The 72,089-nt window shown below is 42.0% G+C and overlaps 1 protein-coding gene across 1 annotated transcript; it reads right to left on the bottom strand.

The window, feature by feature from the left end:
* Positions 1 to 18,481: 18,481 nt before the first annotated feature.
* On the bottom strand, positions 18,482 to 58,442 carry LOC147678063 (extracellular calcium-sensing receptor-like). Its single transcript, XM_086945614.1, has 5 exons — positions 58,381 to 58,442; positions 49,978 to 50,269; positions 43,430 to 43,534; positions 23,719 to 24,522; positions 18,482 to 18,757 (listed from the first exon to the last, which is right to left on the bottom strand). The coding sequence occupies exons 1-5, from the start codon at positions 58,440 to 58,442 to the stop codon at positions 18,482 to 18,484; spliced, it is 1,539 nt and encodes a 512-aa protein (XP_086801740.1).
* Positions 58,443 to 72,089: the final 13,647 nt, after the last annotated feature.

Below are 72,089 nucleotides of genomic sequence, written 5' to 3'. Positions count from 1 at the left end.
AAATATGGTGGATTCTTGTTTTTGTTAATGGTGACAATGGCAGATCTTTCTAAACACATCCTTCCTGGTGGAGGCATCTTAAACTAATCAATATGAGCTAACCAAAATAAACCTAAATTCCATATTGGTAAAGCGCGAATGTAACACCCCTATGTGTATCAGGGTGCTGGGGGGCGTCAGGGAGATGAAGTGAGCTATTGCCAGAGTCACATGATGCTGAGCTGAGCTGTGGCTGATGCAGGAGATCAAACCAAGAGCCCTCTGCTTCGGAGTCAGCTGCTCTGGATGCTGCGCCACACCTGAGCTGAAACATTCATTGATCCAACCAATGGAGTCGTCTGTGTTTTGAAAATTGATGCATATTGTTTGGGAAGAATTTGATGTTTTCATCGTGTCATTGTTTGATTATGTTTGAGAAGACTGTAAGCAAGTGGATTTTCAATACATCAGTATCAATTGCTCTAAAGGTTAATTCAGAATCCTGCTTCTACAATCTGGACCTTTCGCTATACTTTTCAGTATTTTCCCAGTATATCACAATTTCATTAGTGTATATTTTTTACATTCTCTATCGGATTATATAGCCTCTGACTGTCTAGCAATGATATATTCTATTTACCCAAACTCTATTTCTAATTGTATTTATTAGCTAGGATGTACAACATTGAGTTAGCTTCAAGCAATTTTTTTTCCCTAGAACCACTAAATGGGAAGGTAATGGAAAGTTATTCATTTTAACATTGCATCAGACATGGTTCTAGGTAGGACAGGTTTTATCTACAAATTATAAACTACTTAACATGTTGTGTATCTCAAACCTCCAAGAGGGATACTTCACTTTGTTCACCTGATCATACCTGCCCAGCTGGATTAGGCTCTTGTTCAAGGTCAGTACTGACTCTGATGTATATCCTGGCTGATAAGTTCCCACCACTATATGCTCTTCCACGCCTTCTGCAGTAATCTTCCAATTCAATATTTCGTATGCTGGTGGCGGGTTCCCGCTGGCATCAAAAAACACATCATCACCTGCCATGCTTTGGAAGTGAACTTTTCTGACATAATGAAGCAACTGTGAAGAAAAAAGGTCACCCTAAAGCTTGGTATTCACATTTTCAGGTGAATTTACAAAAGATCCACAAACATTAGCACAGAAACATAACCTCCCCTGTGTAAGTCACTCTGCTGTTGAGTTCAGAAATCTCTATGCTCACATGAAATGAAATGATAGGGATTTATAAAGCGTGCACATACTTAAAGGGGGACACTTTTTAATCCCAGACGGTTGCATCCAGCAAATAAAAGCTTTTCAGTTTTTTGACAGCTCCTTATTTATCTTGGATTTATAATGTGTGGGTGGGAAAGTAACAGCCAATGTTGTAAGTGGAGAGTGCAAGTGATCTTGGACTGGTCAACGATCACTAAACTCTTAGATCAAATGCATGTTATTTCCCGATTAACAGAGCATATGATTGTAGTACATGCTGTTTACAGGCACCACATTAAGCAGTGAAGTCACTTTTTTCTGTTTTGTATGTGATCTGAGTGGTTGTGTGACAGACCCATGCATGTGTTTACCACGCATGCCGGTTCCTCGCCGTCTTAACCATGCAAGTCTTAATGATGCATATGCCTTTATCATGCATGCCTTTACAATGAAATATGCGTGATTAAGACTTATCAGCTAAGTGTTACCCAACCCCTGCCCCCCACATTGAGACCTAAAACTACCCTCTACCTCCTGAAACTCAACCCCCTCCTAGACCTAAAAACTTACCTGCCCCCTAAGCCCTAAAAACGACCATGCCCTCCCCACAGCCCTAAAAACGATGCCGGCCTCCGAGCCCTAAAAACAACGCAGACCTCCCGAGCCCATAAAACTACCCTGCCCCATAACGCCAAAAAAGTATCCCGATCCTTGCGCCCCGACGTGAGCCCCAAGACTCCCCTAAACTCCTGCCCTGAAATCGAAAACTACCCCCTGCTGAAAATCAACCTCCTCCCCCCAAAACCCTCAAAACCTCCCTGCCTCAAAAGCCCTAAAATGACTCCACCTTCCCCTAAGCCCTAAAAACTACCCAACCATTAAAAACTGTCCTCCACCCCCCCAAAACCCAACCCCAGCCCCACCTACCTTACCACGTCCTCTCCCGTTCCTTCCTGCTTCCTGTATCCACCCATTTCAGCCAGCAGATGGACTGCGCACTACCTTAACCATGCATACGAGTGGTTAAGGCATATGTGTGGTTAAGGCAAGTGTGGTAGCCCTTGCGTTGTTGGAACACGCGTGGCTCTGACAGCGTTGTTCCGACCGTTTCCCGAGCTGAGATGTTTTATGTTACTGCCTTTCTCCCCTTGGATTTATGCCAGAAGAGTCTTCTGCCAAGTTTTCCTTTATATACTTTGCCCCAGATGAGCCTGGCTAGTTTAGCTGCCCTCAAAATAAACATTGATACCTAGTCCGATATTTACTAAGATGGGCTCAAAATTCCACAGACCTGATAATTCTCGCCTCGGTGCCTATTCCAATCATGGAGTCCCACTCTGTAACTCTGGGCAATAGCTTGCTTAATCTCCCCAACGGCCCCCACAACGCTAAGGATGCCTGGCCTCCACTTTGGGGGTGCCCAGGAGTGGACGCCTCACAGGGAAAGCCAGGATGGGTTCCACAGCGGTATTCGTACAAGCGCCTTGAGACCCTTGCGGGTGAGTAGTGCGCTATACAAGTATCAATTTACATCTGGTTGTACCATTTTTGAGTCACAGCACCAACAAAAACTCCTTTTTGGCATTTGATTAAGCTGTGCAAAGTAAATTTGTGTCGCTTTGGGCCATATGTATCAAAAATGAATTTTGCAAATCGCTAATTGGGATTTTTTGCAAATCACAATTAGAGAATTGCAAAATGCAATGTATGTAGGATTTGCTAACAATTTTGCGAATCCTACATATTTTTTATTGGCGAATCGCAATTTGGGATTTGCAAATAAGGAATACCTTCCCATTCATTCCTATGGGCTAGGAGGCAATCGCAAATTGAGAATGCAATTTCAAGGTTACAAGGGTGCCAAAAGGACACCCTGTTGCACCCCAGAAATATGCATGTGTGCACAGTTTGTGCACATACATGCCCTAAGGGCATGTACGTGCGACATATGGCACTTTAAAAAACATCAAAAAAGTGATTTTTCAAAGAAAACCGCAAATTACCACCAACTTCAAGTTGTTGGTAATTTGCGATTCCTCAAGGCCTAATCGCACTTTTTTTGTGCTTCTTTTTAAGGAATCGTAATTTGCGATTCCTTAAATGCATTTGCTAAATAAGGAATTGCACATTTTGCTATTCCTTATTTTGCAAGTAGGTTTTTGTGTGATACATTGCACACTGCTAAATTGTGATCGCAAACACTGAAATTCTGAGAACGTAAGCATTTGCGATCTCAATTTAGTTTGATACATATGGCCCCTAGTGTTTTAGTAAATACAAAGTAACGCAATGCACACATAACACTGACTTGCATTACCCTGCATTGAGTAGATGTTAAATAGTTGGTTCTTGGACGTCCTCATGCATTCACCCATGTACCTGATGTAAACCAGATTCACAAAGATTTGTACACCTTGGTTTGCCCCAAAATGGTGTGCCTACGTGGCAGAGGCATAACAATAGGAAATGCTCTATTACTTACCGGTAATCTTCATTACTCCGGGTCCCGTTGTCCTCGTTCCATTCATTGACAAAGTGGAGATAACCATCTCCTGACAAAAAAAAGACAATAGGAATGCTGGGACCCTAATACTGCGCCTCCCACCGGGAGTACATAAGCAGTACTTACCCAGCATCCCGCCTGTACAACCAAGCCCACACAGAAAATCTGGCCGTCCTGGAGGGAGGGAGGGGTTTATGAATGGGACGAGGATAACGGGACCCGGAGTAATGAAGATTACCAGTAAGTAATAGAGCATTACCCCCAAGTCCCTTATGTCCTCGTCCCATTTATTGACAAAGTGGACAATACCAAAGCAGAAAACCGCCCTTCCGAACCCAGCAGCACACCCAGGAAACCACATCAAACACAGCAACCCAAGGGATCACAGAAAGCAGGAACCGCAGGAAGCAACCAGCCAGCACCACAGAACAGGGACACAAACAAGGACCTGAAACAACCCAGAAAACAAAAACAGAAGGCCAGAACCACACAAGGAGGCCGCCAACCAGAAAAACGGGAGACAGAGCAACCAGGCCAAAAAATCAAAAGGACAAGGCCAAGGAAACCCACAGGACACGGACGACCAGCCAAGAACCACCAGGAAGACACCCAGGACCTGGCAGCCGGACAGACAAAAAGCAAACCACGGAGAAGGCCAAAGAAAGAAGCCAAGGCCAGGCAACAGGGCGTAGACACAAGCACCCAGACCAACAAGGTTGGAGGGAAGCACACACCAGACAATGGCCCACCACACCAAACCAAAGGAATCGACCCCCAGAGAGACCAGAGGACGTAACCAACCAAACACCGCAGAGGAGGCCCAGTCCCCAGAAAAGAAAGGACAGCACAACCAGGGCCGCCAAACACCACACACAGTCCAGAGGGACGAGTAACAGCGAGAGCCCAGGAGGCAGCCAGGAACCAGACATCAACCAAACAAAAAAGGACATGGAAGGAGACAAAGACCGGAAACCCCAGGAGGAGGCCAAGAGCCCCCAGAGAGAGGAAGGCCACAAAAACAAACCAGGAACGGCCACAAAACGCCACAACACAAGGGCAGAGGAGGCCAACCTAAAGACCCCAGGCCAGAGACGCCCCCAGAATGACCCAGCAGTCAGCTGACCAAACAACCGACGACGGCTGAAATGCCAGAAACCGGTCCCCGGAAGCTTGTCTCCTTTCTGGTGAAGAATTGGCTTGGTAGTTTGGTCTGCCCTGTTCCCATGATGCACTTGGCCAGGGACAGACTAATTTGCATATAGCCAGGTTCTGAGCTGGGATGGTGCAGTGAGCTAAATAACGGTGATGGAGCAAGCCCTGATCTTTGGACTGGGTAAGAATGGTCTGCTTAATTCAGACACTCTGTTCATCACCACCCCCTTTTCTGAATCGACCAAACAACTTAGGGCAGCAAAGACTGGGAAAACAACAACCCAGAACTGAACCGGCAGTTGTAGAGACGGTTCTAAATTGAAGGACTGTGCTTACCGGTTGTGAAGAGTAAACAGACGCGAGCGTCCTCTGGCTGTCACTTGATCTCTCGCAGTGTATCAAAGGGCATGATGCTCTGCGTTAGAAAGTGGGCGGTTCTTAAGACGTTCGTGAGATGTTTTAGTAAACATAAAAGAAGGGTGAAGGAAAGAAGGTGTCAGCGGTAAGATAAAAAGATTAGAATTTGAAAATAGAACTGCAGAGTGGAATGTGGTGTTGAGAAGGTCATATAAGTTGAACAGTTTCAATAACAGAAAATATCAGCATGTGAGAAAAATATAAACACATAAGCCGTATTGGCCCTGTAAAAGAAAAACTGCTATTAATCTTCGAGGTGATGTCAAACAAAAGTCAAAAACGATCCAAATACAGTCTAGGAATGAGGAAGCAAAGAAACTGAAATTGGTCATCATGGCAGTGTCGGTGAAAGAATAGTCAGAATACTCCAAATACAGTCAGTGTGTGTTATTTTAAAGGTAACACAAAAACTCCATACGATCATTCATGCCTAAAGGCTTCATAGAATTCAAAAGATGGAATCAAGTAGTATACCTGTTGTAATACAAAATTATGATTGTCTCTTACCTCTCGTCTGTGAATGATTTCCAGAAGCAATATTTTAATTGACTGATGTTGTGTCCGGCTTCCAAAAATGTTGAACAACCATGGATTACATTTGTTTGTGTCTAATGTTGGATTTGTGTTCATTTAACCGTATTTTTCTTTTTCTTTCAGTTTGCCTGATGTAGTTTTTTCTGCAAGGGCACTTTAACATGTAAATTACTGTCACTTTCACTTTGATCTTGTGTCCCTTCATGGGTTGTGTGATGTATGCTCCTTTAATTATACTGTTACAGTTATTGCAATTCCAGCATGGAATTGTGCCTTTAAATGTGATTTCCGTTGATAATTGACCAGTGTGTTGTAGTTTTTCGCCAATGTTTTTACTTCTGGTGTAAGAGAAGATAGGTTCTTGTTCGAAGATGTGGTTGAAATCCGGTTCCAGCATGAGTATTTGCCAATGCTTTTTGGTTATTCATTTGTATGATGCACTCATTAGGGAGAATTTGGAAACATCAGTAAATTGGTCCTTGATAGCTCTTTTATCGTAGCCGGGTGAAGTTTTATAACTACTTGTCATACTTTCCTCTTGCATATATGCTTAGAATCATACGTTATTGTTTACAGAACATCCCCAGATGAAGACAATTAAGCCGAAATGCATTGGGATTGCCTAAATCTGTCAATCAATTGAAATGCATTCTGGGAATTGAAGTGTATGAAGATCTAGATATGTATACATACGAATTGTGATGCAACAATTCAATTAAAAACTCTAATTTTAAGGACAAATAATGTTTTTCTTTATAACGCTCCTGTTTAACTGAGAAACCTTTGGAACAAGGACCACATAACCAGTCCCCCGGGGACATACCCCACGTACATGGGGATGCACCAAGTTTGATGTTGCCAGGTATCCCATATCTAGTGACTGTTTCATCCAGGGTCACTTGCTGTATGCAAGTATTGTTTCCAGAAACCAAGAAAGCCAGGGAGTCGCCTCTATGGCCTTCACTGAACATCTCTTCTATACGAATTGGTACTCTAAGCAGAATGAAAGCCATTCTTTTACAAAAAATGGTGCCACTGACCTTGGCCAAAGAAACCTATGATCTGCAAGTCGCAAAGACTTCTGCCGAGATACATGCCCTTTTGAATACAAATTGCCCTATACATTTTGCAGAAATGTTGGAACGTATCTTAAACATGTCTGATACGAGCGGTATTGTACATGTATTTAAGACTGTGTGTTCAGGACTGTTAGCACCTTTTCAAGCAGTCCTCGGCATATTTCCCAACTTCGTGCACTCTGAGTTTGGCGAACTGTCACTATTTTTTAGACTCGCTGCATGGATCCTATTTTTGCTCCTACTGCTACGATATGGCAAGCCAAATCACCAGTGTCACTCCAAGCACGATAGAGTGAGCTCTATTGGAGAGAAGTGTCGTGAGCGCACCGTCCAAATTCTAGATATACCTCAGCTACGAGAATTAAATACCACATGGTTTCTGTCATTCAGACTAATCTGGCAAGATTGCATCTTACCTGTTCTACGCTGCCTGCTTTGTGGTTAAGAATGCAGGCTAGACATCTGTCTAACACTCACATCAGTCATGCCTACGGATATCGATACTCTGCTGGACCCGGTAACAACCCATGCTCTGTGTTGTCCCCAGCGGCTAACAATTCTGCTGACGGCATTCATTGAGATCTCACAGACGCAAATTGCTACAGCTGTGGTACAAGAGGAAACAATAGGCACGCAGGTAACATCCGACACGAACATTGCTGATGCGGCCAATGCTGAGGGCGATGCTTCTCATCTATGTGCGGTTAGTTTTCTAAACGAGGTAATTGAACTTTCACCTACAATGGTAGATGACTTTTTGTCTACAGACATAGAAGATTTCATGTTTTCTCCAAGCCCTAACACTGACTTTTGATTTTGGCACACAGTGTCTGAGAGACTTTGAATTTGACCTTCATTTTTTTTAAAACAAGGGAATAACTTTGGAACTTTTACCTATGATTAATATTTTTTCTCCAAATTTGTATTTTTCATTTTTGGCACAAGTAATCTGCTTATAGTAGAACTCTTCATAGAGAACAAGAACTCTTTGAATACTTCCAGAGACAATATATGACCTTGTTCACAACTAAATGGTTATGTAATCTGAAATGAAATGGTTTCGGCCCTTTTTCTTCTGTATTTACTAGCCATTTCATAAATGCATATATATGTATATTCATTCACTTAGCATTCATTGCCAACTTATGCTTAGAATGAAACATTGCTTTAATATGTACAGTAGCATTGCATTTTATGCATCGCAACAGTTTTAAATGCATTTTTAACATGTACTTTTAGACATGTTCATAGCCATCCATATGTAGCTATGTTTTAGATGTGTTTAACATGTTTAGAATTTAGTAACGTTGTACATACGAAAGTGGAGTGGGTGTTGTGTGTCGATTTAGACTCCGTATGAATTTCCCGATTTATGCCCTTATATAGGTACAATTCACATTGCCCTTCTTTAGGCAAAGAAATCTAGCCCTTATTTATGCATTGCTCATGCTAAACCAAATACAGGCATGGGCACCTACATCCGTTCATCTACGTCAAAACAAGTTCTTGGAAAACCAGACTTTTAAGCCTTTAGGACTTCACCTTGCTTGGATATTGATTTCTCCAAGAACTCATTTATTATGCAGGGACATCTATTTCTTAGGGGTTATACACAACTTTTACGTCAATACTGGCATTACTAACCACATTCAAGGTATAAATATGCCTTCACTTTGCCCGGCAAATCACGGTTCGGTCCACGATTCAACTGCCTACTTGCACCGCGTGGTTCGCCAAGGCACGTTCGGAAGGAAGTCTGGTCCCCAGCTGACGCACTGACCAGACGCTGCCATCCTCCTTGCAGAGAATCCAGCTCCAGTGTTTCTGACTCCCCTTGCGGGATGTTAGAGAGCAAGACCCGGGAAAGAGATTCCAACCTCTCTCATTCTAAGGTATGGAGTAGGCTGGAACCTAGAGGGACTCTTGGCACATATAGTTAAAGTAAACTATAGCTAAACTAAACTACAGCTGAACAGCACCTACTTCTTCCCTCGTACTACACTTAGGTTAGGTACACTGGCGTAGGATTATTTTAGAAGCACTAGATGAGTATTTTAGCCTGTGTTATTTATGTATGGATTTTTTATGAATATATGTCATAGCTACAGACCATGCTATTGCAGTATTATTTAATACTACTGCTAATTCTGTACGTATGATACTTCGCATTCTGTCTTACGATTGTAGCAGTATATATCTCTTGCATGAGAAATAAGACTATTCAATAAACCCTTTTTATTGAAACGCCCGTCTATCTATTTCAGTGCAACTCTGTGGAAACGAAGCATGCACGATTGACTGAGTGAAAAGGTTATCTATTGTTTCCACGATTCTGAGATTGTTCCGACTCTAAGGGAAACAACGTTGTCATGTTTATGCTGTTGTCAGAAATTAATCCCTTCTTGTTCATTCGAGAAGTTTCTAGTGACCTCTGAGTTAAATGGCTCACACAAGTAATTAAGTTCAATGTACTCGATAGAGGCATACTGACCTTAGTCCTATGTCAAAACTATAGTGTGTATTATTCCAATGTACAAAGCCTATCAAGGATATAGGAACTATACTACACATAGCCTGCACACAAGCTTTGTAGCTCCAGCCTAATATCATGATAGAACGTAATTGAGACTGACCATGTTGCAACATGACCAAGTCTTGTTCCATGATGTCTATGACAGAAGACACAATGCTGTCCAATGAATATATCCTGGACGACAGAGTCGTTAACCCAGTGTCTACTACAGAGAGAGATTTCTCTAAATTAATATGATCAATTTCTTGTATTCATTCTGTAGTTCCTGCTTGGGTAATCTTCCATATTTCATTATAAGCAGCATAGAAACCGGCATATATGAAACGTTTTTGACGCGGTTTTCTTGGTCCTAGCAAGAATTCCCTAAGGTCTGCACCGGATGTATGACGTTACATCGCAAACTTTTACAACGCACACCATTACAACGCAATTTTTACAACGCAGATTCCTTTACAACGAATGCCTTTACAACGCATGACATTACATAGCAGATGCTATTACAACGTATGCCATTACAACGTAACTATAGGTAAGTATATTATTTTATACAAAAATGTAATTAATTAAAATTTAATTAATGTAATAAATAAAATAATTTTAAAAATAATTAATTTGTATATATATATATATATATATATTTTAAAAAAGTAGTTTAGGTATTTAAAAATAAAAATCTAACTCCAGGGGAGTGTAATAGTAGGGTAAGTGCTGGATAGTGTAGGGAAAAAAATTACTTTAATTTTATTTTTAAAAGAACTATTATTAATAAAGAACTATTATTAATAAATAATAAAATTATTAAAATATTTTTTTTACTTTATTTAAATTATTTATTTAAAAACTGAACCCTAAAAATTCCCCCAAACCCTAAAAATACCCCTGTACCCCAAAAACCCAAACCCAGCCCTGAACCCTAAAAATACCCCTGTACCCCAAAACCCAAACCCAGCTCTGAACCCTAAATATACCCCTGTACCACAAAACCCAAACCCAGCCCTGAACTCTAAAAATACTGCTGTACCCCAAAACCCAAACCCAACCCTGAACCCTAAAAATACCCCTGTACCACAAAACCCAAACCCAGCCCTGAACCCAAAAAATACCCCTGTACCCCAAAACCCAAACCCAGCCCTGAACCCTAAAAATACCCCTGTACCCCAAAACCCAAACCTAGCCCTGAACCCTAAAAATACGCCAGTACCCCATGACCCAAACTATATATATAAATTTACTTTAATTCATTAATTTATTTATTTTTTAATATTTTTGTAATTAAAAAAAAGGTTAAATAAAATGATATACTTACCTATACTTAAGTTTTAATGGCATGCGCTGTAATAGCATCTGCTATGTAATGTCATGCGTTGTAAAGGCATTCGTTGTAAAGGATCCTGCGTTGAAACAGTATGCGTTGTAAAAGTTGCGTTGAAACGGTTGCATACCGTCTGCACCATCTTTAAGTAAAGATAAGTGTTGTTTTACATCCTCAATTGTAGATTTGTAGCCAATCAAGGCATAGTTTCCCTACACTGTATGTTGTTTCTACCCCAGGATGCTGTCTTTGAACATATCTTGGGTCAGGCCTATTGATAGTGAAACCTTGTCTTTTTTTCAGGAATCGATCTTGGCAGTTGTTTGTGTCTGTGGGCCAGAGCAACCGTTTTTCCCTTTCTGGATCTGATCTGTTATGATGCAAAATATTATGTACATCGACCTCCCCCGTGTAGAGCTATTACTTGCAGGTATAGGTATTGTCGGTTTGTTCATGTCTTTGATCTTGGCTAACCCAAGGCAAGACGTTTGTTGGACAGTGTCATTCAAAAACATAATTTGCTCAGGGATGATACAGGCTCTAAGCAAAGCTTCTACCCCTGCACTTGCCAATCTTTTGTACCCGGAGACAGTTTTTGTCTCAATGTTGTCTTTCCAAAAGTCGAAACCCTGTTTTGACAGTTGGACAATAAAGGCTGCAGAATAAACCTGTTTTGTATTGGTTCATATATTTTTCGTTCCTGTCTTGTTCACATTTTTAAAATAAAATGATTCAGCACTGGTTAAATAGAACCCTGCAAAATATGGAAATTTCATTGCAAAAGTTTTTGAGTTACCTTTTGGAGGTGTAGGACAATGTTCCCATTGGTTATACATATATACATTTCTAGGCATTGCAGATTTGTGCAAAAAATTATGACCATAATGGTTATAACAAAACATTTGTTCATAGTCTGATGAACCCTCTAAATATTCATGCTTTGTGAATACTGCAGACATTTCTAGATCAAACATCATGTTATTAGCATTCTCGAAGTCCCTATCATCGGAAAAGGTACTAGAGGTAATAAAGTTGCTAATGAAATCTTGTATAAGTGTGGAATAAAAGCTCAGATGGGCCAAAAATGTCATATTCAGTTCTGTCCCAAACTGTACCATCCGGTATAGGAACTGCTGTGATGTTCACTGCTGACAAGTCTCTTTGTTTACAATGGGATGATTTGTGTGGCTGGAGAAGTAAGTTCACTCTTTTACTTGCTGTGTCCATTTTAATATATCTTCCATTTATCAGCATACCCAGAGTTATTACCAGAGCTAACCGAAGTAGAAAGAAGAATATTCCCAAAACAATCCATAGTTCAATCCATGGTGAAACCAGATAAGTCTTTTTGAGGTGATAAAAAAAGTCAGTTGCTTGTTCTTTGAAAGTTCTTTGTGCTGGCATTGTTTCAGGTTCGCAGGGATCCTCAGAAAACGTATCAAAGTTAATAAAATAGCCAGAGGCATTTCTGTCAATGGTTGGAATTGCATCTGGATTTGTTGAAATCGCTGGAACCACTTGATCACTTGTTACTTCGTTTTAGATAGGTGTATCAGGATAAACTGTTGTCTGGGTTTCGAGTTCCCTAGCTTTATTGCATAGTCCTTCTTTTCTCACTGTAGAATCTTCAAAGGTGATGAGTCTCTCAGCTCGAACCTCTTGGATAGTAGCTAGCGGAGTGAGTATGCTACATTGTCAGAGTTCACTTGGTTTCCTGCTTAGTATCAGGCACATAGTGTTGTTTGATCAGGTCGATGGACACAAATCTTCTCTCCTTTTTAACAGCAAGGGGCGGCAGTAAAACTGTTCTTGATCAGTGGATTGCTACGACAGGTACTGGTTGTCTGTAAGAAGGCCCAAATTCCTTCTTGTCCGCGATGTTTTCTCTGACTAGATCACCAAGGTTTGTGATCCATACAGGCCTTGCTGGGATGGTCAGTTTTTCCCCAGTGGTGGTTGGCTTCAGGAATACGTTGCTTTTGATTCAATCTTAGTTCATTTAAGTCCTGTAAAACAGCCAAACGATCTTTGATATCAAATTTCCTATTTTCCATCACTGTTCCATGAAAATCAAGATCCGGAACCAACATTCTTGTCCCAAATAGGACCTCATATGGAGTGACACCCTCTAGAGAACTTCTTGGTAAATTGTTTAGACTATATTGGACCCCATAAAGATGTTTGACCCACCCATCACCCAAACCTAATACCCTAGCTGTTATAGACTGCTTTATGTCCTGGTTTTTAATTTCCACAACAGAATTTCCCTCAGGATAGAATGGAGAAGAGTACCACAATTCAACATCCCAACTGGCCATGGCTTCTTTGTAAGCTTGAGAGCTAAAAGCAGACCCCTGGTCAGAGTGTAGTGTGCCTATTGCGTATGTGCCGATAAAGACTCGCAAATCTTCTATAACAGTTCGAGCGTCAGCCGAGCGCTGAGGCCACATCCAAATGAACATTGAACACCAATTCACTGCGACCATGATATATTTATAGTTACACAGTAGAGACTTTCATCTTTGGCATATTTCACAGTCCAATACATAGTTTCTGGTCTGTTTCCTAATGCCGGGCGACCAGTATCGTTGCTTTAATAACAACACTGTGGCGTAAACACCTGCATGAGCAGAGGCGAGCCCTTCATGTGCTGCTAGGATTAGTCCTAATCTATTTTTCATGTTTGGTATTACCCTATCCCCCACTCCTGGGATTCAAGCAAACGGAAAATTGTTCGCATCAATTGTATATGAGTATTTGAGTGGAAACTTTTTAGGTAACGCTGCACCGCTGCCTTTGCTTGAAACATTGACAGGCAGTACTATTTCACTGTCTATTTTCGTTTTTGAATGAGTGATTGCAGCTATGGAAGCCATTTGCACAACTCCCTTCGCGGCTTCATCAGAAAATTAATTCCCTACAATGTGAACAGCATTACTTTGATGACTGAGGGTGTGTATCACGTGAGTGTTTTGTAGTCCGTTTCGCAACTGAACTATGTGTTCCCGAAGCGTTTTGTGCTTGATTGTGCCAACTTTTGCATCTTTGAAACCATTTTGAAGCCAATTCGGTAAATATTAATTGTAAGATTGAACACAGTAAAAAGAATCGCACACCGGATTTTCAAGTGCCATTTTGAATGCTTGTAGTTCAGCTCGCTGAGCTGTACAATCCCCTAGAGATTGTGTTTTTGTGACCATAGGTCTAAATTTGCCATCGTGCATATGACCTTCAACGATCACGCTTGCAGCACTATAAGCTTGTTTACCCCCCCCCGTAGTGGGTTGTGCTGATCCGTCAGTATAAATTATACATTCATACTGGACTAGAGGTAGAATTTCAGTAGGCAGAGGGCATTAGTGTGCATATTGCAGGAATACTTGTGTTTTCAAATAAGGATCAAAAACATATTCAACATCAGTTGCAGCAAGAGAATTAACCCATTGTATCCATCTTGGATGTAAAGCTTTTGCATTCGGAATGCTAGCTTTTGTAACTGCCTCTAAGGCTGGTAAAGGAGTTACGACCATAATGTGTTTCCCTTGTGCTAGGGCTCTTTTTTTGTTTTGCTACAGCTGTTTGAGCTGCTGTCAGAATTTTTTCTGTTGATGTAAATTTCATTTCTGCTTGTTATACAAATATGATTTGTATGCAATTGGTACTTTCTCACCTTCATTAAAAGTTAAGTAGGTGAATCCGCATTGACCTGGAATGATTTGGATCACTAAGTTGCGTACGTTTACGCGTGTTTGTAAATATTTTATAGCTAACATGTCTGTTTGTAGAGAAAGCAAAATTTCTGTGTGTTCTTTTGTCCAATGTGTGATTTTAAAATCCGGTTTGATTAATTTGTAGAGAAGTTTAATCCTTTCTGCGTAGTTTAGAATGTAGGTTCTTCCACAATTCAGGAAACCTAGAATCAACTGTAAGTTTTTCAGCATTTTTGGAGGTTGGAGGAGAACACACTTTCTAAAAAAATTGGCTGCCAGGCTTTTGCCTTCACTTGAAAGTTCATATCCGAGAAAAAGGACGTTGAGATGGGCAATTCTTGATTTTTTCAAATTTAATATATAACCCACAGAGGCGAAGTCCAGTATAATGGTGTTCACCCTGTTCAAGTGCCTGTTCAGGTCATCGTCTGTCAGATAGATATCATCGACATCGCCTCGTCATCATAAGTTTGTAGTTACTCAGTTACTCTTGCTGAGAATAACCCCGGACGATTCTTGAATCCTTGAGGGAGACGACAGAATTGACGCTAGGTCCCCATTATTGAGAAAGCGGTCAAATACCTACTTTCAGGTGCAATATTTTGACAAAAGAAATCATTTGAAATGTCTAATGTGGTTTTATATTTTTTACGCACAATATTATTCATTAATGCTGTACTGTCTGGATTTTGCATTGCAAATGTTTTACAACAAGAGTTTAGGTGTCTGTAATCCAAGACTACACAATATGTATTGTCTGGTTTGGAAACAGGAAGCAAAGGATTGTTCATTGATGAGGTGGAAGTTTCAATCACCCCTTGGTATTCAAGTTGATCTAAGATCTCCCTGACCTGTTTTTAGCTTCTTGTTTAATTGGATACTGCCTTTGTGCAGTTGGTTGATTTTTTAACTTGATTGTGTGGTGAGGTGAGTCCTCATTCCATCCTACATGATTCTTGTATAATGCTGGGGCTTTGGCGACTGCCCATTTCCTGGCATAAGTATATTTTAAATGCACTGGAACATTGTTGGAGAAGGCTGGCATAATGATGTCTTCGCCATGTGGGCACTCCCCGTCAAATTCAGGTGGCTAATCCCGTTCTGCTAGAAGTATATCATAACCCTTTGAAAGTCGCTCCCAAAAGAGTGCTTTCACTTTTCTTGGTATGTCTCCCTCTATCCGGAGTGTTATTTCATATATCTTATCTGGAGAACTAACCCTGGTGTCTGCAGGCTCAACTTGAATGTCTTCATTCAGGTCTACTGTCTCCAGAAGTCCCTTCAGGTTCTGGCGAGCTATTGATATTTCTGCTATGCTGTCCAACATTGTCAGAGCCCATTCTCCATTCTTGAGCTGTGTTCCCAGAATCCTTCGCATGTCTGATCTTTAGACCTGCTACTTTCTTCTTGGAGAATTGAGGTTTTCTTTTGTTTTTCTGAACGTGGTGACCGTCTTTGGACTTCACGCATTCTCCTGTTTGATCTGACCGTCCTCTTCTTTCGGATGTCGGTGACGATATCTGAAAGGTACCAGAGGAACGTGTATCAATATCTTAATACCTGTCATGTTTTCTCAAATTATCCCTATTCCTAAGGTTATACCTCCTTTCTGAGGGCTCCTTTTGAGGAGACCTACCTCGGCGTTCAGCATCTTTCTCTTTTGAATGTTTGTTATTTTCCCACTTCCTTTTAGAAGAGGTAGAAGTGTTTTTAGTAAAGCCCTTTTCAGGGCTTTCAGACAGTTCTGCTTTAACTGTATAATTCTATCAATATTTGGATATTACTAAGTAATTCATCGTTCAACATTGCTTCAATGTCAGGGTCAGTTGAATAGCAGACTAGAACCGGCCATGTTGCTCCTGATCTACCTAGTGGACCGAGCCTGGTAATGTGATTAAAATGTTTTAGGGAGCTTATACACCAGAGCTGATGCTCCTGGTATGTGAGTGGAACTTCAACATCCTCAAAAGGAATATATTCCTCTGGTGGTTCATCTTCTTTGTAGAAGTGAAACATTTTAGTTACTGGATTTGATTCAGGGAATACTATTCATGAGTAGAATACCTCTGTCTGGTGAGATTCATGTGCCTCTATCAAAAAACTGCTCTACCACCTCTTGGTGTTAGGCCATGTTTTATAAGTTTTAGAGTGATGGCTCTCCTTAAATTTGGATGAATGATTATAGCATTCTCATTGGTTTCATTAAAACCTGTATAATCAAAAGCTTCTGCAACATCGTCGGGTACAGCTTCGTTGTTAAAGGCTTTGTCAGCCATTGTTTAATGAAATTTGCAGAGCAAGTTTCAAGGGAACAAAGATAAGGTGCACAAAATTTTGGAACACTGTATCCTTCAACGTTAAACAAACCAAAAAACTAATACATAGGATTTTCGTCCTACTCAGCTATGGTAGATATTATCCCTATCCACCCCAGATGTCTTATGGAGTTTTATGACTAGGGGTCTCTGAGAAAAGCACAACTGAGTTACTTCAGTATCTAGTGTTAAATTAGTGCCTTACCAAACCGTTGGGCACCATGTAGTATAGTTCCTATATCCCTGATAAGCTCTGCGCATTGGAATAATATACTCTATAGTTTTGACATAGGACTGAGTTCATTATGTCTCTATCAAGTACATTAAACTTAATTACTTGTGTGTGCCATCTAACTCAGAATTCACTAGAAGCTTCTCGAATAAACAAGAAGAGATTAGTTTCTGACAACCACATAAACATGACAACTTTGTTTCCCTTAGAGTCGGAACAATCTCAGAATCGTGGAAACAATAGATAACCGTTTCACTGAGTCATGATTTGTTTCTACAGAGTTGCACCGGAATAGATAGACGGGCGTTTCAATAAAAAGTGTTTATTGAACAGTCTTATTTCTCATGCAAGAGATATGAACTGCTACAATCGTAAGACAGAATGTGAAGTATAATACGTACAGTGTTAGCTGTAGGATTAAATAATACTGCAATAGCATGGTCTGTAGCTATGACATATAGTCATAAAAATACAGACATAAATAGCGCAGGCTAAAATACTCATCTGGTGCTTCTAAAATAATCCTACCCCAGTGTACCTAACCTAAGTGTAGTACGAGGGAATAATTAGGTGCTGTTCAGCTGTAGTTTAGTTTAGCTATAGTTTAGTTTAACTATAGTTGCCAAGGGTCCCTCTAGGTTCTAGTCTGCTCCATACCTTAGAATGAGAGGGGTTGGAATCTCTTTCCCGGGTCTCGATCTCTAACACCCCGCAATGGGAGTCAAAAACACTGAAGATGGAGTCTCGGCGAGGAGGATGGCAGCGTATGGTCAGTGCGTCAGTTGGTGACTGGACTACCTTCCGTACTTGCCGTGGCGAACCGCGTTGTGCAAGTAGGCAGTAGAACTGTGGACCGAACCGTGATTGCCATGGCAATTGAAGGCATATTTATACCTTCAAAGGTGTTTAGTAATGCCAGTACTGACTTAAAAGTTGGGCATAAGGACATCATGAATGAACCCCTAAGGAATAGATGTTCATGCATAATAAATGAGTTCATGGAGAAATCAATATCCAAGCAAGGGGAAGTCCTAAAGGCTTAAAAGTCTAGTTTTCCAAGAACACGTTGTGACGTAGATGAACGGATGAATGTGGCCATGCCTGTATTTGGTTTCGCATGAGCAATGCCTAAATAAGGGCTGGATTTCTATGCCTAAATAAGGGCAATGTGAATTGTACCTATATAAGGGCATAAATCAGGAAATTCATACGGAATCTAAATCGTCACACAACACTCTTAGCGCGTACTGGGAATGGGCTTCAGCTTTTATTGGATATTTTTAACGGTTTTATGAAGGACTTACAATCAATCAGACAAAATCTTACACCATGATTTTTGCTGGGACTTCCATCAGCAGAGTGCAACATTTTAATTATCTTGGTATCTTGTTTTCCTCTGATTTAAAATGGGCAAAATTACTGACAGCAAGAGTAGGCAAGATGGAGGGTGCAATTGAGGGTCTCTTTCATTTCTCAAAGAAATTAGGTCATAAACCGATCCAGGAGCTGTATCCTTGTACAAGGCGAAGTTCATCCCTATAGGAACCCACAGGGTAGGACTCTGGGGTTATACCTTCCAGGCCCTCTACAAACAATTGTGAAAACATTTCTTTGTAGGCTGTTAGCCACTCCAGGTTAGTAATACATCTGGAATCTGGCTTCTCCTTTCTTGAAGATGCAGTCCTAGCCGTACTCAGCTCTTGTGGATTAAAGTCTGGACTTCCCCGTTTTGCTCCTTCACCAAAGATATTTTGAAGGACTTCCTAAAATTAAAACAAATTAAATCCATTCCTTTGTTGTCTTATGTAAGGAAAACCTTTTTGGAATTAGAACTTCCCCATTTCTTTTTCCATCCAAAGGTACTTCCTATAAGCACTAAAGTTAACAAGAAAACAGCATAGATCATCCCAGCTGAGATTTCGCAACCAACTCTCTTCAGATTCTCTTTTGCGCTATTTAGGTTTCAAACAGGATGCTGGGTTTAACGCTATCTCCTTTAGGTCACTAACATAGAACATAGGTTTCACCTTACTCGTTTCAGGTTAGGCATGGATTTGTTTTTGGTAGCCTACCCCCAAAAGGGTTATTGGTTTCATAGCTTACCCCTTAGTCCCTGTGATGGCATCGCAAAACAATCTTTTGTTCATTGTATGTTTTTCTGCAGTTTCTATGCCCAACCTAGAAGGTCTTTTTTAGGACCTATCCTGCTGTCATTCGTGGTCAGAAGTTATAATGCAAGCTTAAGCGGTCTTTTATGACCAGAATCAAAATGTTGTTGTTTTGCCATTACCGGCTTTATCCTTGGGGCTTTGAAAATTAGAAAGTCTCAGAGGCAAAACTAGCTTAATTCAACTGCACCTTTCTTAACAATATTGACCCTTTTTTTTATTTCATTAGGCATTTTTATTACCAATTCAATTTACAGGTTTTATTTGTGCTGCCTATTATATAATACATCTTGCTCTAGTCTCAATCCTTTTTGCCATTTCAGTTTTATGTAGCCACAATTAAAACCGATTGATAACTCTGTTTTCGGACTGCAATCCTGAGTAACTTGGTAGACCCTTCATGAGACCTTGCATGGATTATTTAGAGGTTTTAGTTTTCTTAGGTTTGTCTTAATCAAATGGTAATTAATTGCAACAAAATGCTGTAAAATGTATTTAATTTTTTCTCATGCCTTTGCACTGTGACCTGTATCTTATCATGTTTTTTTTTTGTTTTTGTTTATTTTTAAAACCTTTATTGATCGTATGCACATTACACAGCGTCTGCCTACAACCACCTCGGGCCGGCCGCTATGACAATGATAACATTTCAGGCCATCTTGCGCTGCGGAAAAGCCAGAAATAACAACACTACGGTGTATTGGCATCAAACATCAGGAAAAGGATAACGTAGGTTTCATTTTGTAATTTTGATGAAGTGTCATACATTCAGACCAGAGAGCCGAAAGGGCGAGCTATAGGACAGGATATCCACTAGTGAGTCGGCAATAGCCGGGATTCTGGCGTGAGATATTGCAAGCAGGATACGCAAGCGCGGAATTACACTTCGCACCAGTCAGTGCCCACCCAATCGGTATATCACCTCAGGATTTATATTCAAACTTGTCCACGATATTGCAGGATTTGAGAGGGTTCATCCTTATAGTATAAATAGAAGGATCCAGTGACATACAATAAATCAAGTCTTACATGGAACAAGTTATGCAACAGGATATTCGCCCTCAATAGAAGTATAATTGGGAAGTAAAAAGCAGGATATGTAAGCATTCAGTGACTATGTACTAATTTCGATGCCCTATCTATAGAATCAATAAACAGTGCGAAAAAACATGAGCACAAAGTGCAAAATTCTTCCCAAAAAGAACAATATCTGACCCCCGTCTGATCTAAGATATATAAGAAATAAAGAGATACAAGAGAAAGAAAAAGAAAAGGCCATAGAAACAAGAAGAAACGAAAACTAAGCCCTATCCCCCAACCCCCCACCCTGCATACCAGCGGAAGGCTACGGCCTACCCCCCCCCCATAGGCATGCCTGTCGCCCCAACAAAAAAAAAACCCGAATATGGGAAAAGGAGGAAGGCCCTCGCGCCGGCCCCCAAACCCACCCCCCTCCCCCTCCCACTGCGTCCCAGAAAAATATGTAAGCCCACCAAGATGGGAAGTGGGTATCGTTTTACGTCCATTTCAACTCCCCCAAAATCACAGTAGCGAGCCGAGCCCTGCGGCTCCACCGGGACCATCCACATAGTACAATAATCAGTCAGCGCTCATCCCTGGCCAGTTTGAACAGAAGTAAACAAACTCGCCGAACCGATAGTTCCGTAAGCAGATAGGCATGTGAGAGCCACCCAGGCGCTCAGCAAAGGCAGCAACACAGTGTCATCACCTCTACTCCAGGTTGCGCTTTCCATCATTGAAAGTATACGGCGTTGTTGTGTGACAAATGGCACAATATTCGTGAGAATAGAAAAGTCAGCAATCGCGCAAATCCGGCCGATGAGTTCATTAGTCCCATCTTCCATCACTGTGTGCCCCTGGGAGTCCCCGGTGTCTAGGGAGTGGGCATAGCCATGTGCCAGGTCTAGAATATCCTCATCTGCCCCTCCAGTTCTCATCTCAGGAGCAATGGCCGCCAGTGAGTCAAGGATAGTCAGCCCTCGGTGGTTCAGGAAGGAGTGAAAGTCGAGGATAGCTAAAAGGACATCTCTCAGTGTGAGCTCCATTTCTGCGCTGCCGGTAGAAGCCGAGCTCATTGTCCCTGGGGACCCCTCGGACGAGATAGAGCACATCATATCAGGTAGACAGGATACTATTGTTTGCTAATGGCATACAGGTGGGTTGCGGCGGAGCACACCAAAAGCTTTCAATCATGCTTTAACGCCCACCCCTTACGGGCCGTGTCCAGGAGAAGGAACACATCTTGACGCCTGCCACAGCTGATGAGCGATCCCTCCAAGGCCCAGGCCGCCCCCGGGCAGCCCGCAAAGAAAGTCCGTCACGGGCGGAGGGCCTATCTTCAATCCCCTGGACAGCCACTTCAGAGGGAGTCAGCAAAATGAATGCAGCAAGGATCTGGGTTATTGCGCCGTGCACAGCCTGTATCCGCCCTTCAAATCGGCGAACTGAGATCTTCGTCCAGATTCACCGGTCCTCATTGCCCGGCCAGGGCCGCTGTTGATCACCTTCTCGCCGGCCGCGCCACCACTCGAGGTCCCGGCTTATCACCTGCTCAGGCCGCCATCTTAGTCGCCGCCTTGTCTCCTCCCCCTCTTATCATGTTTTTATTATTAATTTTGCTCACTTTTGTGATCCTATGATCTGAATAAAGATTTTAGACTCACTGACTGAGTCAGTAAATTGATGAACTGAAGCATGAATACGAAGATGGCTGCAGCTACAATGGCTACAATGACTTATTGAGTGCCTACACCCCTCAATCACACAAAGGCACTTTCTTACAAAAGCCAGACCTATTGGCATTGCAATGCTTGTTTTTAGTAAGGTTTACTGTCCTGTGTAGTTTAGGTTTTGCTATCTTGTGCAGATTTTCAGATTTGGGGATTGGTCGCCATTCACTGAGATTGACTCTGGAAGTAAATGAGTGTTTCTTTATTTCATACAATCTTGGCACATAGCTTCAACATCTTTATAGATAAAAAGTTTACATGATTCCTAGTGCAGTGAAAATGACTGGACTCTGTGACGATTGTTCCACGCTGTAGTACTCTGCCACCATGCTTGTTTGATTTGATTTGAGGGAGATTTATAAAGGCGCTTTAGTCTCAGTTGTCTGATACAGCCAGAGCAGATTATTACAAAAACGTGCAGGAGATTTCCCAATAGCTTGAGAAGCCAGGTCTTTAAAGGCTTTTCTGATGGGAGAGTTTATTTGATACCAGGCAGATGGACTCTGGACACTGTCACCAAGTTAAAGTGGGTGAGTGATGATTTCTCCCAGGGGTATACCAGTGAAACATTGCCTTGATTCCTGAAGGGCCTGCCTGATGAAGGGCCTTATGCACAATGCAGATGAGCTTTTTATTGAGAGCCAGTGCAGTACACGTAGTCCCTTAGACACCCACTGCCATTTTGGAATGTCCAAAGTAAGCCTGGCCAACGTGTTCTGAACCACCTGCAGTTTGGCTTGGGTGCTATTGTTGATCTCTAAATACAGAATATCACCAAGGCCACTTGTTTCCATTTCGAGAGGGGGATGAAGGGAAACATTTGCCTCAACATTATAATATGGCAGAAGCATGTTGATGCAATGAGGTTGGAATGCCAGTCTAAAGAGAACTTGTGCAATGCCTTACATTCTTCAGCCCTCATGTCCATTTTCTTTCTTTAATGAGCATTTGAGCAGAGCTGATCAGTGGAAACCACAGAATATTGCTGCGCTACAAAACATTTTTGATTTTTGTGTAAAAAGTGAGCATGTTCCAGTATTAAAGTCTCGGCTTAGGAAGGATTTGAGGTTAAGGATACCTTTGCTATTTACAAACATAAGCATGCTGACCACTTTGCCCATAAGGGAATATTGTGTTTATTATAGTGGGTCTAAAAGGAATTGTTATCCTAAGATACTTTATTTTATGTTGCGTGATCAAGACTCTCGGAATAGTCCTTGTCAACTGCAAGCCACTTATAAGACTGGTACCAAAAGATGAGACTCTTACAGTGCTAGATGACTTTTAAAGCCTTCTGAGTGATATTACTGAGCAAGTTAAACTTCCAGGATTTCACTTTTTGTAAGGTGCAAATTCTTCCTTTTAGGAGACATGAAAAAATACTGATGGATCCCAGCTTGGAAGCCTTTTTATAATCTAGTTTTCCCCACCAAACATGCTATGACATCTTGGATGGATTACTATGTTTGCTTCACCTTAGTACACATAATATCAAAAGATCAAATTCGCAAAGGTATTGTCCCTTGATAGATGTAACTTCCTCTTGCAAATTCAGAGGTTCAACTGGAGGGAGTCACACCTTCCCATAGACAATTAATTGTTAAAATAGCCCACTGTAAGACCTAGGTCATCTGGGAGAGTCTGACTTTCTGTAATACTGGCAACATTTTGAGCTTATTCACGGACAATATGTTTGCAATGCTAAAACCTGGTAGTAACCTTGTTTAACCAATTCGTTTTAAAGTGTGTATCTTGTCAGTCCTTCTTAAAAGTAGTAAGTTTAATTAAAATCATGTAAATTCTCACCTGCCAGGGCTTAAAGTGAGACCTGTCTGCACAGCTTCTGTTCCGGAACGGTCCCTCTCCATTGATGCAGGTGCGCAAATTATGCAGTCCATGAGCAACTGCAAAGGCAGCTTTATAAGATGTTGCTGGATTACTGATTGCTGTCTCATCAAGAAGTGGCATATTAATCCTCGTTTCATTCTCTGTATTGTGACAGTCATTGCTATCTGTAAAGGTTTGGTTTGACTCATCTTTTGGCCACCTGCAACCAAAGGCATTCTCCCAGAAAGCCCTTAGGAAGATGTTGGTAGGGGCGATTGAGGGCCGGAGACGAAGCATGAAATCTGGAAACCCTGGCAGAGAACTCTTCTTGATTGCTATTAGTAGGCAGCCATTAATAAAATTTATATCCATAGGGACCCATGCATCACTTCCAATCCAAACTCTTCCTGTGAGATTACGTTGTCTCACCTCCTTCATGAGAGGAACCGTGGAATCCCAATTGGAAAAAACCACAATGGCCTTGGCACTAGATTCCTTGATCATCTGGATAATTTGATTAATTTTCCTCTGGGAGAACAATGCAGGGAGCCTTTCGTAGAAAGCAGCACATACTGAAAACTTAGCCAACTCATCAATAAGGAGCTGGCTACCAAGTTGGCCATAGTCAGTATCTTCAGCCAAAACACCAACCCACGTCCACCCCAGCAGACCGATGAGATTGGCCAGCACACGGGACTGATATTCATCACTAGGGACGGTGCGCAGGAAGGAGGGGAAGTGCTGTTTGTCACTAAGTAGAGAGACAGTGGATCCATAGCTGATCTGAAAAGAAAGGAAACACATATAAAAACTGTTAAAATTTACATTTACTTCAGTTTTAGAATATTCCCTCAAAATGGTTGAATGCAAGAAAAAAAGCTGATTCCACTGTATTACCCCTGATACATATCAGAGGTGATTCAACCTTTGAAGCTCATGACTTTAAAGTGCTAATTCATTAGCCTGCTTGGGAGGATGGAGGTGTGACCTCCTTCCTGCCCAAGCTTTTGTTTCTAAGTCCTGGGAGTGATCACACTGCTTGGGAGAAGGTCAGAATACTGCCTTGGCAGCTGTTGGGAAATGGACAAATCTGAAAGGTCATCCTAAACTTTTTGTTGTCCTCCTCCTCTTTTTCTGATTTTGTTTTTGTTGGATTTAGGACTCTGAGGACTTTACCACTGCTAACCACTTCTAAAGTGAATGTGCTCTCTTCTCTAAACATGGTAAAAGTGACTCATACCCAATGGACCTATTTAATTTACTGCCTAGTGCCCAGTAAAGTGCACTACATTTGGCCAGGGCCTGTAAATTAAATGCTACTAGTGGGCTTGCAGCACTGATTGTGCTACTCACTCAAGCAGCACTTTAAACATGTCTTAGGCCTGCCACTGCAGAGCTTGTGTGTACAGTGTACACTGCCATGTCAATCTAGCAAGTTAAATCTATCAGAATAAAGGGTAGACTACACAACTTCTCTTACACACAATCAACAATTTTCAATTGTTGTGCTCAATGGCAAAATGTTGGCGTGCAGGTTTGACACATGCTCTGTCTCAGTAGCACAAATGTGAATTAATTCCAAATATGTCTAGTGCATCGTCACGCACTTGTTCAAACCTCACTATCATGTGGACAATACTAGCAAGAAACAATCCAATGCTCATACAAGTAATTCTTTTCATCCATTTTATTCTAGTAATCCTTCATAAATTAAAGTTCACGCAGAGGCAACGTGATTCGAAACATTTAATGCTCATGGAATGCCTATCCAGGCTTTTTCCAAAAGCAGGTTAGATCACATCTCATCTCGGGTAATCATGCAAAAAATTCAACCAATGCATTTCGGTCATCGAACCCTTCCTCAGCGATAACTGTACTTTAATAAAAACTCATCTGGTTTTTATACATTTCCAGTTATAATAGTAAACATCACCTACAAGTCATGTTAAAACTAATTATTACCACCAAGTTCGTGCCCATTTCAAACCAAAGTTATTGGCTGAAAAGACTAAAAGACTAAACCAAAACTTGTGCAATGCTGATGATGTCTACAGTTGCACTAAAACCGAATTGAACTCTTTGCTTAACTGAACCACTATACAAAAACACATGTGAACCTGACACCGACTTCAAAGTGCAACAAATATATAAATTGATTCTACAACAACTCTGTACCATGGCCGACAGCAAGAACGCTTTTTATGAAGTCAGTGAAATAAGCAAAGTTGTGCACGCTTTATCTGATGTCAGTGAAACCAGCAAAGTTGGGCAAGTGTTTAAAATGATCATGAAAAGTGCCCATTGTGAAAGTTGCAAGTGTAACTACTTAAAATCGTCCGCAAAATTAAAAAAATGCCGTAAAGTTTAAGCACACCATGTGACCTTTGAATGTCACTCATGGAATAAATACATGAAACAAAAATAAAACTACTGCTAAAAGAAAGCTCTAAATGATTATAAAAATTGGAGGGCATTTTTACAACAATAGTGACTCAGTGCGTGACGCAAGACATTGACTCACTTTCAAAGCACACAGCACACAGATGTGACATATTTTCAAGAATATGTTGCATCTATGTGCTTACCCCTGCGCTGGAGCACAAACTGCTGCCATGCGCCGGTGCAGGCACCCTTACACCATGCTGCTGGCCTTGTTGTGGTGAAAAACAACGTTGGGGTTTTTCAATGCAAGGACATGTAAAGTGCACATGCCCTGCTTTTTAAAACTGTGCATCCTGCGCTACTAGCCTTTAAGGCCTACATTAGGGGTGATGTATATTGTAGAAGGGAAAGATTAGTCTTGACAAAAGGTTTATTTTGCTAGGTCAAAATGGTTGTTTAAACTATTTTTCAGGCTACAGTGGCAGGCCTAGACATGTTTTACAAGGTCACTTCAGTAAGTGGTGCATTGAGGGCTGGAGTCCACTTGTTTAATTTAATTTACATGCCCTGGGTCCTTTTAGTGGCATTAATGTTTTTTAGGCACTTATAGGTAACTTAAATATGCCAATTAGGTGTGCACCAATTTTACCATGTCTGGAAGGGAGAGCACACTTTTTTTTACCACTGGTTATCAGGAGTAAAGTGTGCAGAGCCCTAATGAAAACAAAATATAGGGTAGTAAATCAAAAATCTAGTTTAATTCAAGCAAGGGCTCAGAAGTGGTTAACCCAGGATATAAAATGTCTGTAAAGATGTTAGCCTTAGTCTCAACTGAAACCAGAATCAATTCCAGGACCCAATTCGCCTGTCGGACTAAAACTGCAAATGATACATTCTCTTCCATAGGTGGTCAAACTGGTGAGTCCAACCCTTTATCGAGTAGGTTTGAAACCCACTGACCTCTTGTAAGTCCATACAAAAAGCTTGTTGTAATGTTTAATCTGCCCTCCCACCATTATCATCTCCCTCTGGGGGTGTACCTTGTTCAGAGCCCAAAAGATGTTGGTACCTCTGCTGTTTCGTCAGCCTCAGTAGAGGCATTGGTACAAAGTCAGTCTGTATGATGAAGGCTTGTGCTTTTGAAATTTCATAGCGCAACATTGATTAAGATTGGGCTGAAGTCAGTTTGGGGTAAGACGCAGAAGCAGTAACAGATGCTCATCTGATCCGGTTTTCAGTACCAACATCACCGAGGAATGGCCTGGCGCAGGTCCACCAGCTTGTGAAGATGTATGTACTGGAGTTGGCATTTTTTATTTTATTTTTTTATTTTATTTAATGCGATTTTCTATAGCGCGAACATTACCCGAAGGTGATAGAGCGCTTTACAAAAGAACCAGTTGCGATACATAAGGACTTAGGATTACATGAGTTAAATAAAAGATACAAACAGGAAGAAAAAAATTACAAATGTTCAATTGTAAAGTCACACAGGGAAGAGATACAAATAGGAAAAATGGCAAATGTACAAGTTGTAAAGTCACTCAAGGAAGAGATACAAATGGATAAACTCTAAGAATCACATAGGAATGGGAGTGAGTACAAAGGTCCACTACACATACTAGTGGTTAGAGTTATCTCTATATACAGATATATACAAATAGTAGATTTTCTCAGGATTCGTTTTTACCAGTGATTCGACTTGGACAAGTATATATCACATATTTACAGAGTGAAAAGAGAAATAAAAAATAATAAAAATTTTTTTTTAAATAAAAAGGGGTAGAGAGCGGTATGAGGGGGAGAAGAGTTGGAGGCTGAGATTGGTGAGAGGAGAGAGGGGGACCTGAGGGGGAGAAAGAGATAAGGCAATCCAGCGTAAGTGAAATGTATGCAGGTCAGCAGAATGGATTCCAAGGGACCAAAGGAAAGGACAAGAATCAACAAAATGGCGGACCCGGGTCGTGGGCATCGATGGACACAATCTCAACAAGGCAAGATGCACCCAGGGCAAGAGCGACAACAGGAGAGGGTCCAAAAATGGTAGGGTGCACACGAGTTCCAGTCCAAAAGTTACGAGGGCCAAGTCCAAAGAAAACCAGGGAGCCGACCCAACGGAGGAAGAACAAGAGGGGAAAAGGAGCCACAAATTCAAAAGGAGGAGCATCTACAGTATTTGCACCTCCTTTCACCACTGCTGCACACACATGATCCCTGGTCTAAATGCTCCTACGCTCCTGTACTGGGCACCACAGTCCACCCGTGTCATGAGCTGGAGGGGTTTTAAAACAAATCCCCAGGTCTCCACCCAGCTTTCATGCTCGACAAAAAGCTGATGTCTATCTTGGCTCTCTCAAGGGGGTGTTAGCGGATTCGTCATATGTAGGGGGTGAGCGCTGTAATTAAAATCCTCTCCCGGGTGTGTAACATGTCCCGCCCGTCCGCTGTGGCTACGGACCTCCTTCCACACACTACGGTTGGGCCACACCGGCGGATGGAGGCTGCAGATCCGGCGATCACGGGCAGCCCCCGCTGCGGACGCCCGCCGGGGAAGATGAAAGGGCAGCAGGGGGCCTGATCCTGATGTTGTGGCCCCGCATTGTTGCCTCATAATGTGGGTCTGTTTCAAGTTCAAGTTCAAGTTCAGGAATTTGTATAGCGCACTACTCACCCAGAGGGTCTCAAGGCGCTTGAGGGAGGGGGTGTATTATTTGTAGAATAGCCAGGTTTTAAGTTCCTTTCTGAATGAAATGTGGTTCTGTGTGAGGCAGAGGTGAGTGGGGAGAGAATTCCAGGTCTTAGCCGCCAGGTAGGAGAAGGATCTTCCTCCCATGGTGGATTTTTGGATGCGCGGAACTGCGGCGAGAGCTTGATTGGAGGATCTTAGTTGTCGGGTGGGTGTGTAGAAGGACAGTTGCGTGTTGAGGCATTCGGGTCCTATTTTGTAGAGGGCTTTGTGTGCGTGGGTGAGGAGACAGAACTTTATTCTCTTTTTGACGGGAAGCCAGTGGAGGTCTTTCAGGTGGCCGGTAATGTGAGCTTGGCGAGGGATGTCTAGTATGAGTCTGGCTGATGCATTTTGTATGCGTTGGAGATTTTTGTGTAATTTGGCTGTGGTTCCGGCGTAGAGGGTGTTTCCATAGTCGAGTCGGCTAGTGATCAGTGCGTGGGTGACCGTCTTTCTTGTTTCGGTGGGGATCCAACAGAAGATTTTCTTGAGCATACGAAGTACGTTGAAGCAGGAGGATGAGACGGCGTTGACTTGTCTGGTCATCGAGAGGGAGGAGTCTAGGATGAAGCCTAGGTTACGTGCGTGGTCTGTGGGTATGGGTGCTGTGCCCAGGGCCGATGGCCACCATGAGTCGTCCCAGGCAGAGGGGGATGACCCTAGGATGAGGACTTCCATTTTGTCTGACTTAAGTTTTAGGCGGCTGTTTTTCATCCATTCGGCTACTTCTTTCATGCCTTCATGAAGATTGGTTTTGGCGGTGCTGGGGTCTTTGGTGAGGGAGAGGATCAGCTGGGTGTCGTCAGCGTAGAAGATGATGTTGAGGCTGTGTTGTCGCGCGATGGATGCGAGAGGACTCATGTAAACGTTGAAGAGGGTGGGACTGAGTGACGATCCTTGTGAAATGAAATGAAATGAAATGAGATTTGATTTATAAAGTGCATGGCTGCCCGAAAGCGTCCCAGATGACTTCGGTGGCCTCTGATTTGAATGGGGGGAGTCAGACTCTCTGGGTTCTCCCGGCGAGGAACGAGATGATCCAGTCCAAGGCTTTTCCTTGTATTCCGACGTCGTTGAGGCGTTGTATGAGAGTGCTATGACAGACTGTGTCGAAGGCGGCGGATAGGTCTAGTAGGATGAGGGCAACTGTTTCTCCGTTGTCCAGTAGTGATCGGATGTCGTCTGTTGCTGAAAATGAGGGCGGTTTTGGTGCTGTGTTTGGCTCGGAAGCCGGATTGTGATGGGTCGAGAGAGTTGTTGGATTCAAGGAAGGTGGCGAGCTGGCTATTGACGGCTTTCTCAATGACTTTGGCAGGGAATGGGAGGAGGGAAATGGGGCGGTAGTTCTTGAGTTCCGAGGGGTCTGCTGTGGGTTTCTTCAGGAGAGCGCTGAGTTTGGCGTGTTTCCAGCTATCTGGGAAGGTAGCGGAGTTGAAGGAGCAGTTGATGACATCACAGAGATGGGGTGCGATGATGGAATCTGCTTTGTTGAAGATGTGGTGAGGACAGGGGTCTGTTGGCGAGCCTGAATGGATGGAGCTCATTAGGCGGATGGTGTCATCAGTGGTGATTGGGTTCCAGGTGCTCAGGTTGCTAGAGGGCGATTTAGATTCGGAGGCGGGTGGAGTGGACTGTTCTTTGGAAATGTTCTCAAAGCTGTTATGTATGTCGGCGATTTTGTTGTAGAAGAAAGAGGATAACGAATCGCAGAGGTCTTGGGAGGGAGTAATGTCGTTTGAGGCTGCGGTGGAGTTGGTAAATTCTTTTACGATGTTGAAAAGTTCCTTGCTATTAAGGGCGTTGTTGTCGAGTCGATCCTTTAATGCTGCTTTCTTGGTGGATCGGATCAATTGGTGGTGTTTGCGGGTGGATGCTTTGAAGGAGGCCAGGTTGTCAGTGGTTGGGTTTTTTTTCTCCATGTTTTCTCGAGAGTACGGCAACGTTTCTTGGATTTTTTAAGGTCGTCGTTGAACCAAGGGGCCTTTTTACTACCCTGTTTGGTTTGGTGGTTTTTCAGAGGTGCTAATTCGTCAGCGCTGTGAGTAATCCATTGTTTGAGTTTGGTGGCAGCTTCGGTTGGGTCCGATGAGAGGGTGTGGGGGTTTTGGTTGAGCGATGTGATGAGTTGGTCGGTGGTGAATTTGTTCCAGTTTCTTCGGGGAATGGGTTGTGGGGGGTTGTGGATCGTGGTAGTTTTGTAGCTGAAGTGAACACAGCTGTGGTCCGTCCAATGGAGAGCTGTGGTGTGATCGAAGGAGATGTGTTTGCAGGAGGTGAAGATGGAGTCGAGCGTATGTCCGGCTACATGGGTGGGGGTGTTAACGAGTTGTTTGAGTCCAAGATTAGCTAGGTTGTCCAGAAGGGTGGTGGTGTTGCTGTCATTTTTCTTTTCTAGATGGAAGTTGAAGTCTCCCTGTAGAATGTAGTTCTCGGAGGGGAGGGCATGTGGTCTGATGAAGTCAGTGATGTCTTCGTTGAATTGTTTACGGGTTCCTGGTGGTCTGTAGATGAGGGTGCCTCTAAGTGTGGTCCTGGGGTCGGTGTGGATCTGGAAGTGAAGGTGTTCGGCGGTAGCGAGGTTATCGTCGAAGCTGGTCGTGATTCTGATGGTGTTCTTATGGACGATGGCGATGCCTCCTCCTGTTTGGTTGGTGCGGTCTTTTCGGATGATCTTGTAGGTGTCCGGGATGGCTATGGCAATGTCGGGTGCTGATGATGCGGTCATCCATGTTTCTGTAAGGAAGGCGATGTCTGGTGACGCAGTGTCGAGTAGGTCTCAGAGTTCAGTGGCGTGTCTGTGGACCGAGCGGGTGTTCAGCAGGATGCACTTCAGGTGGTTAGAGTCGGAGTTGTGTTTGGAGCTCGTAGATTTTGTGTGGGTCTTGAGGCAGGCGAACTTGCAGGAGTGGCAGGTGAAGGGACCGTGGGTACGTCCTGGGGCAGCTTCATAGCAGTGTGGTGTGCGTCCGGGGTTAAGGGCTAGGAGGGTGGCGACGTCATATGATATGCGAGAGGAATGCGGTTTGCGGGGGACAGGGGGTATGGCGCTGGGCGCAGTACAGGCGCGGACAGGCATAGACGGGCTTACCTTTGGCGCACCTTCGGCGCGCATGGGGCGCGACCGCTGCGCGTGAACGCTGCACGCAAATGCATCTGTCATATGTGGATAGTGGAAGGAGGGGCGAGGCAGGGTCAGCTGGGAGGCAGGCGCGGGGTGGAGCTACGGGCTAGGGAGCACAACAAACAACAAAATGGCTGCAAGTGGGATAAATCGAAACTGGGCGAGCCTGGGGGACAGACAGAGGCACAATGGGGCATACAGTACTTTGCTGATACAATGCGGACACAACAATGCGCAGATTAAATTATGCAACACTCAGAATGGTAAACGCACAACGCACAATGCACTATAAATGGAAAACGTGCAATGCAGGCAGCAGCAGTGATGCGGGGGAATGATCGCGCTGATGACTTAGCTGTAAGGCGCTACGATATTGCAGGACAGCTTTCAAGCGCTCTCAGGTCACAGAGTCACCAAAGCCTTGGGAGTGTGGGGGAGCGACCTCTTCTGAGCTAGTCAGGAGAGTCACGGCGAGGGGGTGGTGGGGCAGAGCAACAACTATCTGTGGGAGGCAGGGTCAGCTCGGAGGCGGGCGCGGGGTGGAGCTACGGGCTAGGAAGCACAACAAACAACAAAATGGCTGCAAGTGGGATAAATCGAAACTGGGCGAGCCTGGGGGACAGACAGAGGCACAATGGGGCATGTTTCCCTGCAGCCCCCCCACTTCTACCTCCATTTCACCTCGGGCGCCATCTTGAGGATTGAAATGGAGCCTGGGGTGGACAACCAGGGGGAACTCTATTAAATGTAATGGCCATGACTTCTTGTTATGTTTGGTGACGTAGAACTTAATTTCTGATCCTGTATCTTTGGGGGCATGAAGGCAATCTTATTGCACAACTACGAGCCATGCACCGTACTGAAACACTAGAGATGCACATTTTCCAAGTCCAATACTGACAAATATTTTCTACAGTCACAGCATGGTTTGAAAAGTGTAATTTTAGGAGGAGATATTGTAGCCTAGTACAATGGATTTTGTTTTTGGAGTCGTGGGTAGGCTGACTAATTTGAGAGTGGAGCTCCAGATCTGAGTCCGAAGGTACAGAAATAATGGAACTGATATGAGCATGGAGGGTTGGTGCTTATATGCTGCACCACTTTGTCACTTCTTTGATGGCGCAGCGCTAGCGCGGAGCATCACTGCACCATCTAGTTTTTCACAAAAGCATTGCTAGAAAACATTTCCTGATTCAGTCTGGTGCCTCATAAGTAGGTGATGAATCTGCAGTTAGAAGTAACCATCAAAGCAATATTTGCTGAAAACATTTTATTAATGTTATTCTTATTTTAATACAAACTTTTCTTTTTAACTTTTATGTTTTGTTGTTAAGGTAAGCATACATATCATACATCAGAAGAATGATGAGGGGAAAAAACTATTCCTAATAAATATATTGTCTAAGGACAAATCTCCAACACATGTTTCACAATAGAAATCACTTCATCAGGGCCTAGTTAACAGTTTCAGTAGTCCAGTAAATCATTCAATCCAGATTTTCAAAGAAAGTGTCCGTTATTGCAGTGATGCACTGAAGTGTTAAATTAAAGGCTGTTCTAGTATAACAAGAATATTGTAGAACAGCACTGTGCAAGAGCATACCACCTCACATTGAAAACCTTTTCACAGCAGTATCATCACCCCTTCCACATTTGGTTGGACCCAAAACAAAGTACTGCCCCTGAAACAGTTTTGGTCTTAAGTGGGTTAAGCCTATTGGTAAAAAATATGTTTTCTATAAAATACAAATATCTCCTCCCATGGCAGTACGTTTATTCAAGACCACCAGGTTCTTTAACAGGAAAATAAATCCCATATTATTGAAGCTAATCAGCTTGACCATTGGACTTGGCCAGAAATCTCACTCCTCCCAGCTGCTGTTCACTATGGTGCATGTATGGTTCCTCTAGTCTCAGATCCGTATGTAAGGGTGCTGCTTATTTGGTGCAGACCTTACTAACTGCCAGCTTCAGCCATGCAAGAAAAAGTAGAATTAGAAATATCCTTCTCTACCAGCTCACTCTTGGGTGTGCCTTACCACGTTTTTACCCCTTCTTGGCAACTTCCATTCTTCCAATACCCATTCCTCTAATTCTCGCCACCTGATCTTTCGATAGTTCACTTCTTCAGGTTCACGGTGACCAGTCGGTCAAGGTGCAGCTATTTTTATTGCTACTTGTGTCAGAGGCTCTTCTAATGTCCATTTTTCATGTTTTTGGCTGGTTGCTTTGTCATATTTAGCTCCACAATTGTTCCTCCTCTTTCCTAGCTATGCCTTTGTCTGCACACTTGTATTTCATGTCTTGCTTATTACGGTTTTCCATCTTTCTCTTTGGGCTCTGGTGGAACCTTTAATTGTCACTTCCATTTCAGGACTTTTGGTGTCTTTCTCCTATATGGTGAAATTCAGTATGGCCGGTGCCAGACTATACCCACCTATAGATCAGCCAGAATGGCTGGTCCACCTATACAATATACTTAGGCTTTCCTGTTTTCAGTTTCTATTTTGGGTAAATTCTGGTAGGGTTTTTTCAGTTTTTTCAATACCTTAAAAAAACAGTGGTTATCAGTGGTTACACATTTTCGTGCCATTAAAAACAATAGAAACAGTGTTTTTCTGGGGTTTATGGAATTTTAATTTAATTTTAATTATTGCCTGCTTTCTGCACTGATAGTGCATGTGTATAGGTAGCGTATGCACAGGGTATATGAGGTCCAAATAAATTTTTACTGCACCAGAATGGACTACAAAGTTAATAGCATTCTTCATTAACTCTGAAGATTGTAAAGATGCTTTCAGCATACCATCTAGCACGTGACAAGGATCTCCTAAAGGGAAGCACTTCAGCTCAAGTATCGATTTTGACAGACCATGATACAACTTTTTCATATACTTAACTGAATTGCTGCAAATACAAACAATATTTCTCAAATCTTTTTTGAACTTGGAAGGAATTTTTTTCAGCAACATTCCAAGAGTACTGTGTTCCAGGTTTGCCAAACGCCTGGTGTAATGTTTTCACCACTATCTCAGATGCTTGGTGACAACATTCTTTTCACATATACCTGTCACTACATCTTGCATTGTATGTTTCAAGACTGGGGTGTTTGGCAATTCACTTACAATCAATACTGAATCACTAGAAAGGGAGTTGATGTATCAAAGGATTTCACCCATTCTCCTTCGGTGGGTAATTGTGATGGTACATATTTTGAAAGAGTCTTATGAAACCAGACATTTTACCTATTAGTGAAATTAAATGTAGCCAACATTTTAAATCTGATTTTCATACTTCCCGATTCTCTACAGTTTATAAAATAACGAAATAAGACCTAAGCATGATTCTAAACACTGCTTCTTTAGAACAAAGACCACAAATTTGAAAAAAGCAGAAGGAAGAAGAGAAAAGGTTTTCGCAACATCCTTAAACAACAAAACTCAAGCAGAATAATGTTAGCCCCGTCTTTCTTGATGCTACCTTGTATAACAAATTACATTGTATTGGCCCCTTCAGGAAGATATACAAATGACTCTTTCACTTATCTTTTCCTTTCTATGAATGGCACTTAGTTTGTGGTTGCAAAGGGGTTTTTTCAGTGTTTATATGTTTACACCAGTGGTGGCTATTTTCCTTACAGTGGTGTTTTATAAGTTATTATAGGTTTAAACCTAAAACCAGATAGTCTAAATATACTGCATTATACATTCTCTTCCATTGGAGGTCTAAGTGGTGAGTCCAACCCTGTATCGGGTATGTGTCAAACCCAGTGGCCTCCTGTAAGTCCATACAAAAACTGTTGTTAACCATAAGAGTAGAAGATCATTTATACAATGTTTTCTGGTTGTTAAGAAAGTCTGTAACCGGCTGGAAGGAGTGGCTTCTTTACAAAGTCGCAGCAGAAAGATCCTGGTATAACAAAATTCTGTGAGCTGTGCAAATATATTTTCCAATATCCGATGCTATTGTCATGATTTTCTCCTTGGCTTCGAAACAATGGAGCATTGTGAGAATGGCCTTTGCATTATTCATGCAATAGGTGGGACCCACACATCTATGCTTTATGTCCATCACTTTCATGTCTGAGGAGACTGATCCTAGCTGTCCACTGAAGATCTTCTGGACAAACTCAATGTAGTCTCCTGCTCTGGGTAGTACTCCTTAAATTCTAATGTTACTTCTCCTTGAGAATGTTTTCAAGTCATCTAGATTCCCCTTGAGGAATCATTTCTTTTATTCTACTACAATGATCTGTCTAATAAAGTTCAGCTACTGAGATCTGCTGTCTCATGTTTCCTTCAGTAAGAACAAAAAAAAATTCAGAAAGAGTCTGTGTTTGCCTTGACATCTTGGTCTTTTTCAGAACTTCTGCTTTATAGGAGGTGAAGGCATTGTGCAGTCACTGAAACAAAGCCTCCATAGAATATCTTGGGATGTGGATCTCTGTCTGTTCACTAATGAAATCGGGATCCACCACTGTGCTGTTCCAGTCTTTGCCTCATCTGTTTGTTTAATGTTTCTGTGACTGAAACTTTGCCAGCAGATATTTTAACAAATGTGTTATTTCCTCTCCTTTGAAGTCTCCATGCGGATACCCCCTCGCTTAGTCATTGACGTCTGATGTTCAATGAGCCAAAGGCCAGCCCTGTCTTGGTTTTGTATGTCTATTTGTTTTACTTCCTCCATTCATCCTTTGATGTTGCTTTATTGCCTGCTTTCATCACCCAAGTATCGGTCTCCTGTTTGGGTCTTTTCATACTATTCTGCTCCGTTAGGCCCAGTTCCATTTCCTCTTGCTCTCAGTGCATCAGTGGCTGGCCTCTTACTTCTTTGTTCAATATTTGGCATCCACGTGTGGGGAATTGACTCACACTGCGCAGGGTCTCCCATCTCACTAGGCATAAATCACTCCATTCTGTATCCTGGAACCAGCCGCTTCAATATTCCACATCATAAAATTCTTGCACTTCGTGTCGGTAGTCCTGAATTAAAAAAGATTTCCCACTATGTCTTCTGTGAAACTCCTGGTCACAAATTGTGCAAGTGGACTTTCTTACATTCACCTTTTTCCACTCTTGGTTGAGTGAACAAATATCAGACAAGTGGCTTCTTGGGCAGGTGTTCTGCTCTTCTGGAAGAGTATAGAAATTCCACAACCCCTTCATCTTGTTCTTCATGTGCAGAATATGGTAGTTGCCATCTGCAGACCACTGATGGAGCAAGGTTTCATATGTACCGAAACTTGCTTGGACTCAGTCCTAAGCATGGGCGAATTTTGCGAATCTCGCGTTCGCGAATTTTGCGGATTTGCGAACTCGCAATCCGCAAAATCCGCGAATTCTCGCGAATTTGAGGATTTTTTTTTGGTGTTTGCGTGGGTTTCTGCCAGTTCGCGAGGGTTTTGTACAATGTCGCAAATTGCGAACTTACCTGTCGGGTCGCAAGTTTCGCGAACTTGTTGTTTCTACGTGTCCAGCCTGTTTGGGACACTCTTCTTCATCACTGCCACTCTCTGTCACCACTGCCACTCTCTGACTACTCATGCCACCCTCTGGCCCACCCATGCCACCCTCTGTTTCATCACAGCACCCTCTGGTTGTCCAGTCAGTGTACATTATTGTGGCAACGCAAGCACACCTTCCCTGCCTCAAGTGACCTGAATTAATTTGGGGCTGATTAATGTGTCACAGAATATTTTTTTAGCTGGCACCTGCTTCCTTAGTGCTTCCTGATTAGTGATCTTTTGCACTTGCTAAGTGCTTTCATTGTTGCAAAATTAGTTACATTACCTGCCCTGCCCCAACTGACAATAATGAATTAGGGGCTGATTAATGGATTTGAACTTCCAGCCTGGCTCCTGCTTGTCTCCCTTAGCTGTAATTCAGGACCTTTGTGGCATATGTGTAACTATTCTGAGGTTCAGAGCAGGGTCACATAATAGTTGCAACTGGCAACTGAACTCTGGAGGGGCCCCTCAGGAAGCACTACAGGAAATGGCTACTAATGATGAGCCTGAACTTTTGAACCTGGTAAGTAGTTTCAGTTTTGCTAAGATCGTATTTCTGCAATTTTGCACTTATTCGCGGGGCGCGAAGTTGTACTGGGAAGCCGCGAACTCACGAGAACAGTGCGAGCAAAATCCGCTGCTCGCGGATTTGCGGATTTTGCGGGAGATTCGCGAATCTCGCGGATTGCGAATTTACCGAAAATCCGCAAAATCCGCGAGCGAAACGGATTTTCCGCCCATGCTTACTCAGTCCTCTCAAAATAACCTATAACTAATTAATCAACATGTTTTGGGTTATTAACAAATGCAATACACAACATTTCTAGCATCTAGGGGAAGCTTGACAATGTGCTTTTACTAACAGTAACCCGAGTGTCATAAAATGGCCGCAGAGGACGCGGGAACCCTTCTGCACATGCGCCTGCCACATCTACGTGGTGTGACGTATCTTTTGCTTGGGTGGTAAATTCCTGCTTCTTCGCACTAATGCCAAGATGGCCGCTTCATGCTTACTCATACTAAAGCACATGCTGCTGCTTGTATTAAACTTGTTCGTTCTGCTTAACTATTAATGCTATAGGTAAAATAAAGTAATGGGGTTAGAGTAGAGATAAGTGGTATGCAGTGCATTCATTTATTTTTGTATTCTAATATGCTTTTCTTTGATTTTGTTATTAGCTCGTATTTGAGCCTGAAGGGTGACTAGAATCGTCATATTGAATTTACTCTGCGCATGTGCTAGGAGCACTGAAAGACCTCGAGCAGTGGCATTGAAACCTTGCCAAAGACTGTCTTACTTGCGATGCGCCTGAGAACCTCACCCCATGACCTGGGAAAAGGAACACAACTTGCAAATTTGTTAAACATTGTATACTAAAATGAAATAATATTTGCTGGCTGGAATAAAATTCATGGGTAAGTAAATTATGGGCGGGAACTTGATCAATATAAGTCAATGAAAATTACCTCATCTTAGCATGGTGTGATGACCTCTCCTCGTCTTTCTGACCAATCACTGAAGGGAAACACATAGATTTGCAACATTTAGGGGTGGTACATTGCCCAGAAAATAGTATAACTAAGGTAGGCTTAGTTAGTTCAGTTGTCCGACTTGTCACAGACCTGTCACTGACCTAACATATGCTGAAGGAGAATCGAGAGCAGAGGTGCTGGCGGAGCACTCTGTCAGAAGAATCAGGGTGTGCTGAGGGAGAAGTATCGATTACCCAGTCAGGGTACCTGATTGCTAGAGAGTGGGGTGTGATGCTGGTGTTGCACTTAGCTGAGGTCACCTGTCCTGATCTGCACCTGTTCTGTCCCGTTGGCCCCTGATTAGTCAGGAGCCCTTTTCTTTGCCCCAGCCCGTGGCCAGGATTGGTCCTCGCACCATTCTAGGTAAATATAATTCATGTGGTATGTCCTTGTGCTATTTCCCTTACTCACCCTTGCCAGGTACCAATGTCTAAAGGTGTTACTATAATTTTTTACAAACTTTACGTCTTTTTGATTATTATCTTATTTGTAAAATTTATGGTCACTGTATTGTGGCCGCTGACTCAACAAAACTTGCATAGATAAAGTGTTTAAAACTTCTCCCGAGTCTGTGATTATTTTAGGAAAGGTAAATGATTAAATTGCTACCTATTATGCTAGCTCCCTTTTCGATCCCTAGGACTTATAGCATAGGTGACAAAGGTTTGGTAAGTCATGGTGTACAGGTATAAGTCCTAAGAAATTATATCCTGATAGGCAGTAAGTAGAAGCAGGATTACAGGTTCAAAAGTGTGAATGTTTATGGCCCCTTGTGAGTATGATATATTGAGCTGGTAATCCCGCGCGCCATCACCACTCCCTCTTCATTTCTGCTGCTTAGTGTCATATATAATGTATCTGGTTTGCAATGTTCTGCTGTGAGCAGAGTGCAGCAGAAAATAGTGCTCATGTGGAAGTCGAATTCCGATTTTCTGTAGGAAGTGGGCTTCTTGAATATGTGAAGCTTTTCACCAAAACACACCACTCCTTTTTTTTATGTTTCAGGATTCGCGGTTCCTTTACAGATCCACCACAAAACTCAAAACTATATAACCGAAAGTCTTTTTTCTGAGTTCACAGCTCTTGTGCAATCTCAGAGGTGGGAATTTGTTTCAAAGTTCAAAAAATCTAACATGAGTTTTTGGAGTCTCATACATTTTTAAACCGTTGTGTTTAGTATGAAAATGAATTGCAATATACTGTTTGAAGGTTAGGGTTATCTTGCTATATTCCCTTGTATAATGGGTCTAGCAATTATCTTTTACCCAGTTACGGGCTGAATAAATGTTGATTAGTTTCTATGAAACTAGCCTCATTTACTATGCATGAGGATTCTTACCATCATATCTTAATCCCTTGCACATGATGTACATAACAAGATTAACATACTCTGTATAAAAGTCATTGCTATCTTCATCCTCGGGGGATAGGGCTACTTTGCATAATTAAAATTATTGATTAAGGTTGTTTTACATAATCACATTCATAAACATACTGATTTGGGAAAAACCCCTGGCATACCTTTTGGTATGAAAGAACCACACTCCCACTAAGTTGAAGAGGAGGCACTTCTACTGTGACACAGAGGTCCCTGCACACTGAAGCTTCAAAACGCAGTGGTCTGGCACCCTGTGAGTGGTGTCCAACTCAAGACCAAGACAGGGTTCTTAATTTTCTCTAATCAGATAATGGGGCTGGCTCTTTCCTAGGGGATTCTTGGCTTTACACCCACATTAACTTACGTACACTTAGGCAGGGTACGCATCGTAGGAGTACGCAAAGGTTTCTGTTTTTATAAATGCCTGCATATATTCATTGCTTTAGCACCTTGGTAGAAATGTACCTACTGTTCACTCTTTTGGTGCTTGTAATCTCATACATTTGCTTCTGTTTACTGATTGTTGCAGCACATATGTTTTATACTAGAATGACGCTGGTTCAATAAATACTTATTGAAACGTCCCTATTGTGTATTCTGTGTATCTCTGAGAATAAGTGAGCATGAGTGACTGAGCGAAAAGTAGCATACTATTTCCACGATCTTTGAGGGGTCAGCGTTGTCATGTTCAATGGTTGCCAGAAACTATTTGCTCCTCGGTGAGGTTAGGAGGGGCTTATGGTGGCATTGTGAGCTAGCTGGTCTTTAGGCTGACAAATCCTGCGGGGATGTCTGGAATCAGTCTTGACACCAAGTCCTCAGTTTATGTTGTCCAACAAATGCTCAGATCCTATATTTTTAGGAACTAGACAACAATCTAACTTCAACTAAAACCTCAGATGTAAGGCTACATTTATTTTTTTCCATGTTTTAAGCCTTGTGTAATTTACAGTACCTGAATGTAAACAGCAAATCCAGGGTATGCCAGATCCACCCATGCCTTTTCCTAGTCTACATAGAAGATCCACAGATCCTTGTGTACTTTTAAAAAGGTTTATTGGTTCCACAGAATATTTTGCTCCACAGCAAAGGAGATTATACATTGATTTCGCTATGCTTTATTTTTTGTGGCAGCATAATGTTTTCTTCTTAAAAAATTAATTAACTTCTGCACAAGACGATCGGACTGAAACTTATCCATACAAAAAGAGGCAAAAAGTAAAAGAACTGGAAATTGATCAGACTGAGGGTACCAACTCCCCGCCTGAATTGAGTGTGTGGAAGCTGATCACTGTTCCACCTGGTGAGAAAAGATAAATATTGAAAAACGTTAATTGCCCTCTCTGTTAGAACAAGCTGAACAGGGGTAACTCAAGGAAGTACAGCTTAGGTTCTACGTCAATGCATAAGCATCTTAATGCGCGTCATGAACAGCAATTCATTCCTAAGAAATTTAAGATAAACTGTCTTGCCAAAGATGCTTGTACATCTTCTGCATCCATTTCATATGCCATCCGTGCTGAAGATCGATTGCCTGAACAAATTATACAGGAAGAGCAGGAAGCCATTGTTCCCTGCTATTAAACTGTGGTATTGCATTGTGTGGTTTGCAGCAAGGTACCCTCCTCTGGTAACTAGAACCTGGATACTCGGCTGAAGAAAATTAAAATAATACCAGAAGACTTTGAAATTGTGCCCTTTTTGACGTTACAGCAGGCTTTTTTTTTCTATTGTCGTATTTACAAGTTGCCACTACCTACAGATAGCTACACTTTTCCGACGTAAATGTGGATTTTTAAGATTGCCACTTCAGTTAACTGGGCTTAACGAGAATGAGATGCAAGGTGGATGTTCCCTTGCAAAAACTGCTTCTAATCCCCCTTCATGATATTTACAATGAAATTCCCATATTGTGATAACCCAACAAATATGCCGCTATGTCCAGGTTTTTAAGACCACAAAATAGCTGGTCTTAAAATTGCTGGTCTTAAAATTGGTGCAAACACTTGGGGCCTCATCTCAGAGGTTTTGGTGCCGGACAGCGCCATAAAGAATGTTGCTGCGCTCCGACAAAACAAAAGGGAAGGAATATGCACTGTCAATAAAATAGAGCGCATTCCTGAGCCTCATTCATGAAAAGTGTTGCATTGCTGCAAGAAAACAGCGTTGCAACACTTTTCATTGCACCCTCCTTGCGACCCCATGGTTGCGCCGTATTCAATGTGCGGCACTCCATGTCACAATCAATGACAGATACGCTTGGAATCCTGACGTATCTGGCAGCGCTAAAGTCATTATTTGCTACTGTTGTGTTGCAAGCATGAAGCAACTCCAGCATTGCATGGGGCCAGCCTATCCCTATGGCACTGTGTCACCCTTACGCCTGCCATGAGGCAGGCTTAAGGTTTTGACACAGTTGTGTCCTAGAAGTGTCGCAGTGAAATCTGAAAGACTTCACTGCACCAATCCTACAAGGCTTTGTTGCGTGGGAATGCCCACCCTGCATACATCATACCAGACACAGGTATAATGTGGCAAAGGGCTTTACAAGGTCACGCATATGCCTAGATTTGTCACTTTATGAATGTGGTTCAAGATTCAAGATTCATGCTGCAAGTACGTCGAGAAAATGATGCACCAGCAGCGTTAAACTGTCGGAAGTGACTCAGGATTAAGCCCCCCTGTCTTTTTCCCCTACGATTGCGCACTACGCAAGCATCATTACACCATTGTGCAATTGAAGACCAAGTCAATGACCTGAAAATGACTGCAATTGTCCTAGAGGACATATTGGAAGATTTTGAAGGTCGCTCACAAAAATTAACCTCCACATAATATGCGTCCTTGAAAGATCGAAGGTCCTGCTGTGGATCCCTTAGTGGAAGATCTTATCCTCAAACAATTACAACCCAGGGGCCTCTCCAATTATTTCTCTGATGAGTGAACCCCTCGAGTCTCAGGTACCACGCTGAAGCCAGGGATACCTCTGTGTCCTATATTAGCTCACATCGCGACAAGGACATCATAATATAGACTGCTCACACTGCCGCCCCAATCCACTTTGAAAATGTCATAGTCACCTTCTTCGTGGACTTCACCCAATGAGTTCAGCGACTGCACCGCAGCTTCCTTGAAGTCAAATGGGCCCTGAGAGATCGTGAAATAAAGTACTCAATGATCTACCATGCAAAATTCTGAGTTGTACAGACAGAAAACCCTCCTACTTTACAGCACCCAATAAGGTTTGGGATTTTTTGGATGGTTGCAGGGGGGCGGGTGGTGCTGGTTATCGATCTAAGCCGGGATAACAACAACAATATTCCGCTGCCTGGGACAAAGCACAGGAATCGGGAAACAAGTGATGGCGATAAATCTTTGCTCGACAATTACCGTCTTGCATATTGGTTCCACAATGCAACTAGTTTGATCTATGACTCACAGATCAAAAACAACTGCTGGTTCTGAAACTGGTATTGTATATGCTGGAGGCCTTCCTCATGCAGGTACTGGCAACTGAATCCATGCCCCACAGTGGGTCATGATGAATGGCAATATCAATTGATGTGTTGGCAAATACCTTTAGTAACAGTTTCTCCTTTCTTTTCTGTCTCAGTATAGGTGGGGCAAATGGGTGAATAATTGGCAACAACCACCGCCCCCTGAAGTTTGTACTATGGGCAAAGAGTATTAAGTCCGCCATGCAAAGAGGCTCGGAGGGGGGTTCAAATTGGGTTATCTGTTAACTGTTTTGTTTTATTAATGTTGCAATTCTATGATGATAATGTTCTAGCGTGGACCAGCAGCTGTATCATCACTCTATACTCTCGTCCGACTCTTGGCCCATCTGGCCATCAGGTGGGGTCCCACCCCACTCCCTAATTGAAGACATTCAAAACCACGACAGTGGTTTCACAATTCATTGCACTATCCCACTCAAATAACTTATGGCTCCGCATCTGAGCTCAGAATTCAACCTTACCCAATGCTTTTGCCCATCATGCATTAATGGCAGACACATTAGGGACCCTTAACTTTAAAATAATTCCCTGGAATGTCAACAGGATGTGAGACAAGATAAAGAGAGGAGTTGTACTGCAATATCTTAAGAGACACTCCCTTGACATGGTCTTAATTCAAGAGACACACCTAAAGGGTAAAACCTAGTGTATGCTTGACAGGTGGGGATCTAAAATGGTTGCCAATGCAGGATACTTGACAGGATCACATGGAGTTGGTATCCTAGAGTGTAAGTCACTACCACTCACTGTATAAAACACTTGTCCTGACACTCACGGGTGATTTGTATCTCTCAGGAAAATGGGAGGGTCGGACTGTTAACATTATCTCTGGGTATGTTCCCCCAAGGGTCCACGAAGTGGCTTTTGCTGATCTAAGTGTGCTCCGCCTTTGCCTTCCAGATGGTGAACTGCTGTTGGGAGGGGACTTTGAAGCTGGCCTTTGTGACCAATGCCCTCCAGCAAACCACTGGCTAACTTCTTGGGGGTCCTGGGTCTTGTCGATCCATGGCTCACCTACAACCCCACAATACATATTCCATTTGGGAGTTCAAGGTAGCTTCTCAAGAATATATTACACTTTTACTTTATCCCACCAAGCCCCTTATTTCAGACAGGTGCATTACCTTGCCATGGGCATTTAAGATAATTTCCCAGTCTGGGCGTTCTATGGTTTTCCTGTTTGAGACAGTCCTGTGCATATTGTGCTTAGCTCCTGGTACCTGAAGGTCCCAGGTATTCGCATGATCTGTAGTCTCGGCCCAGTCCCTATGGGAGGTAAATAAGGTAGTTATAAGGGGATAAGGTTTATCATTGATAGCGGATACAAAAAGAACAGCGTGCCCATCTGGAAACACTGGAACTAGAGATTCTTGAGTATGAGACTCAGCACACTGAAGAATGACAAGGGGATTTATACCACACCTTGAGTCTGAAACAGAGGGAGGATAAAGACACTGCTACAGAAGCTACTAGGGCCAATCCCGGAGTATCACACACAGCCTACTTGAGGTGGGAGATGGAGCCGGTAAGCTCTTGGCATGGCTGGATAGAAAGGAGAGTGCAAAATGGTGGGCACTTGAGGCACAGGGCGAAGGGGGAAAGTGAATTAAGGACAGGCATGGAATTGCTGATACCTTTGTTACTTATTACAAACACCTCTATGCCCAGACACAAACTACCACTGCTTAAGAATCATTTGAATTACTGACTGACATACCCCTTCCCTGCCTCTCACACTCAAATAAAGAGATTCTAGAACAAAAAACAGCAGAAGCCGAGATAATACAGGCAATTTTTTACTTTAATCCCAGCAAAGCAGTGAGCCCTAATGGCATACCAGAAAAGCTCTAGATTCAAGATTTTTATTTAATTTCATGTAGACCTCTACTGAGGTCAACAAATAGTTAAAATACAATTTAATATTCTTTATAAAACCAGTTATAATGTATCTATTTTAAAAGATTTTCAAGAAACTCTTTAAAAAAGGAAACAAATTATGACAATCATATTAATTAGATGGCTTTTTATTGAGCATTATAAGACCTTGTACTGTGGATATATTATATCTTAAACAGATGGGCTTTAAATACCAATGTCTGCCTCTCCCAGAGTTGAGTTTGGGCATACAAACAGTACATGTAATAAATTATGCACTCCTCCATTACACAAATTGCATATACCTGTAGCATTGTCAGTTATTCCAATTCATTGTAAACTCTTTTAACGGTACATTCCCTAGCCGCATTAGGATAATACAGCGCGAACCCTGTGACTAAAGTAAAACGTAAATATCCTTGCTGAGATTTATATTCTACAGTTTCTGCCTACGGAGCGTACTGTTTTAATTGAGAACAGTGTTTGACAACGGGGTCGTAGCTTACTTGAGGTAGAGCTCTACAAACTCTCGGCCTTAAAGATTGCCCCCCACCGCTTTCATATGTTTCTGGAAAGCCGCAGAATAGGTATTTTTGCCCAGAGACCAAAGACTGGCTACTATAGTTGTCATATATAAAGAGGGCAAAGCACCTGGTGATTGCGACTCGTACAGACCAATCTCACTGTTCAACATGGAAGCTAAAATTCCAGCAAAACTATTAGCATCGCAAATAATCCAAGTGATTAATCTGGAGCAATCTGGCTTCAAGCCTGGGTGAAACACCTCTTAATCTACATGGCTTTCTGGGTGGAGTAGATGAGATCTGTGAGGATGCCCTGGTGCTTTCACTAGATGCTCACACGTCTTTTGACATCATTGGATGGCCCTTGATGTTTGCAGTGCTCTCTAAACTAAGCTTCGGGACCATGCTTTGTGACATGGATACATCTCTTCTACACTGACCCCCTGGCCCAAATAACTGTGAACAAGGTACAAGACAGGGATGCCCACTCTACCCTTAATCTTTGCAAGGTTTTGGAGCCCTTTGCGACCTGGATTAGGTGCAATCTCCTGATAAAAGGACTAAGATGTACTGATGACTGGGTAGAAACGATCTTGTTATAAGCAGACTACATATTACTGTATGTCTCTGACCCGGTCTACACAATAGAAAGAATAATTCATATATTCACTCTATTTGGTCATTATTCTGGTTACACAATTAACTGGACTAAATCCCTGATTTATCTTTTGCACGGCTACATGCCTAGTCTGCCCAATCTGCAGCCTGTGTTGCCACCAATGTCTTTTGTTACTTCAGGATCTATAATAACAGAGACCCAGGCACCTTTCAAACTCACAATCTGGAGCCTCCCCTTTCCAACTTTGCAGGGAGTTTCAGCATTAGAGAAATCTCCCACTGTCATTACTGGGGAAGGATGCCCTATTCAAAACGGCACTACCACTTTTTCTTTATGTACTCCAGAATGCGTTCTGCCCAGTCCTGCCTTCCTACTTTCAAGCAATTGAAGGTGAAATTCTCACCCTCTTCTGGGATGGATATCCAGCAAGATTAGCTATAAAAAACTGGCAAGGGGCTGGTACGATGGTGGAATCGCCCTGTCTGACATACAAAAATATTATTGGGCATCACAGCTTGTCACCATCAACCAATGGGTACCCCTCCCAGGGGAAGAACCTGCCTATCAAATGGATAGATTGGTTATGCAGCCTGGAGGCTAACTCAGGTATATCTGTTGAGGGACGCATAGCAGGCCTCTCCCGATACCCACTGCGGTCACACTTGCCCTCCGGCACACAGAGCTGGGCACTCTGGGCTGCCGAGCTAAGCTCACAAGAGCCACTCCTTTATGAGGCACTGCTCAGATGGGCACACTGGCAACACAGAAAGGCATTGATAAATGGGACCTGATTAGGTTATCCAGGGTGGGGGACATGTGGAGGCAGGTAGGGATGATCCCGTTTGTTGACCTTCAAAGAGAATATCAACTAGCACCCACTGATGCCTACTGATATTTGCAAATATGGCATGCACTGCAGGGGGTGCTGCTAAGGGGCCAGGAGCCAGCTGACCCATTCCAATCGAGGATAGTCTATGAGGTGACCGTATGCCCAAAAAGGCTATATCCCTTACCCATCACAAATTAATTATTACCTCACCTGATACCCTATCCAGCGTAAGCAAGCACTGGGAGGAAGACCTCGAGAGCTTAGAGAATGACGATGGGCCAGAGACCCTGGCGTCCCTTAGGGAGGTATCTATAAGGTAATGGTTCCGTCTGGTCCAGCTAAAGATTTTACACCTTTGTTATTATGCATGTACTTCGATGGTACAGATGGAAGGGCATTGTCCGCACTCTGTGCTAGTCAAGATGAGACATTTTTCCAAATGCTATGGAGTTGCCCAGTTATTCAACGCTACTGGGGATCAGTGATATCTTGTTTAAATGACGATGAGGAGGCCTCTGCAAAGTGGTTCCTTGTGAATATCTAGGGGGGGAACTAACCTCACCTGTATAGACCAGATATGGTTGACACTGGGATTAATGGTGGCTAAGCGCAACATTGCAAGGATGTGGAGAGCTGACCTGGCACCTCAAATGAGTGACTGGAAGCATGATATGGATTGGTGAATGCTGGCAGAGAGAGTGATCTATGAAAGCACAAGAAACCCTAATAAGTGGAAACAAAAATGGGAGAAGTGGAATAGCTACTGAGGTGATCTACCTACCCCTCTAGCAAGAAACGGACATGGTTTCTGGGGCCATGATCGATATATAATAATGTTGATCTGTGAATTATTGAAGAGTGGGTGGGGAGACTGGGGTTTTTGATGTTTAATGTACCACTGATTATGATTGAACATGACTTCAGGTCGTACTGTGTACTTCTTATTGTTCTTATTACATTGAGTTAACCTCAATAAAAAAGACCTTTAAACTAAAAGGATAGAGGTAACATACATTGACGCGGCTTCTAGGCTGATGACCCAACGTGCAACATTTTGTAAGCCATGCCAAATTGTAGAGTCTTTAGAGACCTTTGCAAAAGATTTAAACAACACAAATCCTTGGATAGGATAGAAAAGTTGTAGGGTGTGCAAGTGAAATCATAAAAAACATAGTTAAATCATGAAACCTGCTTCTGGGTATGAGCTGTCTGAATGCTTTATCTATGAGGTGAATACATTAAAAACTTGTATTTGCAGACTCTTCAACAATACTTTAAATGACAAAATACATGCAGGTGTTCTGTTCTGCAATACATAGCTCATACGAAAAAAATATACTGAGACAGAGATTTGTTTTTGTTGTTTGCGTTGAAATGTCATAAAACCGAGAACAATACAGAAGAGCAAGTACTCCTCAATGAAGAAGACAACATCATTTACAATTCCTTGAAGAATTCCTATTGTGACTTCAAATCATGTTATGTTTATAAAGATAATGTCCATGATATCCAATGTTCATGGGGTGTGATGATTCTCTGAAACAGGAAATGTTCCCTGGTCCAAACCATTGTCATAAACAAAGTTAAACTATGACCATCTGCGGGAGACCATTTATATACCATAGATAATCACGGCTTGGTCATGAGCCTATGGGAAACATCCTTTACAACGCAACTTTTACCATGCAGTGCTTTTACATCGCAACTTTTACAACGCAAACCATTACAACGCATTGCGCTGGGGGGCGCTCTAGGATAGGGAATAGATTTAATTTACTATCCAACACCTTCCCTACTATCCACGCGGACTGGAGTTGGAATAGTCAATTAAACTATTCACTATCCAGCACCCTCAACACAATGCGTTGTAAAGGCATGCGTTGTAAAACTTGCGATGTAAAAGCATGCGATGTAAAAGCATGCGTTGTGATGTCATACATCCTGAGCCTATGTAACAATGGGTTTCTTCTTCAGGACATAGTGATGTTATCTGTTTGATCCTCAACTTCCAGGGCAAACAATTCCCCAAATGATTGAACTATATCTTGTATGTTTCTCTACTAATATCTAACGTGCACCCTTTTATCAGGGGGTCATTCTGTAATCTACAGTCTAGACAATCCTGAAATGATGATCTTCAGCACCTGGAAATACTTGTCAATTAAATGCTATGATCCTCCTGATGGTACAGTACAATAGGAACAATAATGTGTGCAGAACCTTACCTGTGTGTATCTGTGCACCCCCAAAACTCGAGCCATGGCAACACTGGAGAGAGACATTGCATCTCCAATGATTGCAGTTAGTAGGTGGGATTTCATACATTGGTAGTTTGGAACAATTGCTGCTTGCCCTGTTAGCATCCACAATGTTCCTTCCAAAGCACGTGCCATCACCAGGCAAGAGTCATACATCCAGAATCCAAGTGTGACATTGGGTAAAAGAACAGGATCCTTATTAATTTCTTCTAGGGCAAACACCATGCCCAGGAGCCTCTGGTACAACTCAATTGAGAACCTGTTCAGAATGTAAACATAAACTTATGACCAGAGAAAGAACAAGAACTAAAAATGTGCAAAAAACTGATAGAAAGGGCTCTAAATATTTAATTGAAGTCAGCAGTAGACAACAACTCACGTAAGACATTATTAGAAACTACCCCTAAACCAAAAAGGACATAATTTCACACTAATTATCAAGAAAACCATAACCTTAAATATATTTGGGAGGGAGTGAGGGGTGAATCCAGTGGTGGCTCTTCTTAATGGGCTCAGGGGCTAAACCCCTTTATTTGTCTGGCCCATTTGTCCAGCAAATATATCTGTCAGATGGTTGATACAGGTGTACAAAACCCCTGCACCAGAGAGATCACCAGGGCTCGAGGAATTCCATCCCTGTTCTTGGTTCTTGGCACACCTCTGTGCCTTCCCCATTTGTGGCATGCTGGATTTCACAGCTAAAGGTTGTCATGGGCACTACAGATTAACCCTGCAGTGCCTGTCACTACGCGCCAATCAGCGTTTCACCCCACCCTTTCCCAACTTGCCACAGAGTTGGGGATTGGGTTGGGTGAAAGAGCAGAGACTAAAACTCAAATCTGTGACTGAGAAAGTTTGTGGTTTTAGTTTCATGCCTCAGCACCAGAAGCTGAAAGGACAAGAGTTCAAACAGAACATGTAGCAAGGTAAGTCAGTGAGACTGTGTGAGACTAGGGGAATAAGAGTGAGATTCAGTGATAGGCGAGTCAATGTGAGATTGATTGAGAATGAGTGCGGCTTAATGAGAATTAATGAAATTGAGTTAGACTAATTGATAATAAGTGAGACTAAATGATTGAGTCAGAGTGAGACCGAATAAGAGTGAGTGAGTCAAAGTAGACTGAGTAAGCCCTTCGAACCCAATGAGAAGTCAGTCTCACTCAATGGAATTCAAGCAAAAGATTATGCCCCAGCACTTTTAAAGGCCATCAGCCCCCACTGGAGAAATCAGATGTGACATACACAGATAAGTGTGAAATTGGATGAGCATGTGTTCCAACCCACCCTGAAGTAAAAGAAGCAATTTTGACAAGCATAAGCAATAAAATGGTAGTAATTGTGTCTCTGTTTTAGGGTCGCGATAAGGGGGATTCCTTTTAATGGGTTTATTATTTTTACATAGATCAAACACCGGGCCTGATAGTGACAGAACTGCAAATATTGGATGCAAATCATACACCCACTAATTTCTGTGGTTGAAGGGCTCGCAAATAAGCAAGTGCACAGATTGAATTGATTACAAGTTTGACAGCTTGAAAATGAGAATAACGCGCCAATAGCTCATGTTATTCCACATTCCTAGGAGCAAAAAAAGTATACCAGAGCTATCTGCTTCTGTGATTTGTGGAAAGTATCACCTTTCATAGATTGCAAGAGCGCACACATGTGATTTGCATACACATTTCCGTCCCACTTTGGGCGCAAATGGTAGTTTTCTTCCAAAACTTGATTAGTGACCACTTTGCTTACAGAATGTCTCTCAATGTATCAGAAATCATAAGGACACTCTCTTGGGTTATGGATTCTCATATCTGGAGATTCACAATGAACCGTTGTGGTGATATGCTGAGCAATATGTATGCAAATTGCAAGCTGTGGTTAAAAAGAGACTAGTTATCTGAGTAGCTCAATTTAGGCAAGTTCCTTGGAGGAAAGCAACACAGAAATATCAAACTCAATGTGACAAAGTCATCCTTTTGCCCCATTTTCCGACTGACACTGGTAGTTACTGATTCTGATTGTGCCCTGGGCTCTGCTAACCAGGCACAGGGCTAGTGTTCTGTTTAAAAGGTATATGGCAATTAGGTATAATATAATGACAATCAGTACTGACAACCTACCTGTAAACCCCCATTATATGGTAGGGCAAGTAGGTTTGGAGGCCTAGTAGATTTAATGCACCTATATGTGCACACTGTGGTGCCTGATGCCATTTTAAAAGCCAACCTTGCAATGGCAGGCTGCTATTAAATTAAAACTATGTCCACATTTGATTTTGGAATTAAAGGTAAACTACCTTATTTCCGCATATAATGCACCCCTAAGGTATGTTCTGGGTTCCCTCAAGGGTAAGGTGCCATGTTAAAATAATCAGGGACATTATAAGGGATGTTTTATATCCCCTGATGAGGGTCAAACCGCCAATTTAGTTTTTCCCCATTGTAGTGCATTAGCTCTATAGGCTAACATAGGAAGGCTTTATTTAACATTAATAAAGTCTATCTTTTGACAGGAGTGTGAGCTAAAACAATAGGTTATGTTTTGAAAATAATAGTTGAAGTAAATCCAGCAACTTGCCAAGGTTGTATTATTCTAACTATTTAATGAAAGTAGTTTTAGAACTGATTTCCTAAAGTTGAAACTCCAATGGTCGCACACTGCTCGTCCTATCAGCGTGTTAACCCAAAGCATTGTGGTCCATGAAGTGAGCATCAGCGGGTGCGCCTCTGCCAGAGTCGAGCAAAAAATCACAGTCGCGTTGGCCATCCCTGGACATGTGTTTCGAGGTTGTTACCTCTCATCAGCAGGGATTAGGCATGTGTGTAGGGTTGCTGCGTAGGCTGCCAAAAAATGTTCTCAGGTCCGGTACCGCTCGTGGCACGCAGGTGCGTAAAACCATGAGCTCGTCAGCCCCACCGGCTCAAGGGAGCCTAAAAATAAATGAAAATCCAATGGTCGCACACTGCTCGTCCTATCAGTGTGTTACCCCAAAGCATTGTGATCCATGAAGTAAGCATCAGCGGCTTACTTCATGGACCACAGAATGTAAAAATCACCCTCACTAAAGGATGCATCTTTAGATTCTCTGTTCAGGGGTACTAAACATGATTTACCTACCCAGTTCCCAGGGCTAGTTATGTCTATAAGATGGTGTAAACAAACTTCCCATTCTGTATTATGGGGAACAGATAGCCTTGCAATAGTGAAAAACGAAATGGGCTGTAATTCACTATCAGGACATGCCACACACACCAGGGCATGTCCTACCTTTCACATACACTGCACCCTGCCCACAGGGGTACCTTGGGCCTACCTTAGGGGTGACTGACATGTATGAAAAGGGAAGGTTAGGGCCTGGCAAGTGTGTGCACTTGCCAAGTCGACATGGCAGTAGCAGACTGCACACCGGCTCTGCAATGGTAGGCCAAAGTTACATTTGCGGGCAGTTTGGGTGGGTGGCACAATCCAGTGCTGCAGCCCACCAACAGCATTTGATTACAAGGCCCTGGCACCCGCAGCGCACTTTACTAGGGACTGACACATAAATCAAATTAGCCAATGATGGAAACACCAATCCATAATCCATTTCACCACAAGAACACTTGCACTTTACCACTGGTCAACAGTGAGAAAAGTGTGCAGAACCATTATGCCAGCAGAAACAGAGTAAAAACCGGGAGGTCCGAACGCAAAAACTCAGGGGAAACACACTTAAAGATGCCAGGTCTAACAAAATCTAGTTATACAAAGATGAATTTGGTATGATAAGAGTTCCAAACTATTTATAATATTTATAAACAGTAATATTAGCATAGCAGAGTTATAAGTGTATTTTGCGAATTGCAATCATCTTATTTTTATGAGTGGGTGTGTTTTGTATTAACTTTACCTTCAATTTCCCTAACCTCACCTATTATGTAGTAATTATTCCAAATGTTCCCACTACTCCACCTTGTCCATCCCACATCTACTACTAAATCCCATACTTTTACCGGAAGCAGAGATCTCAATACAGAAAAGACGTGGGGCTTTACAGCCAGAGAATTGTAAATCGCATTTTTAAATACGCAAAGTAGTATTACTGAATATACTCCAAATTAGAAAGTATCCTGGCTAGAATGGTAACTTATAATAGGACCTGAAGAAAAAGGCAACATATTTAGAAATGCATTGAGTTTTTAATTTGGCTGCAAATTATATTGAAATTTGTTTGATGATGTACATGCTATCCTATATTTTCAAGAGAAAAGATGGTTGAAATAATAACATTTCCTGTGTCACAATCATATTCAAAAACATGATTAAACTATGTCATGGATATTTATATAGTACTTTCCAAACACCTTGCAAGGGCTAAAATGTGTCTATAATTATCCATGGTCGGACATGTGTATATTAGAAATAACTACAATATGTTTGTGAGCCTTTAAATAGATGTTTCTTTTTATAGAGTGAGCAATAGTATCTTTATGGTAGCTGGCTCCATGATTAACAATGGCATTTCGTCAAAGTAATGAGAGCTGCCCTGTACGCAACTCCACACTTGTTAGTTCTTGCAACCTTAGTGTTAGCATTTGCCAGTGCAGAGATAGAATATTGAGGTTGAAATATCGAATTGCACAAATATTGTGGTAAAAATATTGTGGGTTAGGAATATCGACATAAAAGTCCTCCTGGTCAAGAATACCGTCTTTAGGTACTGTAGGTAAATAATATTGATTTAAAAAATATCGAAGTGTTTAATATTGTTTGTAAAAATATATTCGGTAAAAATATCGATTTTTTATATTAATGTTATGTATTTTAGTGTATCATTTATATGTGTGCAATGTTTGTTTTTTTGTATAAGAATAGTTTGTATTTTTATTATATATGTTAAAGTTTTAGTAGTTAATATTTTTTTTCTTGAATTTTGTGTTTTTAGTTCCGTAGCAGGTTGTATGTTTATAGGGGAATAAGGTGGAAAGTAATTTTATTATATAAAATGTATTGATTATTTATAGTAGTTATTAATATTTATTTTATTGAATTTTGTGTTTTAGTTCCATAGTGGGTTGTGGATTTATAGGGAATATGGTGGGAAGTAATTTAATTATATAAAAGTAATTGATTATTTATAGTAGTTATTGATTTATTTGTATTTGAAATTTGCATATTTAGTTCCGTAGTGGATTGTGTGTTTATAGGGGAATAGGGTGGGAAGTAATTTAATTATATAAAAAGTATTGAATAATTTGTAATTAATGATATTTGTTTAATTGTGATGTTATAGTGTTAAATGTGTAAATTAATTTATTAATACTTGTTTAATAATTAGTTGTTAAATAATTTTAATTAATTGAATGTGTGAAGGGTGGGAGGTAATTTATTTGTAATTGATGAATTATTAATTAGTTGTTAATTAATTTTAGTTAATTAATTGTTAATTAATTATGGTAATTGTGTAATTAATTGTAGGTGTGTGTTGTTGTGTTCATAGGTGTACATGGTGGGAATAGTCGGAATGAATGTATTTGTTATTGATGAATAATTAATTAGTTGTTAATTAATTTTAATTAATTCATTAGTAATTAGGTATAGTAATTGTGTAAATAATTTTTGGTGTGAGGTGTGGATATTATAGTGTAAAGAATGTGTACTCAATGAATGTTTATTATCTTTTTTTATAAATAATATAATTTAAATTCATTAAATATTATGTTAATTATGGAAATACATTTAAATACAAATGTTGATGTTTTTTTATTGGTGTGGTGTTGTATGGTAGGAAATAAGATACATACATTTATGGTTTAAACAATGTGCAGTGAATATTTGCTCCTTTTATATAAAGTTTATAAATGTATTTATTCATTTTTTATATCATATGTGTACCTCTTTGTTATATGTAAATAACATTATATGTGTTCTTTTTATATGTTAAATATATTTATTTGTATATATTTAAAATATTGTGTTTTTATTTTTAAGATTTTTTTTATTTGTTTAAATGTTATTAGTAATTTTTGTTTCTCTGCTATCCAATACTTTCCCTACTGTTGCACTCACTGGAGTGGGAATAGTAATTTTTACCTCTCCACAATCCAAACTGTTCCCTACTGTTGCACTCGTTGGAGTGGGAATAGTAATTTTTACCCTTCCGCTATCCAACACTTTCCCTCCTGTTGTACTCACTGGAGTGGGAATAGTAATTTTTACCTCTCCACTATCCAATACTTTCCCTACGGTTGCACTCACTAAAGTGGGAATAATAATTTTTACCCCTCCGCTATCCAACACTTTCCATACCGTTGCACTCACTGGAGTGGGAATAGTAATTTTTACCCCTACGCTATCCTACATTTTGCCTACTGTTGCACTCACTGGAGTTGGATTAGTAAATGTAATTCTTCTACTATCAACATTTACCCTACTTTTGCACTCAAAGGAGTGGGAATAGTAAATTTTACCCCACCGCACACTTTCCCTACTGTTGCACTCTTTGGAGTGGGAATAGTAATTTTTACCCCTTCGCTATCCAACACTTTCCCTACTGTTGCACTCATTGGAGTTGGAATAGTTAATTTTATTATTTCGCTATCCAACATTTTCCCTACTGTTGTATATATTGTATTGTGAAATGTACTTTTTAATTTTGTTTTATTAGTTTAATGTTTTAATTAATTATAAAAAAAAATCTTTTAATTTTAAATTATCGATATATGTATATATTTTATATTTATATAACTTGCTGAAAGAAGCAAGAAAAGTGTGGAAAGAACCAAGAGAAGTACAGAAAGAAGCAAAAGAGATACAGAAAGAGGGTTGCAGAAAGAAGCAACAGATGTGCAGAAAGATGTTAGAGAACTGCAGAATGAGGCGAGAGGTGCAGAAAGAGGGAAGAGGGGTGCAGAAAGAGGCAAGAGAGTTGTAGAAACAGGCAAGAGAGTTACAGAAAGAGGGAAGTGGGCTACATAAAGATGCAAGAAGGGTGACGAAAGAAGAAAGAGAAGTACAGAATGAAAGAACAGAGATGCAGAAATAGGCATGAGAGGTACAGAAACAGAAAAGAGGGGTGCAGTAAGAGGCAAGAGGGGTGTAGGAAGAAGAAAGAAGCAAAAGAAATGTAGAAAGAGGCAATGGAAGTCCAGAAAGAGAAAGAAAGGTGCAGAAAGAAGCAGGAGAAGTACAGAAAGAAGCAGGAGGGGTACAGAAAGAGTCAAAAGAAGTACAGAAAGAAGCATCAGAAATGTTGAAAAAGGCAAGCGAAGTACGGAAAGAGGCAAATGAGGTACAGAAAGACGCAAGCGATGTGCACAAAGAGGCAAGTGAGGTATAGAAACATGCAGTAGGGGTACAGATAGAAGCAAGAGAAGAGCAGAAAGAACAAACAGAGGTGCAGAAAGAGGCAAATGAGGTATAGAAAGAAGCAATTGTTGTGCAGAAAGAAACAAGAGAAGTGAAGAAAGAAGCAACAGAGGTGCAGAAGGCAGCAAGAGAACTACAGAAAGAGGCAAGACATCTGCAGAACACAGGAAAGAGAGGTGCAGAAAGAGGGAACACAGGTACAGACAGAGGCAAGAGAGGTACATAAAGAGGAAAGAGGGGTATAAATAGAGGCTAGAGGGGTACAGAAAGAAGCAAGAGGGGTACTTAAAGATGCAAGAGAAGTGCAGAAAGAGGGAAGAGGAATACAGAAAGAGGCAAGAGGGGTACAGAAAGAAGAAAGAAAGGTACAGTAAGAATGAGAAGAAGTACAGAAAGAAGCAACAGGGGTGCTGAAGGAGTGCAGAAAGAGGCAATAGAAGTGAAGAAAAAAGCACCAGAGGTACAAAAGTAGGTAAGAAAACTGCAGAAAGAGGAAAGAGAGTTGCTGAAAGAGGCAAGAGAGGTGCAGAAAGAGGGAACAGGGGTGCTGATAGAGGAATGAGAGATGTGGAAAGAGGGGAGTAGGGTGCAGAAAGAGGCAAGAGAACAGCAGAAAAAGGCAGGAGTGGTACAGAAAGAGGCAAGAGTAGTGCAAAAAGAGGGGAGAGGGGTACAGAAAGAGCTCAGGAGGGGTGCAGAGATAATCAAGAGATGTGCAGAAAGAAGCAAGAGAAGTTCAGAAACAAGCACCAGAGGTATAGAAAGAAGCAAGAGGGGTACAGAAAGAGGCAAGAGAAGTGCAGAAAGAAGCACAGGATTGATGGTGAATCCGAACGGAGAGCCTTAGCACCGTGAGGCCAAGTGCTAGCGCGATGTGCTGAAGCCGTGAGCGTGGCTGCTCAGGTAAGGGTGAGGAGTCTCTGAATGTTTTAGAGCAGGCGCAGCTCATTATACATCTTTTTAAACCATTGCGTGGCTAGAATATTTTTCTGAAGCTTTCGTCCTAGCAGTGCCAGCTATTACCACACTATCTCGATGCCTTCATGGGTAATGCGAGTTCTAGTCCTCTCCACTAGTCCGTTCATCTAGCTCAGGCACGGGAGAGTGTCTCACAGCGGACTAGTGTGCCGCCGCCATCTGTGCTCCTGGTGTGGATTCTCCCCCCGTGAAGGCATCGATGGCTCCAAAGATTGCTCCGGCGGTGACAACCGCCTCAAAAACCCGTGCAGCCAAGCAAGCGCGTCGAGATCAAAAACTTGCTGCTAGGCGCGCAGGGTCATTAACCGACAAAACTGCCGTCTCTGATGGGGGGCAAGCCCAGCTCCAACTTCGCCAAAAGCAACCAAGAGCTACGAGAAACCCTGGTATTCCAGGGCCGGGACCCTCTGTGATGGACCTTCTTCGCGGAACGCCGGCCGGAGCCGCAGCCGCTCCCTTCCTCTCCAAATCACACGCAACAAGCGGAGCGCCGATTGCTGCTCCGCTAGTAACTCCTGCGGTGCTCCCCGGCGCGGATTCGCCAGCTGCGGAGGCTGGGTCTGAAGCACTGGCGGCTCTGAGTCCTTCAATAGGCTCCACGCAGTCAGACACTGCTGCAACCTTACCTGACTCACTACTATCGCCATTACCTTCACTGATAACTGCAGATGTGCAAGAAGTGCAAGAAGTGCCAGAAGTGCTTGGGGGACTCACCGAGGCGCCGGTGGCAGCGGTAAATCTTATAATTACCACCGCACAGCCACAACAGCAATCGCCAGAAGAAATATGTGCTATAGTCGAGCCTACACCATTTTCTGCTAATACAGTGGCCTCTACTAATGGTTTAAACAACACAAGTGATGCAACAAACATACCCACGGATCCCCAGCCTGAAAGTCACCTGTCATTGTCAAATCCGGGCAGCGAGGAGGGTAAACTAACATCACCCCCTATAACGCAAACTCCTGCTCAATCACAAGGCATCTCTGCACCAACTGGTGAAGGAAATGTTGGAGAACCAACACTGCTTGGGCTGGATTACGCAGGTGGAGTCGGAATTGCGTCTGACACAGACCTGGAGCCGCTTGAATTCTACACTATCTCCGAGGGCCGTGAGGATCCAGGCTGGCATCATGATTTAGACTCTGACTTAGATTCCCTTTCCGATTTGCATACTGGCTCTAGCACCAGCACCCAAGATAGTGATGCGGATGAGCTATTGGGCGAAGCCACAGCTGGAAGACACACAGTGATCAAAAAAAAGAGAAGCCACCATAATCCAGCAGGCCCCTATCGGGATGGCATTCCCGCATCAGCTTCTAGCTCTCATGGACCCTCTTCTTCTTTAAAGGAACAAGACACTACCTTAACTTCGGTAATGGATACGGTGTTGCAGGCAATCGCATCTCACAGAGAACAAACGTCTAAGGATGGTCGGAAAGCCCAGCAAGCTCTTCAAAAGGTACAAGGAGTGGTACGTAAACTTTCAAAAACAGTGGCAGCATCTAATGCCAGAATGTCGGATATGGAAGATCGAATTGTGGGTATCGAGGCTGAAGCAACTGTGGTGAAAGAGCAGGTTGATGCCCATGACGCTGAGATGACTGATGTAAGATGGAAGCTTGAGCAAATGGAAAATCGTATGCGCCGTAACAATCTCCGAGTCCTGGGAATACCCGAAAAAAGTGAAGGGGGCGACATACGTGGCTTTGTGATTCAACTTTTTAAAGATATTTCCCGGAGTTATCTTCATGGAACTGGGAACTGGAAATCCAACGTGTTCATAGAACCCCTGCTACACTTCGTTCTGCCAACTCGCAGAGCAAATATCCTAGGGCAATCCTGGTCTATTTCGGAAACTTTTTGCTACGACAAACTATTGCGGAGAAAGCGAGACCTGAGGCCCATCGGATTCGTGGTGATATCTCATATTTTGTCAGGCCGGACTTCTGTCATACAACTGTGGAGCGTAGATGGCGTCTTCGGCAGCTAATTAAACCTTTTTTGGACAAAAAAGCTAAGGTTTATTTGAATAACCCAGCCACACTTAAAGTGATGTATAATGGTCAGGTAAAAAATGTTTCTTCCGAGATCAAAGCGAAGGCTTTTTTAGATAGCCTGAGCTAATTTTTGAGACATTATATCGTTCTTTAATGAATTCTTTATGCGACGTTGATCAACAACTCAGAAAATTATACGCATATTTCAACTTTAACCCCTTTTTTTTTTCCTTTTTCTTCCTTCTTCTTTCTCTTTCTCTGGTTATTTCGCTTTGAATACGATTTGAATATGCTGTATGCTCTATAATCTGGCATAATAATCTGTTATTGTTACTAAGCATTCTTTTTCTTCCAGCATTTATGGGTTCTACGTATTAGCCACTGGGTACCGTGTAGTTCTAGGATGATTATTTTTTTATAATTTTGCATATTTCCTTTTTTTTTTCTTTACATACCCTTCCATTAGTCTACACACGAGTAATTTGAAGTCTTTAGAACTAAAGCCCAGGCACGGTCACAGGGTGTCTCCCCATCACTTTAGACTCTAGTGAGAGTCTACATGCCTCAAAGGGTGGAGTGTGGGGGGAGGGGGGGGGAAGGCCTGGGGGAAGGCCTGGGGGAGGGGGCTGAGGAGGGGGGGAGGGAAGGGGGGGAACCAAAAAAAAAAAAAATTGGCAAAATCAGTCATAATCTATACTATATAGGGAGCAAAAGCTGCAGAAAAGTTAAAACAAAGCAAAACCGTACTATGCATCTAAAAGAAAACGACGGCTCTAAGCATTTTGGGCTAGCTCTTCAAGCTAATACATGGGGAGAGTAAGTCTATCTACCTGGAATGTGGCAGGCCTCAACCATAAAGACAAAAGGGCTCAACTATTTCAATTAACTCAACAAAACCCCGTTGATATTTTATGTCTCCAAGAGACACACATTGCATATTCTGATAGGAACTTACTTAAACTACCTGGTTACAATTTAATGGCAGCTACATCCCAAACTTCTAAAACTAGAGGGGTAGCCATCTTCGCTAAACCTATAGTAGGTCCCCCAATCCGTAAATTAGCTGATAAACAGGGTAGATGGGTCATCATTCAGCTTCAATTGGGCATTACTATTTGTGCAATCTATGGCTCAAATTTAGACGACCCTGCTATTTTTCACGAGCTTGAAGTTGAATTGGCCTCTTGGACTGGTCCTTTGGTTTTTTGTGGAGACTTTAACATTGACATAGGGTTATCTTCCGGGAACTATTTATCTCAAAATTATAAAGGACGCAAACCAAAGGTATACAGTGCATTGGATCAGACGATGAAAACCCATAACTTAACTGACGTCTGGGGTTTACTCCAGGGGCCTAATGTTGATGGTTATACTTATTTTTCTTTCCCCCACAACAAATATGTTAGAATTGACTATATTATGTCAAGCATAAATCCGAAGGATATCATTGAAATAACTAAATCTCCGAAAATCTTATCTGACCACAATGCACTGACCTTTACCTTTGATACGGTTAATTTAACTAAACCTATTACACAATGGACTTTTGATAGGAGATTATTGGTTAATCCTGAATATATAGCTCATATTAAATCATGGACCCAGTCTTTTTTTGAATGTAACCAGTTCAGTGCACCCCGTATTATAGTATGGGACTGTTTTAAAGCGGCACTGAGAGGAGAAACCATTTCATTTGTTGCTAATAAACGTAAGTTCGAAAAACAATCCAATATAGAAATGACGCTGCAATTATCTGATCTTGAGGCCCTTCACGCCTCCCTGTTAAACCTATCTCGTAGAGGACAAGTCCATCCTACTTTAGATCCCGGGAAAACCCTAAATAAAATAATGGTCTTAAAAAATGAGATTAATAGCACGCTTATTCAAAAAGCTGCGGAAACATATCAGGCCAACAAAGATAGTCTGTACGAATCAGGGGAAAATGTGGGGAAGCACTTAGCACTACGTACCCGACAAAAGCAATCACGTAGTAATATTAAAAAGATAGAATTTGAAGGGAATGAGTATACTACCCCCAAAGATATTATTAAAGTATTTCAAAAGTACTATCAAAAACTTTATAGTAGCGATATCTCACACCCTGTTAATGAAATTACATCATTTCTAAATAATTGGCTCCCAGATCACACTTATCATAAAACTATCGACGAAGCAAGTAAGCTTTACCTGGATAGAGAGATCACTATCACGGAGGTGGAGATTGCATTAGCCGAGATGACTAATGGTAAGGCGGCCGGACCAGATAAAATTCCATTGGACCTGTATAAAATTCTTGGCCATCAGATAATTCCTTTTCTATTCGATTTGTTTCTTGGAGTTCATTACCACACAACTCCCCCTGAGTCTTGGAAACAAACAAATTTAATAATTTTTCATAAGAAGGGTAAACCACCTCACCTACCTTCTTCATATAGGCCCATATCTTTGATTAATTCCGATTCAAAGTTATACGCTAAAATTTTTGCAAATCGTCTGAGTGGGGTCATCGAACGGCTCGTTTCCCCGTGGCAACACGGTTTCATACCCGGCAAAGGTACTACAGATCACACCCGTAGAGCTATAACCCTATTTGACATCATGGGCGCCACGGGGGGCGAAATGTCGATGATCTTCCTTGATGCCGAAAAGGCATTCGACCGAGTATCATGGCAGTTTCTCTGGAACATCTTGGAAAGCAAAAACATCGGCAAAAATTTTATCAATGCCATTAAAGCCATTTATACTAATCCCACGGCAAAAATTTGTGTAGCAGGTAACGAGTCGGAAGTTATCACGATCCAGAGAGGTACAAGGCAGGGCTGCCCGTGCTCCCCGGTTCTATTTGCACTCTATATAGATCCCCTTATTCAAAAGTTATTATTGTCAACATCTATACTACCAGTTTTCACAGGGCCCTTTTCCACCAAAGTTATGGCATATGCGGACGACATTACCGTAATAACCACTAAACCATCTGAAGCAGTTCAGGAAATCGAGTTAATTACTCGAGATTTTGGCAAATATTCAGGGTACTCTTTGAATAGGGATAAGACTATGGTATTGTCCACTAGTAATACCCAATATGTAAGCACACTTAGGGTTAAGCAGGCCACTTATCTAGGAGTAGCGCTCTCGGCAGATATAAGTAAGATTAGCGACATTAATTATATCCCCCTTATTGATAAAATCAAAAGTGATTTAAGAAGGGTAGATAGTTTACACCTCTCTATCATAGGTAGGTCCAATTACGTTAAAATGAATATATTCCCTCGTGTTTTATATCTTTTCAGAGCAATCCCTCTTTTACCCGGGGAGCACTTTATGAAGACCATAGACTCTCTCATAGCAAAGTTTATGTGGAGATATGGAAAAATAAGGCGGGCCCTCCCCTTGCTAGCACTTCCTCAAAGTAGAGGTGGCTTAACCCTACCAAATTTAAGATTATATTTTTGGGCATCATTACTACAACACATGGATCCTCTTTTGACCTCAAAACCTGGTGGCCCAACCTTCATAACTCCATATATACCATCGATATATGAGCTCAGTTTAGGTAAAAAACATAAGGGAATTTTTTTAAGACAGGTTGAAGCATCCTATTATAAAAAAATTAAACTAAAAACTGTTTTAGATGCTCGCTCAGTCTGGAAAGCTATTGGTAAACATCTACGCCTTCCCATATATACGAAATATACACCGTTATGGCAGTGCAAAATCTTTCCTATTATCCTCATTGACAGCAGACTCAAGAGTTGGGAGCTCCTTGGCATTAAAACAATTGGAGACTTCTATGTTAATAATCTCCCTCTTTCTTTTGAGCTCTTTCAAGAAAGATATAATGTCCCCTCAAGTGACTTCTTAAAATTTTACCAAATATCTGCTAGTATCCACAATTCCAACCCTAAAATTCTACTAGATAATATCCCAATTCTTGATATTATAGGTAAAAAATCTACTAGAATTGGGGTCCTATATCAGCTACTTTTAGCCAATACTCCCGATGATTTAGAGCGCACGGAACAATCTTGGGCTTTAAAATTATCTAACCCAAATGTAGATCTAGATCTCTCTTTAGCCCTTTCAACTAGATACTTTATAGCCTCTAATTTAAAGGCTCAATATTATAAAATCATCTATAATTGGTATTACACTCCGGCCAAATTGTTTGCATGGGGGCTCAGAACTGATGATAAATGTCCTAGATGCAAACAACCACTCGCAAATCTCCTACATATGTTTGCTGAATGCCCTACACTCGTAACTATTAAAACTATGATGCTAGAATTCTGGACCCAAATTTTTGGTCATCGTATTAAGGATTCTGTTACATTGCTCTTACTAGGTCATGATGACTCTTTGAAACACAATAGTGAAGAACAGGCAGTTTTGTTTCTGGGATATGCCGTGCTACGGATAATTCTTGCAGCTAGGTGGAAAGATACAGAGCCTCCTACCTTTAATATGTGGCTAAGTCGTTTTATTGCTATCTATAAACAAGAAATCCTAATATATACCACAAGAGGTAGGAAAATGAGAGCAATAGGTAAACAGATATGGGAACCTATTACCCGGTGGTATAATGAAGTAAGGGGTTATTAGTTATAGGGTCTTTTGATTGATTGTTTCTAGCCTCGATGTTATTTTGTATCTTCCCCCATTTTCTGTCTCCATGTTTTTTTCTTTTCGTATTATTATTCATTTGTATCTCAGTGTTTCTTTTCTTAATTGTGATTTTTTTCCCAGAGGTAGAATATTTGAATTTTTTGATTATTCATATTTGACTATGTATCTTCTAATCCTCGCATATCGTATCACTCCATATTGTTTATTTTGTACTGTCATGTTTTTGTCTTCTGAATTTGCCAATAAAAAAAAAATATATAAAAAAAAAAAGAAGTGCAGAAAGAAGCAATAGAAATGTAGCAAGAGGCAGGAGAAGTGCAGAAGGAGGCAAGACAAGTGCACAAAGAGGGAAGAGGGATGCAGAAAGAAGCAGGTGAAGTGCAGAAAGTGGCAACAGGTACAGAAAGAGGCAAGAGAGGTGCAGAAACAGGGAAGTGAAGTGCAGAAAGAGGCAAGAGAAGTGCTGAAATAGACAGAGAGTTGCAGAAAGAAACGAGATGTGTAGACAGAAGCAAGAGTAGTACAGAAAGAACAAACAGAGGTACTGAAAGAGGCAAGAGGGGTGTAGAAGAGGCAAGAGAATTGCAGAAAGAAGCAACTGAGTGTCAGACGGAAGAAAGAGAAGTACAAAAAGAGGCAAGAGAGTTGCAGAAACAAGCAAGACGTGCAGGAAGAGGGAACAGGGGTGTAGACAGAGGCAAGAGAGGTGCATAAAGATGGAAGAGGGATACAGAAAGAGGCAAGAGAAGTAGAGAAAGAAGCAAGTGAGGTGAAGAAAGAGGCAAGAGGACTACGGAAAGAGGAAGGGGAGGTACAAAAAGAGGCAAGAGAATTGTAGAAAGAGAGAAGATTGATGCAGAAAGAGACACGAGGGGTACAGAAAGAAGCAAGAGTGGTGCAGAAAGATCCAAGAGAAGTGCAGAAAGAAGCAACAAAGGTACATCAAGAGGCAAGAAGGATACAGAAAGAGGAAAGAAGAGTGCAGAAAGAAGCAACAGAAATGTAGAAAGAGGCAAGAGAAGTGCAGAAAGAAGCAATAGAGATGCAGAGAGAGGCTAGAGAAGTGCATAAAGAAGCAACAGAGGTACAGAAAGGACCAACAGAGGTACAGAAAGAGCCAAGCAAGGTGCAGAAAGAGGCAAGAGAAGTGCAGAAAGAAGCAACAGAGTTGCAGAAAGAGGCACAAGGGGTACAGAAAGGAGCAAAAAAGGTGCAAAAAGAAGCAAGAGAAGTGCGGAAAGAGGCAAGAGAACTGCAGAAAGAGGCAGGAGAGGTGCGGAAAGAGTTACGATAAGTGTAGAAAGAAGGAAGAGGGGTGCAGAAAGAAGCAAGAGGGGTGGAGACAGAGGCAAGAGAGGTGCAGAAAGAGGGAAGAGGGGTGCAGAAATAGGCAAGAGGGATGCACAAAGAAGCAAGAAAGGTGCAGAAAGAACCACAAGAGGTACAGAAAGAAACAAGAGGGTTGAAAAAGAAGCAAGAGAAGTGTATAAAGAAGCAACAGAAGTGCAGAAAGGACAAACAGAGGTACAGAAAGAGGCAAGCGGGGTTCAGAAAGAGGCAATAGAAGCACAGAAAAAAGAAACAGAAATGCAGAAAGAGAAAGAAGTGCAGAACAAAGCAATAGAGGTACAGAAGGAGACAAGGGAAGTGTGTAAAGAAGCAACAGAGATCCAAAAAGAGGCAAGAGGGGTGCAGAAATAAGCAAGAAATATGCAGAAAGAAGTAACAGAGGTGTAGAAAGAGGTAAGAGAGGTGCAGAAAGAAGGAACAGGTGTGCAGACAGAAGCAAGAGAGGTTCAGAAAGAGGGAAGAAGGGTACAGGAAGAGGCAAGTGGGGTTCAGAAAGAAGCAAGAGAGCTACAGGAAGAACCAACAGAGGTGCGGAAAGAAGCAAAAGGAGAGTAAAACGAGGCAAGAGAAGTGCAGAAAGAAGCAACAGAGGTGCAGTATGAGGCAAGAGAAGAGTAGAAAGAGGCAAGAAAAGTACTGAAAGAAGCAACAGAGGATCAGAAGGAGGCAAGAGAAGTACAGAAAGAGGCAAGAGACTTGCAGAAACACGCAAGACATACAGAAAGGGAACAGGGGGGCAAGATGGCGGCCGTGGCACGGGCTGTGTAGGCAGCTTTAACCCTCACTCCTGGCTCTTAACAAAGAGAATCGTTTCTTTGGACTTACCTGGTGAGAAAAGATATGCCCTTAAAAGCAGGAGGATTCATCAGTGAATGGAGCTTTGGTCGCGCTCACTCAACGCTAAAAACGCTGTGAAATATTGAGCGAGCTGGAGACGCTGAGTAAGAGCTTTGGTGCATCGTTAGCCAGAAACACCTGGGCTGGCTCACAGCGAAGGCAGGGGAGGTGGAGACGGGACGACTCAGAAGCAAAAGGAATTAGTGGTGTCAATCCAAAGTAAGCGGTCTAGTAGACGGATGTTGGGCAGTTTGTTTGTTTCTTGGAGTCGTGCCCCCCTTTGGCGGTTCCCCGCTTTGCTGCTGGGATTCCAGTGCCGAGTTTTCCGTGGCCGAGGAGGAGCTACAGTGCGCAAGAAAATGCCACAGAAAACAAGGACGAAGGTTTCTACGCGGAGCGGTAAAACCAAGGAACAGCCTGCAGTGGTGGAGGCGGGGGAGAATGCTTGCGAGAACGCTGACGGAGGGATCATTGAAGTAGGTGAGAGAACCCCAAGTAATGCCTCTGTTAATGTAAGAAAAGGGGGTGACGCCTCGGGAAAAAGTGCTGCTGCTCCACGCTCGATTAAACAAGGAAACCAAACCCTTCTAGCAATGTTTGAGAGACAGAATACCAGAAATACAGGAGTTCAGCCGGCTTTGGCAGAAAGAGCTTTCAATAATGCTGCCTTGGCGGGCGCACCCAGTGATCATTTGCCCCCCAATTCTATAGCCAAGCCTACAGTTATGAAGGCCCAGACTGTCTGTAATAAAGACAATGTTTTGGCAGCAAACCTAATTGATAAACAGCACAGCCTAAGTCCGAGGGACGTTGGGAATTGCATTGTGGGAGATGGAGTCCTTGAAAGTACTAGTAGTGCTGTAAAAGAGATCCTGACTGGCAGTATGGATAATCTCGCAACAGAGATAGACTTGCTTGCTTTAACTGAGGGAGCGCAAGAAACAAGGGGGGTACGGGCAAAAAATGTTACTCTATGTTGGATCCATCTTCTGATGAGAGTACAAACTTAAGTAGAGATTGGGTGGACTACAGCGAGGGCAGTAGTTCGGCGGAGGACTTAAGGCAAAGTAAAACCTCACCAAATCTCAGTGTAGCCACTGTTAAGAGATGGAAGAAGAGAGCGTCACATTGTGCTAAGTCTAGAATGGAGGAACAGGTCTCTGAGGCTTCTGAGATTGTGAAGGGAGCGCCAGGAGCAGAAGTACCAGGAGTAGCTGCTCCTGAAGGCAAGGAAACATCTGCTCCACAGGAGATTACTTTGGCCACAATCTATAACACAATGATGGGTCATAGAGTGGAGAGTAAAGCAGAGAACCTACGAATGCTGGCTACATGCTGTAAAGTTAAGAATGCTGTTCGACGGGCAATAAAGATATGTGCTGAAACAGCTGATAGAGTCACTGAAGCTGAGGCCAGAATTTCAGTACTTGAAGATGATGCTGTCGTTCAAAAACGGGAGCTAGAATCTGTTAAAGCTCACCGTGACGATCTCAGTTATAAATTGACGGAGTTGGAAAACCATGCCCGTAGGAACAACTTGCGTTTTTTGGTGTGCCGGACAAGAAGGAGGGCTCAGACATGTGCAAATTTGTTGTTGAATTATTGAATGAAGCCTTCCCTGAATTGACATTATGGGACTGGTCAAGGGAAATCCAAAGGGCACATCTGTTTCCTTTTACGGTGAAGCAGCCACACCAAGGAGAAAAGGAACGCCCCAGAGCAACTTAGTCTGCTTTAACAATTTTCTAGCCCGAGAGGATATCTTTGTCCAAACACGGCCAGATAAGAAAGCATTCGCTAAGGACTGCAGCTTTTTTGTTAGGCCAGACTTTTGTCAGGCCCCAGTGTCTAACTTTGGCATCTACGTCAAATGATACCTGATTTTTTTTTAAAAAGGGGCGGTAGTGTATTTACAGAACCCGGCAAAGCTTAAAGTTATGCTAAAAGGGCAAACTAAATTTTTTGATTTGGAAATTAAGGCAAAAGAATATTTGGAATGTTTGAAGTAGGGCGGGGAAAAAAAGTTCAAACCAGGGATATGTGGTATTTACGTTAGTAATGCCTATGGTTCTTTTTTTCTCTTTATCTAATTTTTGCCCTATATTCTCTTTTGATAGACCTGGAGGGGGGGAAACGGCACTCCATATTTTGCAGGGACTGATGGTTCCTGGGCCTCAAATGATGGGTTGGGTGGTTGGGGGGGTGGGAGGATGCAGTGGGAGGGACGCGGGGTTAAGGTGTTGGGTATGGGGTATAGGTGGTGGGGGTGAAAAGTCAGCAGCAGACAAGAAGCAGTTGAAGGTGGTCTTTTTGTTACAGAATATTTCAAATGATGAAAGGACATGTGAAAGACTATATAGTTTTCTCAGTAGAGATGGCCGTGTTTACTTTATTTGATTTTGTTAATGGATAGGAAAATAAAGATTTGTATGTTGAATATATGCGGCCTTAATGATCCTAAGAAACGGCAGGTATTAGCTAAAATGTGCAAATATTACATATCGATTTACTATGCCTACAAGAAACACATGTTGCGTGGGCTAATAGGGGGTATCTGAAAAATGTAGGTATGGAGCTGGCAGTGTGTTCTAAACAAACTGGGGTGAAGAGAGGGGTTGCGATACTTATAAAACGTGGCCTGGATGTTTGCACTAAGTCTGCTGCAGATAGATGGGGCCGTTGGGCTATTGGTGAGTTTAAGATTGGACAATTCAGATTTACACTTTGTAATGTATATGGCCCTAATCTGGACGATGCCGAACTTCTGAATTTTTTGAATATTGAAGTAGCACAGTGGTCGCAACCGGTCTTAATGTGTGGTGATTTTAATGTAAATATTGAAGCCGGAGTGAATGTTAGATCAAGTTATGTGTACACAGGAAGAAAGAGGTTGGTATTTACAACGCTACGGGGCTTGATGCTAGAACATGGTCTTTATGCTGTCTGGAATTTACTGCATCCAGATGAACCAGGTTTTACTTTTTTTTCCGCCCCTCATACCAAATTTGTTCGATTAGATTATTTTTTTATTGCATCAACTCTGTTAGCTAAAGTTAATATTGCGATTCAGCCAAAATTGGTTTCAGATCATAATCCGGTGGTATTAGAATTGGCTTTAGATCCTGAAGTCAAAAAAGGCAGTCAACCGTGGTCTTTTGATAGGAAATTATTATTGGATGAGGAGTACTGCCAATTCATGGTTAAAATAATTCAGGAATTTTTTTACTTTATTAAAGGTACGGCTGCACAGGAAATAGTCTGGGATACGTTTAAATCAGTCGTTAGAAGGGAAACCCTTAGCTTGTCAAAATTTAAACGTAGAAAGGTCTGGACGAAGCATCAACAAGATTTTTATCGGGTTATTATAGCTGAGTGGAAATTGGCCGAAACAATTAGTTCGGGTGCAGAGCCGGCATTAGATCAAAATGCTCAAAGAGATCTTACTATTAAAAGGGCATGTGCATACGCTAATATGGCTGATCAGATCGCGGAAAAATATGCACAGCATAAAGAAGACGCGTACGAATTCAGTGAAACTACAAGTAGAACATTGGCAAAATGATTAAGGGAGAAATCAGCCTATAATGATATTCCTAAAATTATTGATTTACAAGGAGTTCTGCAAGAAACCAAGGAGGGTGTCCTTACAGCGTTTCAAGGATTTTATCAATCATTATATAGTAACTCGGGGTCTGAGATGGCAGGCGGGGACGGGGGATTATTTACATGATTTGACCTCCGAGCTACTCTCGGACACTCAAAAAACGACACTATCTGCTCCTGTGGTTTGGCGTGAAGTAGAATTAGCACCACTAGTCTGGATCAGGGTAAGGCTATGGGCCCTGACAGTATTCCACTCGAATTTTATCGGACCTTTAGGAATACACTGAAAAAAGAACTATTAGAAGTTTATCAACAGGCTTTTCTCGGTAAGGCACTAGATTCTTGGTCCGAAGCAACGATTGTGGTTTTTAAAAAGAAAGGCAAAAAAGATATTGAAATGGGGTCTTATAGGCCGATTTCATTATTGAACACAGACAGTAAGATATACTCTAAACTTATTGCAAATAGGTTGAACGACCTTATGCCAGGGTTGGTTTCACTAAGGCAACACGGGCTATTCCAACGTAGAGAAACCACGGATCATTTTAAAAGGATCATTTCCATTCTGGAGTGGTCGCAGGGTATCAAATCCCCCATCGGCGTGGCCCTGTTGGATGCTGAAAAAGCATTCGACAGGGTCTCGTGGAGGTTTATGTGGTCAGTCTTGGCATGGAAGGGATTTCGGGTGGAATTCATTACAGCTGTACAGACATTGTATTCCCACCAATCGGCTGTTATACGGGTATCCGGGGATGTGTCAGGGAACGTGTTGATAGCAAGGGGGACGAGACAAGGTTGCCCTTGTTACCCCTTGCTGTTTGCTTTATATATTGACCCTTTTATAGCTACATTGGAGATTAATAGGGCAATTAAACCCGTGCAGATAAATAATGGGGTATATAAGGTATTTGCATATGCAGATGATATCGCTGTGGCTACGTCGGATATTTCCAATGCCCTACCAAGGATTATTGAGGCCGCTGAGGTTTTCGAGAGGTTCTCTGGTTATAAATTAGATGTTGCTAAGTTGCAATTGATTATTTAGGAGATTGGACGCCCAGAGAATATTAATTTCGAGACTGAGGCAACCTATTTAGGTATCAAGATCACACCTAAAGTTGGGGACATTGTTTCTCTAAATCTGGACCCTATTATTGCCTCCTCTAATAAAACCTTAGAAAGGATTAATAATTTACACTTATCACTTTTTGGTAATGTCTTAAAACTGCTTATTTTCCCTTAATGTTTGTATTTATTTCGTGCTATCCCCTTTCTTATACCCGCCACGTATTTTTCCCGAATTGAGAGAATGTGCTCTAGATTTCTCTGGGGCTATCATCA

Source organism: Lissotriton vulgaris, chromosome 12 (genome assembly GCF_964263255.1).
Source record: "Lissotriton vulgaris chromosome 12, aLisVul1.2, whole genome shotgun sequence".
In the NCBI taxonomy this organism is placed as follows: domain Eukaryota; kingdom Metazoa; phylum Chordata; class Amphibia; order Caudata; family Salamandridae; genus Lissotriton; species Lissotriton vulgaris.
Note: the sequence above shows the minus strand (reverse complement) of the source record. Positions and strands in the feature narration are given on the sequence as shown.

What these genes read in the sequence shown, in the direction of transcription:
- LOC147678063 (XM_086945614.1), bottom strand. Translation starts at nt 58,442, where the DNA reads ATGAACGGACTAGTGGAGAGGACTAGAACTCGCATTACCCATGAAGGC. An exon ending in GAAGGCATCGAGATAGTGTG is followed by an intron (nt 50,270 to 58,380) that starts GTAATAGCTGGC and finishes CATTCTGAACAG; the next exon opens with GTTCTCAATTGAGTTGTACC. An exon ending in GGGTGCACAGATACACACAG is followed by an intron (nt 43,535 to 49,977) that starts GTAAGGTTCTGC and finishes ACGATCTCTCAG; the next exon opens with GGCCCATTTGACTTCAAGGA.